The sequence below is a fragment of the Felis catus genome, chromosome A2, assembly GCF_018350175.1.
Source record: "Felis catus isolate Fca126 chromosome A2, F.catus_Fca126_mat1.0, whole genome shotgun sequence".
In the NCBI taxonomy this organism is placed as follows: domain Eukaryota; kingdom Metazoa; phylum Chordata; class Mammalia; order Carnivora; family Felidae; genus Felis; species Felis catus.
Genome location: NC_058369.1, coordinates 115,786,663 through 115,858,751, shown reverse-complemented (window position 1 = coordinate 115,858,751; position 72,089 = coordinate 115,786,663). Strand labels below are relative to the sequence as shown.

General features: G+C 38.3%; 1 protein-coding gene and 1 pseudogene across 5 annotated transcripts; both read right to left on the bottom strand.

Moving 5' to 3' along the window:
• Nucleotides 1-5,923: 5,923 nt before the first annotated feature.
• LOC101095967 lies at nucleotides 5,924-7,995 on the bottom strand (annotated as a pseudogene).
• An 8,172-nt stretch (nucleotides 7,996-16,167) lies between these two features.
• CCDC126 (coiled-coil domain containing 126) lies at nucleotides 16,168-62,620 on the bottom strand. 5 transcript variants are annotated; one of them, XM_045052500.1, is made up of 5 exons: nucleotides 62,184-62,620; nucleotides 45,565-45,952; nucleotides 22,918-23,057; nucleotides 18,446-18,523; nucleotides 16,168-16,285 (listed from the first exon to the last, which is right to left on the bottom strand). In XM_045052500.1, the coding sequence occupies exons 2-4, from the start codon at nucleotides 45,800-45,802 to the stop codon at nucleotides 18,479-18,481; spliced, it is 423 nt and encodes a 140-aa protein (XP_044908435.1). In that variant the 5' UTR covers nucleotides 45,803-45,952; nucleotides 62,184-62,620; the 3' UTR covers nucleotides 16,168-16,285; nucleotides 18,446-18,478. The 5 variants fall into 5 exon arrangements, with proteins under 5 accessions (XP_044908435.1, XP_044908436.1, XP_023106211.1 ...); XM_045052501.1 differs by lacking the exons at nucleotides 16,168-16,285; nucleotides 18,446-18,523 and adding an exon at nucleotides 61,677-61,756 and having other exon boundaries at nucleotides 21,277-23,057; nucleotides 62,184-62,455; XM_023250443.2 differs by lacking the exons at nucleotides 16,168-16,285; nucleotides 18,446-18,523 and having other exon boundaries at nucleotides 21,277-23,057; nucleotides 62,184-62,455.
• Between the last annotated feature and the right edge of the window lie 9,469 nt (nucleotides 62,621-72,089).

The window sequence follows — 72,089 nt, the reverse complement described above, 5'->3', positions numbered from 1 at the left end:
TATACACTTAATAAATGTTTGTTAAATGAGTATAAAACAATGTTCCAAAAAAGCACTAAGGATATACTTTTAAAGTCTTAGTTGAAGGTCTTTAATATAGTGCTAGCCCTGATTTGCTAGTTTTGCCCATTAAAATTTCACAATCCGAATTGTCATATACCTTACTGGTGTCATTTCATTTTTTCAGTTATAGTTGAAGGGATGCTGTGACCAAAACTGTTTGAAAATTAAAATAATGAAGGAAATATATTGAGGTAAGGAAAAAATCTCTTGCTTTTAAATTATTTCATTACTACATTTAGTCATCTTACATTTTAAGATAAAGACAATAGGCTAAAAATAGTCCTTTTGCATTTTTCCTTTTTTGGTTCCTTTCCGTGCTTCATAGTTTTAGCTTTAAATAAAGAACAATGACTGCCTTCAATTTATTTTCTAAACAGATCAAGTTCTGTTCTAATTACCAGCACAACAAAAATTTCAGTGTATCAAAAAAAATTTCTAAGCTCCTTGATGTGACCTACTTTACCGGATTACCATTAATACAATAAAAATTCCAGACTAATAAAAGAATTTGGAAAATGCCTTTGAGAAATGGGTTATCTATTGGATACAAAACATTTCCAACACTTAAGTAAGTTTTGGTCTATATTTTATTTAATTAATTGAATTCATCATAAGTATCTCTAAAATGCCTATGTTACTCATCACTCAAATATATAAAAATTGATTAGTATTAGGTCAGAGAACAAACTGGTGATTGACAGAGGGGAGGGGGTTGGGAGTGGGTGGATTAGGTAAAGGGGAATAAGAGGTACCAACTTCCAGTTTTAAAATAAATAAGTCATGGGGATGAAAAGTACAACATAGAAAATGTAGTCTATAACATTGTAATAATGTTATATGGTGACAGATGGTAACTACATTTATGGTGGTATTTAGCAATGTATATAATTATCCAATCATTATGTTGTATACCTGAAATTAATATAGTATTATATGCCCACATTTAAAAACATTAGTTAGTGGGGCACCTGGGTGGCTCAGTCGGTTAAGCGTCCAATTTCAGCTCAGGTCATGATCTCACAGTCTGTGAGTTCGAGCCCCGTGTCAGCCTCTGTGCTGACAGCTCAGAGCCTGGACCCTGCTTCGGATTCTGTGTCTCCCTCTCTCTCTCTCTGACCCTCCCCGTTCATGCTCTGTCTCTCTCTGTCTCAAAAATAAATAAACGTTTAAAAAAATTTTTTAAATGAATTAGTATAAGGTTATTTATTGTACCTTAATGCTTTTGAAAGGAATAAAACAGCCATCTTATACCATTTTATAAAGCAACTGTTTTCTTATGCAAGGAATTTCTTGTTACAATTAAAGTTAATAATTTTTACTCTTTATATATTTATGAAACCTGAAGCATATTTTTGCAGAATTGCAGAAGTCAGTATCAAACTTGACATAATTATTTGCATAATCCATAGACATTCCTTCCACAAATTGTTACCAAACACCTATGCTGTATAAGCACTATGCTGGATTCTCCAGATGTTGGAAGACAAATGAACAAAACCCAAAAAGTAAATAACGATAAATATTATAAAGAAAAATAAAGCAGGTCAAGAGGAACAGAGTGGAGGGGATGAGGTGTTATGAGATCAAATAAATATCTCTGAAAACTTAGGTGACTTGAGCAGAATCCTGAAGGGAACAAGAGGGTGAGCCACATAGACACTGAGAAAGAGCTTTAGGCAGATTAGCAAGTGCAAAGTTCCCTTGGCAGAAGTGTATTGTGCTTGTTGCTAGCAAAGAGATCGGTGTGGGTGGAGGGGGCTAAGCCAGGGAGAGGAAAAAGCAGGCACTGAGACCAGAGAGAAAACAGAACCTAGATCGTAAAGGTCTTATGGATCTGGTGGAAAGATGACGTGAGCCACAAATATAATTTTAAACTTTTTAGTAATTACATTTTAAAAAGTAAAAAGAAACAAGTAAAATTAATTTTAATAATATGTTTTATTCTATCCAATATATCCATAACATTATTATCTAACATGTAATCAATATAACAAAATACTCGAGTTACTTTACATTTTTTTCTTTCTTGCTAAGACTTTAAAATCTAGTGTAGGGGTACCTGGGTGGCTCAGTCAGTTGTGCAACCAACTCTTGATTTTAGTTAAGGTCATTATCTCTCGCTTCATGGGATTGAGCCCCAGGTGGGGCCCCACTCTATCAGCAGAGTCTGCTTTGGATTCTCTCTCTCCCTGTCTCTGCCCTTCCTCTCTCTCTCTCTCTCACTCTCTCTCTCTCTGTCTCTCTCTCTCCATCTCTCTCTCTCAAAATAAATAAACTTAAAAAAATCCAGTGTGTATTTTAGATTCATAGCACATCTAAATTCAGACTAGTATATTTCAGGTGCTTGATAGTCAAACGTGGCTAGTGGCTACCATATAAGTGCAGTTATACACAATTGTAAAGCCTTTGAAGAGTTTTGTTTTTGTTTTATTTATCAAATATATACAGAAATAAAGAGAAGAGTATAATGAATTTAGTGTCATTATCACCCACTTTCAATAATTAGCAATACATGGCCAGCTTTGTTTCACCTACCTCCATCTACTCTCTCCAAACCCAAATATTTTTGAAGGAATATACTGGGGAGTTGTGAACACAGAAATGACTTTGAACAGCTCTATCTGCCAAGTTGAGAATAGTTCATGAAGTAGAAGCATGGGTGGAGACAGGAAGACCTTGTTATGAGAGTATTATAAAAATCCTGGTGAATTTATAGCACCTTAGTCGGAGGCGGTGCTGGCAGTGGAGATGGTAAGAAATGGAGGCTTGATTGAATCCTTAATATATTTCAAAGGGAGAAGCTGACAGGATATACTGATGGAACAGTTATGGAATATGAGAGAGAAAAGTCAGGATGACTTCCAGATACTTGGCCTGAGCAACATGATAGAGTTGCCGTTTACTGAAACGCGGGAAGCTGTGAAAACAGTTGGATGGAAATCACAAGTTCACTTTGGGGGGTACGCTTGGGTGACTCAGTCGGTTAAGTGTCTGACTCTTAATTTCAGCTCAGGTCATGATCTCACGGTTGGTTTGTGAGTTCCAGCCCGCTTGGGATTCTCTCTCCCTCTCTCTGCCCCTCCCCTGCTCATGTGCATGCTTGCTCTCTCTCACTCTCTCTCTCAAAATGAATGAATAAACTTAAAAAAGAGATCATTTTTGGACATGTTAAGTTTAAACTATTAGACATCCAAGTACAGATAGTGAATGAAAAGTTGGATATCTAGATCTGCAAGTCAGGAACAAAGTCCAGGCAGGAGATATAAATTTGAGAGTGATCAGAAAACAGGTGGTGTATGTGGTTCCTGGGTGGCTCAGTCAGTTAAGCATCTGACTTCAGCTCAGGTCATGATCTCACAGTCCATGAGTTTGACCCCACATGGCACTCTGCAATAACAGCCCAGAGCCTGGAGCCCGCTTCGGATTCTGTGTGTATCTCTCTCTCTGCTCCTCCCTCACTCATGCTTTGTCTCTCTCTCTCTCTCTCTTTCTCAAAAATAAATAAACATCAACAAAAAATTTTAAAGAAAACAAGTGTTAAAACCATGAGACAAGATGTGTTCACTAGGACGTGAACTTAAATAGAGGAGAGGTCCAAAGTTTAAAGCAGGAAGGGGAGGAGGAACCAGGAAAGGAGACTGAATAGAAGCCCACATAAGCCATAAAAAAAATAAATGAATAAAACACGAGAAAAGGTATTGTCCTGGAAGACAAGTAAAATAAATATTTCAAGAAGGAGACAGCAAGCAAAATACAAAACTAAATTTAAAAAGAAAATAAAAACCAATATCTAGAATTTGAAAACAAACTGAAACAAATGAGCCTACCTGGTATATCAGTTTGGTGAAAAAACCAGAGAAAAGAATTATTCCAACTGACCTTTGAACAAAATATTTTGTCTATACAGTTTTGTTTTTTGTTTTTTTGTTTTGAGAGACACAGCCAGCACGAGTTGGAGAGGGACAGAGAACGGAAGAGAGAGGATTCCAACCAGACTCCACACCGCCAGTGCAGAGCCGGATACGTGGCTCAAACCCTCAAACCCCGAGACCATGACCATAGCCAAAACCAAGAATCTGCCACTTAACCGACTGAGCCACCCAGGCACCCCCTGACTATACAGTTCTGACTGGGATATATTTTTAGGACAAAAAAATTTAAAAAGGCAAACAATCTTAAATTATCTAGTTTCATTTAGTAGTTTCATTGTTAATAGCAACAATTATTATTTTGAAACTAACAAATGTATATTTTAATATACTACTACTAAGAAACTATGTTAAAGCTGTCAGGGACTTAATGTTCAGCATAAAAAGCTCAGTTAAGAAAAAAAAAAAACGTGGTGGGGCGCCTGGGTGGCTCAGTCGGTTAAGCGTCCGACTTTGGCTCAGGTCATGACCTCACGGTTCGTGGGTTGGAGGCCTGCATCGGACTTTGTGCTGACAGCTCAGAGCCTGGAACCTGAGAATCTGTGTCTCCCTCTCTCTCTGCTCCTTCCCTGCTCATGCTCTCTCTCTCAAAAAATAAACATCAAAATTACTTATTTTCTAGCTCTGTCCACTGAAAAGGCCAAGAAGCAATAATAATTCAGTAACAACAAGAATCCCATACTGTGGTCTCAAAACATCATTTCACACTAAAAGGGCTTGGCATTTTCTGTGCAGTCAATCCAAGAAATATACCAGTTGAGCTTGGGATATCTTATTGTGCCAGAAAACAAAGAGGCAATCAAAAGATAATACTATCATATCAAACAAATACAGAAGCCTCAAAAGCTTCCCACTTACACTCAGAATAATTTGAGTGTCTAACAACTGCAACCAATAGAAACACATTTAATGTGTAAAGCTATGAGTTCATAGTGCTATTCAAAAAAGGAAAAAGAGGGGCACCTGGGTGGCTCGGTCGGTTAAGCATCCAACTTTGGCTCAGGTCATGATCTCACACTTAGTGAGTTCGAGCCCCACGTCAGGCTCTGTGCTGACAGCTCAGAGCCTAGAGCCTGCTTTGGATTCTGTGTCTCCCTCTCTCCGCCCCTCCCCTGCTCGCTCGCTCTCTCGCTCTCTCTCTCTCTCTCTCTCTCTCAAAAATAAATAAACATTAAAAAAAATTTTTTTAAGAAAAACAAAAAAGGAAAAAGAGTAAGACCCTGGACACCATGGAGGTTGCTAGGTAATGAACACATTACTGTAAAATTGGATAGTTGAAAGGAAATAATTAAAGATCTGTCCTGTTTTTCTGGTATGAACAGTATTTCAAGGTAACCAAATAATCCTTATGGATGTAAGAAAGTTCTCTACAGAAGACTTCTAGCTAATAAATGAAAACAGAATGATTAAGTCATAAAATCACCATCTTGCAACCCATAATTGTTTTCAAATGAATCAGACAGTGGTCAGCAAAAGATACCAAAATCATTAAGTAAAAGATAGTTGGGAAACTTTACAATCAGACAGGAATCAGCGTCACCACATGAACACCTTAAGCATACTAAAAGTGAGGCCATCTGACACTATGTGGCTCTTGAGGTGATAAAATAATATGAAGTCTGTAACATCACCTATAGTATATTCTCGTCAAGAACCTAAAACTGGAGTGCCTGAGTGTCTCAGTCAGTTAAGCGTCCAACTTCGGCTCAGATCATGATCTCACTGTTCATGAGTTCGAGCCCCGCATGGGGCTCTCTGCTGTCAGCAGAGCCCACTTTGGACCCTCTGTTCCCCTCTCTCTCTGCCTCTCCCCTGCTTGTGCTCTACCTATAAATAAAGAAATAGGTAAATAACTAAATAAACACACAAACAAACATACATTTTAAAAAAAGGAATCTAAAATAGAATTTGATCAAGTCTTTAGCGCTAACTTGTAGACTGCAGGAAATACAGAGGATAGAAAAGCAAATTAAACACAAGATGCAACTGCAACATTCTACAAGACCACCGACCCAGTTTCTTCAAGAAGTAACTCAAATAAAGGAGGGGAAGTGGAGCACTTATGCGAATGAAAAGGGATCCTAGAGACTATAATCACCAAAGGTGGACCCTGTGCGGACTCTGGCTTGCAAAAGTAATAATTGTAAAAAGACATTCTTTGAGATGATAGGGAAATTTGAATAGTTTGTATTACAACTTAAGAAATGTTTATTTCATGTTGTTAGATGTAAATGTGGCCTTGGGTTATATAAGGAAAAAAGTTGTCTTTTAAAGCATGATGAAGTGGTTAGAATAAAGTATCAGGCCTTTTAAGGTTTGCTTTTAAATACTCCAGTCAAAAAACCCCCACAAAAACAAATAAAATAGAAATAGCTCTGGTTTATCAAGATACCCCCTTATACCAGCAAAGGGCCACTTGTTCTTCAGTAGCCACAGGAGCATACTGTCCTTGCTTCAGATACTCAGGATGCACATCAGGACCCAAGAGCTGTTGAGTGGCAGCAGGGAGGTCAGAACCGAATCAGGCAAAAGCAGCAACCTCATGATTAAGAGCCAATCCCAGCTTCATGGTACCTGCCACTTGCTTCCTGACCCTGGTTGGGCAGCAGATCTGACACAGGATACAGACAAGCCAACAGACACCTTTGTAAAACACTTCTGTTTCCAAGATCTGCCCATCAGTGATGGAGGTGACATTCATTGGAATATAAGCACACACATAACCAGCCGTGTTTCTCCGACTAGAAAAGCAGACAAGGAGCCACCACCAAAAGAATCATTCATTTTGTTCTCTCCAGCAGACAGGAGTGTAGTTAAAACATATCGCTAGAATAGGCCTCATGAGCAGCAGAAGTGTGGCAATAAGCAACAGAGCATTTGGATAACTCTTGATAGATGATCGAAGCATGTTTTCCATTATCCTTAAAATATTCTATAGAATAGCCGGAATAAGGAGTCAGGCACTGATGTGGGGCAGAATCAGCAGTAGCTGAAACCACAATGGTGTACTTCATGGCATTTGCATCTGTAAGTCTCTTCACCAACTAGGCAATGTAGATATGATACAGCTTCTTCTTTTCATCAGATGCATCATTGAAACATTTCTGGTTAATGATTACGTCAATCATTGACATTTTGCCAGCCTATTGGCCACCAATAACCAGCTCATGTTGACCATCTATCCACAGACTTAATGCCAGTCTGCAGAGAGATTGGAGGAATGATCCCAGGGGCTTTCAGCCAACTTGCCTACAGTTCTTGCAACCCATTACCAATGGCACCTACTATATGACCCAACAGCTTCTTGCCACCTAGAATGCCCACAATGTCTCCTGTCCTCTTCAGGATATCTTCTTCCTTAATTAGTTTTCATTTCCAAACACAGTAACACCAACATTATCAGGTTCCAAGTTCAGAGACATACCCTTTAAGCTTGTAAGAAAACTCTACCATTTCTTCTGCTTGAACATTCTTTAGCCCATGTACTTGAGCAATCACCAATACTTAAGACATACCTAGTCTCTTCAAGGTCAGCAGAGAGTAAAGCTCCAAGAATAGGCTCTTCAAAAACAGAAGACACCCCAGCAGTTCTAGTCTTCTGAGGACAAATGTTAGGCATGGAGTTTCCTTGTGGCAATTAAGGATGATCACAAAATGTTTTTGGAGACCAGCCAAGCCTGCTAAGGGAGGATAAAAGCCACAGCCCAAGGTCACATGCACAGACAGCATCTTTTTTTTTTAAGTTTATTTATTTATTTTTAGTAAATTCTACACCCAACATGGGACTCAAACTAGACCTCAAAATCAAGAGGCACATGCTCTTCTAACTGAGCCAGCCAGGCACCCCCAGACAGGATCTTTAGAGCTCTCCTTAGGTCATTCCTCTCCCGCTGCAGCCTCTGTACTGACACCCAAACAAATATTAACCAAAAGAAATTACACTAGTATTCTGAAATAGTACATTAGTATTATGAGATAATTACATTAGTATCAGACAAAATATACTTTTAAGAAAATTTCTTTTTATGGATAAAGAAAGTTACAACATAAGAATAAAAAGAATACTTCACTAGAAAGATAAAACAATTTTACATAATTTTTAAAATTTTAACTTATTATAAAGTTTTCAAACACATACAAAAATAGGAAAAATGGTACAATGAACACCTATAAATCCACTATTTAGATTCAACCATTGTTAACATTTACATTTTGTCATACCAGCTTTATTGTTTTATCAATGTATCTATATTTTTTTATTATTGTGGTTGATCTGTTTCAAAGTGTCACAGACTATGACATTTCATGACAAAATATTTTATACATCTAAAAAAAAAAAAAAGAAAAAAAAAGGACATTCTCCTATCTAAATACAATGGTATTGTCAGCCCAACAACATAAAAATAACTCCCTAATTTCATCTCATACCCATTCTGTATTTAAATTTACCTATGTCCTCAAAATGTTATGCATAGCTCATTTTTTTCATACCACAATTCAATCAAGAATCATTATATTTGATTGCTATGTCTTTTTTTAATGTTTATTTATTTTTTGAGAGAGAAAGCAAGCCGAGGAGAGGCAAAGAGAGAAGGAGAGAGAAATCCCAAGCAGGCTCCATGCTGTCAGCACAAAGCCTGACATGTGGGTCGAACCCATAAACCATGAGATCATGACCTGAGCCAAAACCAAGAGTTGGATGTTTTACTGACTAAGCCACCCAGGCACCCCTGATTTTTATATCTCTTAAATTTCTATTTAATGTGTAGCTATTACCTCTCCCCTATTTTTAGGAAATCCCATTTCTAAGAATCTACACCAAAGATAACACCAGCAAAAATGTTCAATTTATTTTTTTATTGATGTATAATTGACACACATTATACTAGTTTCAGGTATACAACATAATGATTCCATATTTGTATATATTGTGAAATGATCACCACAATAAGTCTAGTTAATATCCATCACCATACATAGTTACAGAATTTTTTTGTGTGATGTGAACTTTTATGATTTACTCTTTTAGCAACTTTCATATATGCAATATAGTATTACTAACTGTAGTCGCCATGCTGCAAATTTCATTCTCATGACTTATAGCTGGAAGTTTGGTTTTCTTAAATATTTTTTTAAGTTTATTTATTTATTTTGAGGGGGATTGGAGGGGTAGAGAGGGAGAATTTCAAGAAGGCTCCATGCTCAATGGGGAGCTGAATCTCGGGATGGAGAGATCACAACCTGAGCCCATATCAAGAATATTGGATGCTTAACCAACTGAGCCACCCAGGTGCCCCTTATAACTGGAAGTTTGTACCTTTTGATTCCCTTTATTCATTTGCCCATCCCTAAAACCTGCCTCTGGCAACCACCAGTCTGTTCTCTATATTTATGAGTTTGGTTTTATTTTATTTTTCCTTTGTTTGTTTTGCTTTTTAGATTACACATGTACATGAGATCATTACCAACAAACAACAAAAAAATTAAGCACATATGTAGAAAGTTATTCCCTTCAGCACTATTTGTTCCAGCAAAAAGACTGGAAACAAACCAAACATCCATTAATAGGGAGCTATTTGCATGAACAGCCATATAATGAAGTCCTACGTAGCAGTAAAAATAAATAAATAAATAAATAAATAAATAAATAAATAAGGAAAATCTCTTGAATAACTGCTATGAAATCATCTTCAGAATATATTATAAAATGCAAAAATCATGTCGCAGACAATGTATATAGAACCCTACCTTTTAACTAAGAAATAACCAAGAGCAAAGCAAAAATAAATAAAAAATAAAAAGCAACATCATTACAGAACATACTGTAGATATTAAAAAATACTGTTATTAACAACAACTTTATACCAATAAACCTGAAGATTTAAATGAACAAAAAAAATTTAGGGAAAGACCAACTTACTAAAACTAATACAAAAATAAAATCTAAATAAGGGTATCTGGCTGGCTCATTTGGTAGAGCCCCTAGTTGGGTGCAGAGATTACTTACAAATAAAATCTTCAAAAAAAAAAATTAAATTAAAAAAAATCTAAATAGCCCTATACCTATCAAAGAAAATGAACCCATATTTAAAGACACTCCCCAGGAGCGCCTGGGTGGCTCAGTCGGTTGAGCAGCTGACTTCGGCTCAGGTCATGATCTCGCAGTCCGTGAGTTTGAGCCCCGCGTTGGGCTCTGTGCTGACAGCTCAGAGCCTGGAGCCTGTTTCAGATTCTGTGTCTCCCTCTCTCTGACCCTCCCCTGTTCATGCTCTGTCTCTCCCTGTCTCAAAAATAAATAAAACGTTAAAAAAAAAAATTTTAGGGGCGCCTGGGTGGCGCAGTCGGTTAAGCGTCCGACTTCAGCCAGGTCACGATCTCACGGTCCGGGAGTTCGAGCCCCGCGTCGGGCTCTGGGCTGATGGCTCAGAGACTGAAGCCTGTTTCCCATTCTGTGTCTCCCTCTCTCTCTGCCCCTCCCCCATTCATGCTCTGTCTCTCTCTGTCCCAAAAATAAATAAACGTTGAAAAAAAAAATTTTTAAAGACACTCCCCAGAAGAAATCTCAAGGCCACATCCTTCACTAGCAACTTCTTCCAAATTAACAAAGAAATAACATCAGTCTTACACACAGTCTTTTAGAGAATATTTCTCAATTTATTTCATGACACCAGAATAAACTCAATACCAAACTAAAGAAGGGTTTATAAGGAAAGAAAATTACAGACCAATTTTGCTCATAAATCTCATAAATCTATTGTTTTAAACATCCCTAATACAAAACAGTAGCAAATTGAATCTAATAACACATAAAAAAGAATATGTTATAATTTTGAAAGCAAGATTGCTTTCATATTTGAAAATGAGCCAATGCAATTCACCACATTAATGGAATAAAGAGGGGCATCTGGATGGCTCAGTCAGTTAAGCATCCAACTCTTGGTTTCAGTTCAGGTCATAATCTCATGGTTCATGGGTTCAAGCCCCACATCTGGCTCCAAACTGACAGTGCAAAGCCTGCTTGGGATTCATTCTCTCTCTTTCTCTCCCTCTCTCTCTCTCTCTCTCTCTCTCTCTCCCTCCCTCCCTCCCTTTCTCTCAAAATAAATAAATAAACTACTTTTAGAAAAAAATTGAATAAAGAAACCCATACAAACTGACAGAAATATGAAATAGAAATTAAAAACCAGTTCTAACCAGGTGCCTGAGGGTTGTATAATAAATCTATAATACAAGCAAAAAAAATACACAATTATTTCCAGGGAACCAGTTAACAGCTTGGTTTAGGATAGTGCCAAGAAATGACTCTCTCCTCTGGGCTAGGCTTTACTCCCTTTAGAAGTAGCAATGAAACAAGTTTTGGGACATCAAAAGACAGAGATCGGTCAAGGGTTTCCTATTACTCCCTTTATTCTCTGTCTTAAAGACAGTGTTTTTTTCATCCATCTGCTGATGGAATAAATTTTTTTCCCAGTATACACACGAGCAGTTCAGGACTCCCACTCACATGATTTCACAAGTTCGTTCACAATCTACAGTATCTACAGTTAAGTTCTATAAGCATGATGGGGTGAAAGCTTCAAAGGAATGAGGTATTATGACCTTTTATTACCAATTACCTATCCTGAGCATGAGGGAATGTGGAGACATCCAGTCAAAACTCTATCACCAGTAAAAATGTGAAATGGCACAACCACTTCAGGAAAAAAAAAAAGGGGGGGGGGTGTATTTCTTAATATACTTAGCATATGACCAGTAATTTCACTCTTATTTCTCCAAAAGAAATGAAAATTTATGTTCACAAAAAGACATTTGTAATTATAGCAGCTTTATATTTTTAAATTTTTTACAGTTTATTTATTTTTTCTGAGAGAGAGAGATGCTCAAGTGGGGTAAGGGCAGACAGAGGGACAGAAAATCCCAAGTAGCTTCACACTCACTGCCAGTGCAGAGCCCAACACAAGGCTTGAACTCACAAACCGTGAAATTATGACCTGAGCCGAGATCAAGTGTCGCTTAACCGACTGAGCCCCCCAGGTGCCCGTATAACAGCTTTATGTTTAACAGCCAAAACCTAAAAACAGTTCAGGTATGCATCAACAGGAAAAAGAATATACAAACTGGGCTACATTCATATGATGAATTCCTACTACTCAACACTAAACAAATTACTGATGCGTGCAACAATATAAATGAAAATCAAAAACATTATGATGAGCGGAAACAGCCAAATACAAAAGTACATAGTGTATGATTCCATTTATATGACATTCTCAAATAGGTGACATTAATCTATGGTGGGAAAAATTGAGATGAGAGTTGGGATAAGATGTGATTAGAAGATGGTATGAGAGAAGTTTGGTGTGACAATAATGCTCCATATAAGAGGAGTCTGGGTAGCAGGTTAATGTATTTGTCAAAACTTAGCTAACCTACACTTAAAATGTGTGCATTTTATTATATATAAATTTCACATTCAACAAAAAAAACCTTTAAATGTTGAACGCTAGTGACATGCATGCTAAAGTTCTTCAGGGGAAGTGTGCTGATAACTGTAATTTGCTTCAAAAAGCATCAACAAATAAAATGGATTCATAGATGTGATGAAGTACAATAAAAGATGGTAGAATCTAGATGCTAGACATATTATTTCAACCTTGCTGCAGGTTTGAAATGTTCATAATAAAATGTTAAAGACAAATTTAAAACTCTGTTGCCTTGTTTGAAACAGGTTCAGTGAGGAAGTTTTCTCCAAGCAGATATATTAAGTAGCAAGTACGCATAATTTGAAGAAATAAAGGGACTTGTCGTAAGAAATTGAAAAACATTATAAATTTTCATTCCTTTCAAGCAATGTATAGTCTTCAGGAGGGGCACCTGGGTGGCTCGGGTAGTTAAATGTCCGACTTTGGCTCAGGTCATGATTTCATGGTTCATGGGTTCACGTCAGGCTCTGTGCTCACAGCTCAGATCCTGGAGCCTGCTTCAGGTTCTGTGTCTCCCTCTTTCTCTCTGCCCCTCCCCTGCTCACTCTCTCTCTCTCTCTCTCTCTCTCTCTCTCAAAAATAAAATAAAACATTAAAAAAAAATCAGTCTTCAGGATAGGATGTGCACAGTTCTTAGTGTCATTTAGAAATATTAGTTGATAGTCATAATTTGATAGTGCCATTTGTTTTCTATAAAAAAATGAGACAATCATTAGTTTCATAGTAACTCTATAAAGAGAAATTTGACCAAGGATCTCCCAGAACATGACTTGAATTTATTAGTAAAGCAGTTATATTTTATATTTTAGTTTATTCTAATTATCGCCCTAAACTGGAAAAAAAAGGGGAAAAAAAGTCCTATATATCTTTTCCAGTATAGAATTTTTTCTCCTTGTAGCTAACAGCTAACAGCTGTTCTCCTTGTAGCTAACAGCTTAAATCAAGCAAAATGAGAACAGCACCATTTAAATTATAATCTGTATAATCATACTATATTGGAGGCTTTAAAACATTTTTTAAACCTCAACTTACCTAAGAAACATTTTACATCTTGACTCAGAAAACACACACTCACATAGATCCGAATCAAAAGTTTCGGGGAACACTTACCCTTATTACTGATGATGGAATCGGATATTTCAATTTTATTCCATTACTTCAAAATGCTGGTCACAAACCACTAAATTGATTTCATATCTTCCTGATGGATCACAACCTGTCATTTGAAATATTGCACTACCTAGTCCCCAAGGTTTTTCAGAAAAGAAGTCCTGGGTATACACTGCACTGTGAAACAGTCTAAGAACTGTAGGAATATCAAATATCTTTCTATTGCTTTGTGTACACTAATCCACAGTCTCCGTTTCTCATGTTACATTACATTAACAAATAAATATCGAACACCTACTTTGTACAAGGCCTCCTCCTAGGAACTTGAGATAAACAATCTGATTATTTTTTTTTTATATTTTCTTTTTAAGACCTCACAGGACTGGGGTGCCTGGGTGGCGCAGTCGGTTAAGCGTCCGACTTCAGCCAGGTCACGATCTCGCGGTCCGTGAGTTCGAGCCCCTTGTCAGGCTCTGGGCTGATGGCTCGGAGCCTGGAGCCTGTTTCCGATTCTGTGTCTCCCTCTCTCTCTGCCCCTCCCCCGTTCATGCTCTGTCTCTCTCACAGGACCTTAGACACACTCCATCTGTTGTACCAAACCCCACAGGGTCACACAGGATAGCATCATCAGTGTTTTGGAGATAGAGGCACTGAGTCAGAAATTACATATTTCCAAAAGTCATACTGATAAAACATGGAAGTTAAGAGTCAAATTTTCTCAACTTCAATTTAAAAAATCTAAAGTATTTTAAAACAATCAACTTCAAAATAATATTTATTTTCTATATTAGAATACATAATAAGGGGCACCTGGGTGGCTTGGTCAGTTAAGGGTCCAACTTTTGATCCCAGCTCAGGTCTTGATCTCAGGGTTGAGTTCAAGCCTTGCACTGGGCTCTGTGCTGGGCACGAAGTCTACTTAAAAACAAAACAAAACAAAACAAAACAAAACAAAACAAAACAAAACAAACACAAACAGCACATAATGACTTTATACACACACACACACACACACACATAGAAATAACAAGCGAGGCACCTGGGTGACTCAGTCAGTTAAGTGAAGTGTCCCACTCACTTTTGGCTCAGGTCATGGGATTGAGCCTCATATCAGGCTCCCTGTGGAGCCTGCTTGGGATATTCTCTCTCTCTCTCTCTCTCTCTCTCTCTCTCTCTCTCTCTCTCTCTCTCTCTCTCCCCCTCTGCCTCTCTCCCCTGCTCTCATGTACTCTCTCTCTCAAATTAAAAAGAAAGAAAGAAAGAAAGAAAGAAAGAAAGAAAGAAAGAACGAACGAACTAGGATAAAAGGTTTGATAACGTCCTTCTTAAATTATATCCACCTATCACCATATATTCAGTATCTACTATGTGCCAGATATTGTCCACTCAATACTTTTGGACTGACTCTCCGAGTTCAGATTTGAAGAAAAGAGTAAATGGGGAGGTTTTCCTCCTCTTCAAACTCATGAAGAAGAAAACTTGATCATTCTAGAAAGAGGGCAGAGCAGCCACTTCTGCAGGCACCGGGGACCTGACCATCTCTGAACATACCAGAAAAGCCTCTGCTTTGGAACAGGTATCGAGGGAAGGCTGCTGTAGAAGTGGTGCTTCAGCAGAGACCTGAAGAATGAGAAGAAGCCACTCATGCAAAGTGCTGAGAGAAGAGCATTCCAGACAGAGGCAAGAGCGTGAGGGAATGACAGAATGCATGAAATAGAGACCACAAGTGATAGGAGATTCCAGAGAAAAGGGATCAGTCCTTTAAGGTTGGGAATCAGAAACTTGGGAGTCCTAAGTATGTAAAACTAGAAAGCATATCAGAAAAGGAGCAGGCATTCCAGGCAAGGAAATGGAAAAGAGCAAATCTGAACTATATGATGTAAAACAGGACAGGCAAAACCTGACAAACAGGAAACAATAATCGGATTGTTTCCTAGTTGTGACCAGTTCTGGGCTTGGCTTCATCTGTTTGGAATTCCAACAGAACATTCTCAGATGGCCAAAGGGCTCCAGCTGTGACTAGAGTTGGAACACTGTTTCCATGTGGCCAGCACTCACGCCTTTTTTGCAAGCCCAAATTCACAAGCAAGAAATACTAGTTATTTTGGTTTTGCAGGAGCAAAGGAAAATACTTTCCATCTGGCCTGAGTTGTGAAGAAACCAATTCTTCCTACTCTGAAGCCAGTATATGTAAAGTGTAGACTCCCTGAAAAAGAAACGTATGGAAGATATAGCTTAAATCTTCCTGAGGGTAAAAGAAGGACCCGAGGTCATCATTTTCCTGGTAAAGCTAACTGAGCCCTAATCAACAATAAGAAAAATTTCCTCCTTTTAGAGTTGTGGCCTTGGCTTCCTTTTTAGCCTCAGGAAAACTTTATCGTTCGAGAAACACAGGGCAGAGCAGCCACTTGTGTGGTCAGTCTCTCAGCCCCTGAGATGAGGCTCTGTGTCAGAAAAGCCACTTGTTCTAATCAGAAAAAGAGTTACCTCTCTTCTGCTGTTGACCATGGTTATTTGGTACTATATTAAAACCCAACAATACATGAGAGGGAAGAAGATAAAAGGAAGAATTGAGCCATGCAGAGAGATAGAAAGTGATTTTAACTTAAAATTCTCAATAGTCATACCACTTTCCCCAGGAGAGTTTAATTCCAAGTGCCACTTAGTTATTTTCCAAGGCAGAAAATGACAGCAGACTATCTGAGGAGAAAAAGAGAACAAACTACATTAATATATCAAAGCCACCCCCCACCCCAGCTTCTGCCTGCCTTCCTCCTACAAGTGTGTCTTTGCCAGGAAGCTAAAAGGAGAAGGGTATTTGCAGCTAAAAGACACATTTAGAGTTTGCAATAAGCAATCTTTACATTCTTTACATTTTTAAATACATCAAGTTCAGGGGGGAAGACCAAAGAGCTGCCCTTTTACTATATGGGGCAAGTAATAATTGACAATGCTTAAAATAAGGATTTCCATGTCACTTTTTACCTCACTTCTCTATAGAGATGTCAATTCCAGTCTCATGACCAGTGTGTGGACCACGTGCAGTGAGCAAGCTTTGGAGAAATGACTAGGTTTTTGTTTTTTTTAAATGTTTATTTATTTATTTTGAGAGAGACAGAGAGAGAGAAAGAGAGCATGGATGCAGGGAAGGGGCAGAGAGAGAGTCCCAAGCAGGCTCCACGCTGTCAGTGCAGAACCCCACACAGGACAGGACTCAAACTCAAGAACCATGAGATCATGACCTGAGGCAAAATTAAGAGTGGGAGGCTTAACTGACTGAGCCACGCAGGCACCCCAAGAGAAATGGCTGGAAGTTTTTAGGCCTCTGAATATATATACATATATACATATATATATACATGTATATGTGTGTGTATATGTATATATACATATACATACATACTTTTTTTTTTTTTAAAGACAGAGGACACAAGTGAACAAAAAGCAGAGAGGGAGAGACAGAGGGAGAGAAAGAAGTGGTGCTCATCCCAAGCAGGGCTTGAACTTACCCAATGCAGGGCTCGTGCTCAGGAACCATGAGATCATGACCTAAGCCAAAGTCCAATGCTTTACTGAGTCACCCAGGCACCCCAAGGCTCTGTTAGTATTTCAGAAAACTCAAGAGATACTATGTGAAACTCTTAAATCAAGTCATTATGAGACAATTCCAGTCTCCTTTAAAAGTCATCAAATGGTTCATCTGAAAAACCTAGAGAGATTAAAAGGAGAAAAATAGACCAAGAGAGTGGTGTTGAATCCCACTCTGTCTAGCCTCTAGGAAGTGGAAAATTATAAGAAATATTTTGGCCCCAGAAAAATCCTTAACCTAAACATTGCAAATAAAATGTTAGTACTAGATTTTACAGTGACAGAGAACGGCTGTAGGTGAATTGATAGTGCCCCGAATCCCACGGTGAGTACAAAAAATGGCCCTGACACCTGTTAGGATGAGCACTGGGTGTTGTATGGAAACCAATTTGACAATACATTTCATAATAAAAAAAAAATTTAAATAAAATTTAAAAATGGCCCTGAGGGCAGACTGAGAAGATACTGTTCAACCTGGAAGAAATCTGCACAAAGCCAACCCCTCCCTTCCCTTCATTCTAAGATTGGATGTAAGAGACAGTACGATAGCAGGCTCATTTTTAAACTCCCAAATACAATAGTTTGGTGCTCCCAACCAATTTTGCAGGAATGGGTTCATCTCCTATGATCCCCATACCCTGGCCATCCTGGGCATCAGGATCCTGGGTGGTGGGCTACCATCAATGCCTGGGCACCAAATGCATATTGTGTGATGCCCTGAAGACTCCATGCTTGCTGCTGACCCAGGCCTTTAAGAGCAGAGTAAGGAGTGAAGAGAGAAGCAGATCTTTCTTTTGGATCAAAGGAGAGAAATTCCTATGTCCTAGGAACAACATGGACTATACTTAAGCCAAGATTAGTAGAATAGGCGGTAAGACATGGTGCTAAGAGTACAAACTCTGGAGATAGACCTTTCTGGGTTTGAGTCTCTACTGTATGGTCTGTAAGACCTGTGACCAGAGCTCCCCCATCCAGTTTTTCTGCACCAGAGTCCCTTATTTAGAAAATGGGGGTAATAGAACCTCATAAAGTTGTTTTGGAGATTAAACAAGATACTGTACATGAAGAGCACAGCACAGGGCACAGCCCTTTGTAGATGCTCAATAACTGTTATTACCACAGAGATCCCACTGAATGAGAGGCATGATTAAAAACAAATTCTCCAAATCCTTCCTGCTCTAAATCTTTCCCCCTGGAGCACATTCCAGTTTTGAATAGTTTTAATATAGGATGTGTAGAGATTCTGCCAGGAGGCAGGCCAGTGGCCCTTACCTAGCAGAGGTCCTTTTTTTGTGTCTTCCTGCTTCAATCATCCACTCGAGGCTTTTGAAATGAAACTCCCAATTCAGGCTCAAAGAAAAAGAATAAAAGGGAATTTTTTCTCTCCTTTTCAAACTCATGAAGACGAGAAACAAATAAGCAAATAAAAAAAAAACCCATATTTATCACAAAACTGAAGATAACCTAATGCTATGCGGAAATTCCCAAACACCAGCGGCTCAAAATGTTTTGTTCCCTTGGGCCTTGATACCATATCTACCATGACACCCTCTCACCTAAAAAGACTCCTCCGAACCAGTTTGTTTCTTTGAGTGAAAAATTGGTAAACATTAAAGAAAGGGTGGGTGGGTGGATGAATTAATCACCTGAGAAAGTTAAATGAAAAATGATTTATTCAAATAAATGATGCTGCTAATCAACAATTAGAAGCAATGTGAAGTTATCCTTGACCTAAGGATTCAAAGGAGGTCCTAAATTCATTCTGGAAATATGTTTGAAAAATACTGACATTGGTGAAATCGAAAAAGACATTAAAAAAAAATCGGAGGGGGAAAGTGGATGATGGGCATTGAGGAGGGCACCTGTTGAGATGAGCACTGGGTGTTGTATGGAAACCAATTTGACAATAAATTACATACATACATACATACATACATAATAATAAAAAAATCTTTAGAGCTTAACTTCCTTACTTAAACACAGACTAATATTATTGATCAATTTTAAGCCAAAAGGTGCAAAATGACAGACTTGATCTGATTAAGCACAACTCTGACCACTAACCCGCTCTATAGCTCAATTAATGGATTAGCCATTCTACATTTTATTCCCAGTCTTTCTCCTACCCTGCAAAATGCTTCTACCCTCTTGTTTATAACATAAAACAAGGTCTGAGGATGGTCACCCATTTTAGATTTTTGTCATTGTAATTATATGCAAATGGAGATATTTCACCACTTTGTCTCCCCAAATTGCTAATCACACTTTACTGGGTTACCCATTACCACCCAAAATAATGACAGCATGGAGTAATGCAAAGAGGACAAGCTTTAAACTTGTCCCATACCTACGTCTAAATCTTTTATCTGCAAACAAAATGTCTAATAATTGACTGAAAGATATATCAATGGTGATATAGCCACAAAGTAGAATAGCCATGAAAGTTATATACTTACTGACTTGGAAAGAAGTTCATACATTATACAAAAAGAATACAATGTATGGTATAATCTTTAAAAATATAAATAAAGCTATCGATACACAAAGCAAAAGGCATAGAATGGCTTAGTAACTAGTTTTAACACATATTTATCAGGCACCTATTATGTGTCAGACACAGTCGCATGTGCCCAGATTATATCAGTGAACAGAATGAAGTCCTTGCCTTCAGAGCCTAGATTCTAAGAAGCAACAGAAAAAACCACAATACATTAATATACAATTTAATGTTAGGTATATCACAATTATGACAAAAAGTAAAAAGGGAAAAAAGAGTGCTAGAGGCATGTTAATTAGGTAGGTGGTCAGAGACACATTTGAGCCAACACCTGAGAATATTGTGGAAGGGGATGGGAGGGGAAGCATGAAGGTATCTGGGAATAGAGGAATATTACATTGAAGTCGCTGAGGCAAAAGCATGGAAGAGAAAGTCCCAGGAAGAGAAAGTCAATATGGTTGAAGAGGAATTAAGAAGGAAAAGGGTAAAGATGAAGTGAGGAGGCAGATAGGAACAAATTAGGGCTTGTGAGGCCACAGCGAGAACACTGGATTTTATTTTAAGTAGAAACAATACAGAGTGTGGGCAGGGGAGATCAGCTTCACATTTATATGCTAAAATGTCAATAGCAGTTGTCTGTAGGTAGAAAAATTTCAGATTTGTCCTCCCATTTTATTTTTCTATATTTATTCTTATTTTCATATTTTCTTTCTCTCCTCTCTAGCTCTTGAGCTCTCTCAAAAGATGACTCTACCATGCCCCCAACCAAAACTTAAGAATCATTCTGGGTTTTCAATTATTTAAAAATTGGTTTCAATTAACTCATTGATTCATTCATGCATTCATTCATTGTCTCTTTCATTATATCATGTCCTCTTTTCAGGTAAACATTTCTCTTAAAAACAAAAGGATAACAATTTAACTACATCAATAGCTATTCAGCAGAAAGTGGTTAAAAACAGAAGTGTTTGCAATTAAACCAAATGTACAAGTCAGAGGTTCTTATGTACGCTGTTAACACTTTAGTCTTCTGAGACAGAATTAAATAAGATGAGGCAGATTCTATACATTTAAAATAAAGAACATGGTGTCACTAAAAAGGCAGACCTGAGCCTCTATAGTCTACCTAACTCCACAGTCAAGGTCCTAAGTATTTCTTGAAGACAAAGGAGACCCAAGTTATCATCAACTATGTAAAATAATGTTTAAATTACTTTTTTGCCAGTATACTGCTTAAAGATATTCTGAAATAACCCAAAATTACTCTGAAATAAATATGAAAGTTTTAATATGTTTCGTGACACCCTTTGTGTTAATGTCCTGATTAATTAAGATTAATTGAAGATATAAATACTACAGTATGACCTTTAAAAACTCAATAGTAAACTTCAACTTGAGGGTACAAACCTAGGAACCACCTCCGATCATAATCCTCAGACTTACTCCCATCAAATCCTGAACTCAAACTCTCCTACCATGAACAAAGCAATTTTCCACTGTTTTCTTTTGATAAAACAAAACCCCCAGTTATCTAAGATTCCTTTCAATCACTTACCACTTTTTAAATGCACAACCACCATTAAAGAAAAAAACTTATCACACCTTGTAAGTACAAATAATATATTTTATTTCATCCCTGAAAACAAAAACAAAAATGTCTACATCTAATAAGACTGAACAATTATTCCAAACTTCAACTGGCAATGGTATGTAATTAATTTCTTCACACAGAGTATAGGGAAAAGAGTTTAGAAAGCTACCTTTCATGAAACAATATTTTCTCATACTTATTTTAATAAAGCATTATAATTATTGCTACTATGTGTGGTAACATATTATAATAATAAACAATACAATATCCAAAACTAAATTCAATATAGCCTAAATCTAAAAGCTAGCTGCACTTAAGCAGTTATTATAGAGAATAAATACTATGAAATACAGGGCACCATATGGCAATTAAATTTGCTACAAGGGAAATTTAAATAAAGTTGTACGTTGCTCTATACTAGAATTATCCAAGATTAGGATCTCTTGTGCTATATACAATAGCTGTTTTCCTGAAAAGAGAGTCAATCTTCATAGCTTAAATTAAATGCTCTTGTTTATAAGTGGTCATTATATAAAATGAATACCTAATATATCTTTTACACAAATCCACAATTTCATGAAGCCAGATACTCTTACATAATGTTAACATTTTCCAAGCAATTTAATGCAGCACAAAATACCTTTAGTACACACACCTGGCTAAAGACCTTAAGCATCCCAGTCTCACAAATATCTCAGTCTCCCCTTCCACTGCCAACATAACAAAAGCAAAACTTACCCAAATACGGAAATAATGTGCTTTCAATAGCACAGACACTCAAAAGGTTAAACTTTTAAATTAATATTCATGTATGTGAAAAATCATGAATACTTTACTTAATTTTAATCTCATCATAAAAATATCTTTTATTCTTCAAGGTATATATAAGAAAATGTTATTTATGAGATTAGAGATTCCTATTTTTACATTATTTTTCTCAGTGTTTAGAATAGGTTATGGACAGTGGCTACTAACCATCTCAAGATTATAACCTTACAAATGTAATTTTTCAAAATATACAATAATTAACCTCCAGTTATTCTGAAGGCTAGTGCAAATGAAGACATTCTTTGGGTCATGATTTCAAAACATTATTTTCAACATTATACTTCCTTTCTCTGTTCATAATCTGAGTAACAAAATATAGTACTGGAAGTAAGCACATTTTCTAATAGTATTAGTCTAACAGTTAAACCTATTGAGAACAAATGACAAAATGATTCAATAACAATATTCTCTAAAAAACATGTTACATATTTAAATAAATATTTTATAGAAATGAACCCATGTCTTTCAGTGTTTTTGTTTCACCTCCATCCCAAACACAAAAGATTTATACAAAGATCACCTACCTGCTTACTACATCAACCATGTTACCAAATTCCCTTTAAGGATATAGTAGTACAGCATTGAAGAGACTTGCCTGAAAGCAAACTAATAACTTTTAAAATCTATATACAGAATTAGAGCTCTGTGAATCCAGCATATTCCTCAGAAATGCGTAGGGCTTTTATTGTACAGTATTATTCTATCCTAGCCAGCAACTTAAAAGCTTTCTGCCATAGGATATGACCCACGGTGGATGTAGCAGCACAAGGTGATCTTCAACTGCTATCTAATGCTGCCCGATGCATTCATCCTTTTATTTGTGGTTACCGGCACCAGGTTTCCACTTGTGCCATTGGTAGTGTTGGTTGCCGAGCCGTTCACAACAATATAGTCCACTTTGTTCTCCAGCTTTACCAAGCGTTGTAAAATGTCATCTAAGAGGACAGCAATTGTTCTCTTTAGATCCGCTACAGGGGAAAAAATCAGAATAAACTGTATTAAACATTGATAGAACACTTAATATTTGTACTTTCCTAGTTTGAGAGGGGGGATAATGAAACATTACTGAGTCATCAGAGAGAAAATATACTAGAGAGAAAGCTCTCATACCACAAATAGGAAAAACCTAATTGTGTAAATCAATAGCACCATATACAGACCTTCCTAAAGGAATTTCAGAGTTATAAATGTGAAGGCAACTCTCACCTTCTAGTGCAATAAAACACATTTGAAGTATGGTTCAAAACTGTATTCCCTTTGTAAGCAGTTTGTAAAGATGACTGTGGACTAGGCAGGTCAGGTAAAACAAACTAGGTAAGTAAGTAAGAAGTTCAATGAAATGCAGAAACACAAAACCTGGATTCTCCAGAGACTGAAATGTGTGTATGAGTGGGGGAGCCTAGGACCAGGGCAGATGCCAGGAAACTGATTAGTGCAGTAGAGATAATAACAATAGTTCCAAGTTAAATTTCTTCCAGAATGACAGGGAAGTTTATATGTCTTTGGGAGATTAAGGGGTTTCAATAGAATCTACCTAGAAAACGAAATTAGGACTTTTCCTTAGAATTAGTTTTTCAAGTTTCCCAAAGGCACCTGTACATATGAGGTACTCAGTAAGTGGCAACTAATATTGTTATTTTTTGCTGATTTCAAACTAAAAAGCAACTCTAGCCCTAATATGTGACCAGGGAAACAATCATCTAACCACAATTGATAAATTTGCTGATGGTTCTGTCACTAAGAGATCAGAAAAAGCAAAAGCAAAATAAAAAAGATACACTGGACTTCATCAAAATTTAAAACTTTTGGGTATCAAAGACTATTATCCAGAAAGTGAAAATAACAGGCAGAATGGAAGACAATATTTGCAAGTCATGTATCCGACAAGGGCTTAATTTCAAAAACATATAAAGAGCCCTTAAACAACAAAAGGATAACAACCCAATTTTTTATTTTTATTTATTTTTTTTTATTAAATTTTTTTTTCAACATTTATTTATTTTTGGGACAGAGAGAGACAGAGCATGAACGGGGGAGGGGCAGAGAGAGAGGGAGACACAGAATCGGAAACAGGCTCCAGGCTCTGAGCCATCAGCCCAGAGCCCGGACGCGGGGCTCGAACTCACGGACCGCGAGATCGTGACCTGGCTGAAGTCGGACGCTTAACCGACTGCGCCACCCAGGCGCCCCAACAACCCAATTTTTTAAATGAGCAAAGGACTTGAATAGACATTTCCCCAAATAAGATATGCAAATGGATAATAAACACAAGAAAAGATACCCAACATCACAATGAGATATCACTTCAGGATGGCTATAATCAAAGAAAGGGAAACACAATATGATACTGGCACAAAAATAAACATATGGCTCAGTGGAACAGAATAGACACTCCAGAAATAAACCTGTGCTTATATGGTCAATTAATCCATGACAAAGGAGGCAAGAATACATAATAGGAAAAAAGTTTCTTCAACAAATGGTGCTGGGAAAACCGGACAGCTTCAAGCAAAAGAATGAAACTGGACCACTTTCTTAGATCAGACACAAAAATAAATTCAACATGGATTGAAAACCTAAATGTGAGACCTAAAATCATAAAATTCCTACAAGAAAACATAAGAAGTAATTTCTTTGACATTGGCTATAGAAACAGTTTTCTACGAGTGCCTGGTTGGCTCATTCGGTTGAGCGTCCGACTTTGGCTGAAGTCATAATCACACATCCGTGGGCTTGAGCCCCGCATCGGGCTGCTGACAGCTCAGAGCCTGGAGCCTGCTTTGGATTCTGTGTCTCCCTCTCTCTCTGCCTCTACCCTGCTCGCACTCTGTCTCTGTCTCTCAAAAAACAAAATGTTAAAAAAAAATTTTTTTAAGAAACAGTTTTCTAGGTATGTCTTCTCTGGCAAGGGAAACAAAAGCAAGTATTTGGGGACTATATCAAGATAAAAAGCTCTTGCACAGTGAGGGAATCAACCAACAAAACAAAAAGGCAACCTACTGGATGGGAGAAGTGATCTGCAAATGATATAACTGATAAGGGGTGAATATACAAAATACATAAAGAACTTACACAACTCAACACCAAAAAAACAAATAATACAACTAAAAATGGGCAGAGGACCTTTGTAGACATTTTTCCAAAGAAGACATAACAGATGGCCAACAGATATGTGAAAAGATGCTCAACATCACTCATCATCAGGGAAATCCAAATCAAAACTATGAGATATCACCTTACACCTGTCAGAATAACTAAAATCAAAATAAGAAATGACAAGTGTTGGCGAGGATGTGGGAAAAAAGGAACCCTCATATACTGTTGGTGGGAATGCAAATTGGCACAGTCACTGTGGAAAACAGTATGGAGGTTCCTCAAAACATTAAAAATAGAATTACCATATAATCCAGTAATTCTATTACTGGGTATTCACCCAAAGAAAACAAAAAACACTAATTTGAAAAGATATATGCCCATCTATGTTTACTGAAGCATTATTTACAACAGCCAAGACATGAAAGCAACTCAAATGTCCAGTGGTAGATGAATGGATGAAGAAGAAGAGGTACATAAATACATAAGGGAAAATTACTCGGCCATAAAAAAGAATGAAATATTGCCATCTGCAATGACATGGATGGAGCCAGAGCATATAATGCTAATTAAGTCAGACAGAAAAAGACAAATACTGTATGACTTCACTCATATGTACCATTTAAGAAACAAAACAATTATATTGTACACCTGAAACTAACATAACACTGTATGTTAATAATAATTCAATAAAAAACATTTTTTTAAAGAAATAAAATAAGCATGGGTGAGCATATAGAGAAACTGGAATCCTCATACACTGCTGCTAGAAATATAAAATGGTCAGCCACTATAGAAAGTAGTTTGGCAATTCCTCAAAAAGCTAAATATAAAATTACCACATGACCCAGGAATTCCACTCCTAGGTATGTATATACCCCCCAAATTGAAAAGAGACTCAGAGATACTTGTACACCAATATTCACAACAGCCAAAAGGTGGAAACAATCCAAGTGTCCATCAATAGATGAAGAGATTGACAAAATGTGGTATATACATGCAATGGAATATTATTTAGCCATAAAGGATGATGTCCTGATACATGCTAAAACATGGATGAATTTAAAGACATTATGCAAAGTGAAATAAGCCAGACAAAGAAAGGGACAAATATTGTATGGATCCACTAATGTGAACTACCTAGAATAGACAAAATCATAAAGACAGAAAGTAGATTAGAGACTACCAAGGGCCAGTGAAATGGGGAAACAGCAAGCTCTTGCTTAATGGTTACAGTTTCTTGCTTAGAGTGATGCAAGTTTTAGAAAGTTAATAGTGATGGTTGTACGACACTATGCATTAATGCCACTGAACAGTATACTTTAAAATTATTAAAACGGCAATTTTTATGCTATATACATTTTACCATAATGTTTAAAAGTGAAAACAATGAAAAAAATCAGAATGGAGTAGGGAGAATAGTGGTTGTGGGTGGTAGCAGAAGGTGATTAGAAAATGCTTATTAAAAAAACAAAACAAAAAAATCAATGTAATATAAAGTTAGGGGAAAACTTTATTTGGAAGAAAGAGACTACAAAAAGTATATCTTCTGGCATCGTTCATCATGAGAACTTACATATTCTAGTACGGCAGAAATGTACAAGAAAAAAAAAGTGTAAAAAAAAAATCCTGTGACAAGTATTTAGGGATGAAATGTCATGATACATAAAACTTTCAAATGGTGCCCCAAAAGACAAATACATTTGTATACAGAAGGAAAGATAAAAACAAATGCAGAAAAGTTTTTAGCAAATGGTGAGTATAGACAAAAGATATAGGATGTTTATTATATAATTTTCCCTAATTTTCGATACACTCAAATTTTTCAAAATAAAAGACTGCAGAGAGGAGACCTTTCTTTATTGAGATCTTCCAATCAAGAGTTATAATAGTATTGGTAAATAGGACAGAATTAAATAATTTTTTAAAAAAATCCTTCAGCAACAAAACTAAAGGGTTTTTCTCTGGAAGTTATCTCCAGTACAGTATTTGAAGAGGTAGCAACATAGGCCAGAGAGGTCTAGAAAGAATAGAACGGGGTGGAGGTAGGGAGTGAAGGGGTCTACCAGCATGTTAATGTAAAATGAAGCTAAAGCTGGGGCGCCTGGGTGGCTCAGTCGGTTAAGTGTCCGACTTCAGCCAGGTCACGATCTCGCGGTCCGTGAGTTCGAGCCCCGCGTCAGGCTCTGGGCTGATGGCTCAGAGCCTGGAGCCTGTTTCCGATTCTGTGTCTCCCTCTCTCTCTGCCCCTCCCCCGTTCATGCTCTGTCTCTCTCTGTCTCAAAAATAAATAAATGTTAAAAAAAAAAATTTAAAAAAAAAAAAAAAGAAGCTAAAGCCCTAGGATGTTTGACACCAAGCTGAGGTGTGACATGAATTAAAAAGGTAAGCCTAATTATTGATTAGAATTAAGTTACATAGCAATTAAAGGAAAAGGTGGGACTAATGAGAAACAACTATATGATAATTTTATTTTAACAATGTCCTAAGCTGTTAAATGTATCCTCTCAAATATTCTAAAATCAAGTGTTTTAATAAAACATTACATGGGGCGCCTGGGTGGCTTAGTCAGTAAAGTGTCTTGCTCTTGGTTTCGGCTCAGGTCATGATCTCACAGTATGACAGAGAGAGCCCCACCTGTGCTGGACTCTGCGCTGACAGCTCTCAGGACCTGCTTGGGATTCTTTCTCCCTCTCTCTCTCTGCCTCTCTCCTGCTCATGCTCACTCGTTCCCTCTCTCTCTCTCTCCCTGCCCCCACCTCAAAATAAATAAACTTTAAAAAAAATTACAAAAAACTCAGATTTGGGGGGCACCTGGGTGGCTCAGTCCATTAAGCATCCAATTTCGGGTCAGGTCATGATCTCACAGTTTGTGGGTTTGAGCCCCATGTTGGGTTCTGTGATGACAGCTCAGAGCCTAGGGCCTGCTTCAGATTCCATGTCTCCCTCTCTCTGCCCCTCCCCACTCACATTCTCTCTCTCAAAAATAAACATTAAAAAAAAAAAAAAAAAAACCTGTTTAAAAAAAAAAAAAACTCAGATTTTTAACTACTTTGCTCCATGATATAAAATTAGTTGACAAAGAAGAATAAAATTAATGTTTCCTGAACTTGGGATTCTTTCAAATATACCAAAGCTCCCTTTCTCTAAATTCACAATATAATTTTATGTTTACATCTCAAGGGATTGCATATTTAAAGGAATTTATATTATATGGGAGTTCACAGTACTCCATAAACCCTATTAACTAAAGGTGCTGGTAATAAGAACTCTTTCCGTAACTATGAGTCCTGTTCAGAAACCCTAAAAGCAACTTGAAAGCAACCATATCATATCCAACCTTTGACCCTCAGCTCACCATTTTGACATTTTATCACACAGTAGACACTGAACAAATGTTTGAAATAAACATTTGCTGAATGTCCAATTCATGTGTTTGGTAGGTGGTATTGTTGAGATTGACATGAAGGATCAGATTTAGGAAAAGAGCCTTTTAAGGTTGTTCTATTTCTGCTTTAAGCTTCCCTATTCTGGAAGAAAAAAATCAAATGGTTTATGGGGGGCGGGGGGAAGGAAAGAAAGAAAAAAAATGAGCTGTAACAAAGGCACATAAAGACATAGATACTATCAAAATAGTACCTAGCCCAATTATTTCACTGTACACAAAAACCAAACGGAGGATATAATGCTACTAAATATACTAAAGATATTGGATATTGGATATAAACAGATTTTAACTATACTAAACATAATCAGGGACAGTGAGACATAGCAGAAAGCCACTCTCATACCAAGGAACAGAGGGAGAAAGAAAGTAGTGATGTAACCAGAGCCCAAGTCCAAGGAAAACCACCAGTGGAAAACAAAGCCAAGGCAGGCAGTCTGGTAGAAGCTGGTGCTACAAAAGAGACACCACCTCTGGCAGACAGGGAAGAAGAAAAGTACCCTAGCCTTTCCCTTGTCTTACTTTCCAAACTCCTGCCAACGCCCCCCACTGACTCAACCCAGGCAGAAGCTAGCTGATCTAGGAACTTGGAAAACACTACCTACTCAAATCACCCGCCTTTGAGATACAAAACAGAAGAGAGAAAGGTAAGTGAAGGACACCAGGAACAGGACCAGCACAAACAGCAAGTATACATGCCTTTGTGAACCCCATACTTAGGTCTGTCTTGATTTATCTCTTATTTACATCTCAATAGGTTTTACTGTTTTTATTATTATGAGCTGCCTCAAATCTGATAACTAGGTGTGTCTAGTCAAGGATTTTCATATCTATATTCATGAGAGATATTGGTCCATAGTTTTTATTTCTTATATAACCTTTGTCTGATTTTGGTATTAAGCTAATGCTATTTTCACAAAATGAACTTGAGAAATGTTCTCACCTATTTTCTGGAAGACTGTGTGGAATTCATATTCCTATTTAAACTTCTGATAGAATTCTCCAGTGAAATCATCAGGGCCTGGAGATTTCTTTTTGGGGAGTTCTTAAACTATAAATTAAACTTCCCTAATAGGTATAGGGTCCCCATGATTTTTATATTGTACTTTCATTTTCATTTAGTTCAAACTATTTTTTAAATTTCCCTTCAGAATTCCTCTTTGATCCATAGATTATTTAGAAGTGTGTTTAGTTTCCAGTTACTTGGAGATTTTGTTACTGATTTCTAGTTTGAGTTCATTGTGGTTAGAGAACACACTCTGTATGATTTTAATTCTTTTATATAGATTGAGGTTTGTTTTACAGCCTTGGATATGATCTATTTTGGTAACTATTCCATGGACTGAAAAAACATGTATATTCTGCTGTTGTTGATAGAATTTCTATATATGTAAATAAGATCCTATTGGTTAGATTGTGTTCTAATGATCTTCTGTATCTTTGCAGATTTTCTAAATGGTTCTATCAGTTCCTGAGAGGGGGATGTTTCAGGTCTCAATTATAATTGTGGATTTACCTATTTCTTTTAATTCCACCACTTTGTGCATACAAATTTAGGATTGTTTTTTCTTCTGAGTGGTTTGACCCTTCTATGATTACATAATGTCCTTCTCTGACTTTGCTAGTTTTCTTTGCTCTGAATTCTACTTTATCTGATATTAATGGAGCCATTCCTGCTTTCCTTAATGTTTGCATGACAAATCTTTTTCTATCCTTTTACTTTTAGGCAGCTGATATTATTAAATTTGAAATAAGTTTCTTGCAGGGAGCACATATTTGGGTCATGTTTCCTAATGCAGTCTGTCAATCTCTTTTAACTGGTATACTTAAAACAGATTTATATTTAATGTAATTGTTATATATTAGTACTTAAGTCTGCCATTTAATTCTTTGTTTTGTTTGTTCCGTTTTTCACTTCCCTGTTTAATTTTTCCTGCTCTCTTATAGGTTATTTGGAATATTTTTTAGAATTCTTTTTTTGGTTCATCTGCATGTATCTTTTTGTACAGTTTTAGTGGCTACTCTAGATACTGTATCATGTATATAACTTACCAGTCATTTTACCAATCTGAATGAAATACATAAACTTTGCCTCTCTTTACCATCTATGATGGTTCATTATATGTGTCAACTTGGCTAGGCTGTAGTGCCTAGACAAACAAATACACCATTCTGGATGTGGTTTTGAAGGTAGTTTTTAGATGTGATTAGCATTTAAACCAGTAGCCTTTCAGTAAAGCAGATTACTCAATATAATGTAAGTGGACCTCAATCAGCTGAAAAAAGACTGAGGTTCCAGGAAAAGGAAGGAACTCTGCCTCCAGACTGACTGGCTTTGGACTCAGGACTATCATGTTAACTCTTGCCAGAATTTCCGGCCTGCCAGCCTACCCTGAAGATTTTGACTTTCCAGTCCTCACAATTGTATAAACCAATTTCTTAAAGTCCATCAATCTCTCTGTTCTATTTCTCTGGAAAACCCTAATACACCATCCTTTTATCCTACTTCCATTTATATTGTCTTAAATATTTCCTCTACACACATTTAAAATCACCTCAGCACTATAAATTTTGCTTCAACCATCATAGTTTAGAAAACTCCAGAAAAGGAAACCTACTGAATTACCCTTATTTTTATTTACTATATTCTGTCTTCCCTCCTTCCTGATAGTACCAAGGTCCCTCCTTTTACCATGTTTTTATTTACACTTCCTTCAGCCATCTCTTAGATTAGGTCTGCTATTCTTTTCCTTCATCTGAGAAGGTCTTTGACTTCCCCTTTCATTCCTGAAGGACATTTTCACTGGATATAGAATTCGTATTGATAGTTCTTTCCTTTTAGCACCTGAAAACATATTTTATCACTTCCTTCAGGCCTCAGTGGTTTCTGATGAGAAATGCACTGTTATTTGAGTTGTTTTTCCACTATAAGTAAGATGTCATTTTTTTCTCCAGGTGCATTTAAGATTTGATGCACTGTTATTTGAATTATTTTTCCACCATAAGATGTCATTTTTCTCCCCAGTTGCATTTAAGATTTTTTTTTTCCAGTTGCTCTTTAAGTTTCAGAAGTTTAATTATGATTTATCTTGACATGGATTTTAGGCGGCTTAGCCTGCTTGGGGTTCACTCAGCTTTTTTTTAAATAAGTTTACTTTTTTTAATGTTTACCTATTTTTGAGAGAGAGAGAGAGAGAGAGAGAGAGAGAGAGTAAGCAGGGGAGGGACAGAGAGAGAGAGAGAGAGAGAGAGAGAGAGAGGATCCAAAACAGGCTCTGTGCTGACAGCAGAAAGAGTGACATGGGGCCTGAACCCATGATCACAACCTAGGATCATGACCTGAGTCAAAGTCACAGGCTTAATTGACTGAGCCAAATAGGTCCCCTTAAGCTTCTTGAATCTGAGGTCAATGTCTTGTCAAATTTAGGAAGTTTGCAGCATTATTTATTTATTTTTTTTAGTACTTTTCCAGCCCTGCCCTCATTCTCCTCTCCTTCCAAAACTCCAATGACACAAATGTTACATCTTTTGTTATAGTCTCACAGGTTTCTAAATCTCTGGGGTTTTTTTTTTCTCCCAGTCTATTTTTTTCTCCTGTTCAGATTGTGTAATTGTATTGTTCTATATTCCAGTTCACTGATTCTTTCATCTTCATTCTGTTAAGTCAATCTGCTGAGCTTTTTATTTCAATTACTGTACTTTTCAGTTCAAAAATTTCCATTTGGTTATTCTTTATATGTTCTATTTATGTGCTGAGACTTTCTATTTCTTTGTTGAGGCTATTTTTTCACTTGCTTTGTGTAAATTCCTCATCGAAGCACTTTTAATAATAACTGCTTTAAATCTTTTTCAGATAATTCTAATATCTATCATTGGTTGCCTTTTTTCATTCAGTCAGATATTCCCCATTCTTGGTATGAGAAGTGATTTATATTTGAAACCTAGACACTTACATATTAGTTTATGAGATCTTGGATCTTATTTAAACCTCCTATTTTAGGGTCACCTGAATGGCTTAGTCAGTTGGGCATGTGACTCTTGGTTGCAGCTCAGGTCATGATCTCAGTTTGTGAGTTCAAGCTCCACATCAGGCCCTGCGCTGGCAGTGGGGAGCCTGCATGGGATCCTCTCTCTCCCTCTCTCTCTGCCCCTTCCATGCTTGCTCTCTCTCAAAATAAATAAATAAACTTAAAAAATATATGTATATGTATGTATACATACATACACACACACATATATCTACATATATGTATATATAGATATGTTTTAGATGACTTTCTCTGATGCCACTGTGGCAGGACAGAGGGGTACCCCTTACTATTGCCAGGTGGAAGAAGTCTAGGTTCCCCATTTAGCCTCCACTGTCACCTGAGGGTGGTAAGCTCCCCATCACTGCTGAATGAAGGTGGAAGTTCCAGGTCCCCATGTACTCTGCATTGATAATGTGGTGGGGATGGCCTCCTTACCCCTGGGCAATAGTGAAAGTCCTGACTGTCCACTAAGACTCCTCTGACAACACCTCAGAGGGAAGGGGATGGGCACCTCATTACTGCATGTAATGAGGTATGCAAGTCCTGGCTCTTCATGTAGTCTCCACAGGTACCATGGGGGAGGGAGGTATTGGATACCTTATTACAGTCTCACAAGGGTGAAGTGTAGGCTCCCTGTTTGGCCTTTGATCATGCAGGTGGTGGTGCAGCCACAATATTTTTGTGTGATCTTTGGCTGAAGGAGAATAGTTATTGTCCAAAAGTTTTGTCTTGCCAGACTGCCCCTGTCTTGGCTACAAGAGCAGGTGTCTGTTGGGGAGATTACTGACTTCTTCAGCTCCAAGTCTGGAATATATGAGGTTGAACACAACAAAACAAAACAGGGATCATACCACTGTGTCCTGAGGTCCCTAGCCAGTATTTTTCTCTTTCAGATTCTTATGTTTGTTTTACATAAAATGTCCAGGACTTTCAGTTGTACTTAAATGGGAATAGGGAAAGATGGATAGCATAGGAACGGGAAAAGGAGGGATCTCCATCTTCCCAAATTCCCCAGTTTAGGGAATTTTATTTAAATTGTTTTTCTTCAACTATAAAAGATATTCTCTAGCAGCTTATTATAGTACTGTTTTCATTCATTACTTACATGATAATTTACATATTTGAAAAACTGATTAAAGTTAAGAAATTTTAGGGGCGCCTGGGTGGCTCAGTTGGTGAAGCGTCCAACTTCGGCTCCAGTCATGATCTCACAGTTCATGAGTTTGAGCCTCGTGTCAGGCTCTGTGCTGACAAGCTTGGAGCCTGGAGCCTGCTTTGGAGTCTGTGTCTCCCTCTCTCTCTCTGTCCCTCCCCTGCTCATACTCTATCTCTCTTTCTCTCTCAAAAATAAATAAACATTAAAAATTTTTTTAAAATAGTTAAGAAATTTTAACTTGTGTTTCTAAAAGTTATTTTTTATAGACTTATATGGAAAAACAACTATTCGTTAACTTATTTTCAGAAAAGTATTTATTATTTATTTATTTGAGAGAGAGAGAAATAGAGAGAGCATGCAGGGGAGAGGGGGAGAGAGAAAGAGAGAGAGAGAGAAAATCCCAAGCAGGCTCTGCACTTAGTGTAGAGCCCAACACAGGACTTGATCCCTTGACCCTGGGACCACAACCCAAGCCAAAAAAAAGAGTCAGATGCTCAACCAACTGGGTCACCCAGGCACCCCTGCAGAAGAGCATTTAAATATCAACATTAAATTGTTCTCCAGTTCTTCCAAAATATTTTTGACATCTAGTTTTTAAAAGTGTTCAACCACATTAGTAGACAGTAAAACCAAAACTCTTAAAAGAAAGCAGGGTTCATCTTTGGAAGGAAAAGTCTGTAGTGATAAAACAATAGTATTGCTATAGATTCAGAAACAGTTTAGGAAACAAAACAATGCCTCAAGTGCAAAGTGTTCTATGAACAGTCTACTGGGAAGCTCAGACCAAGTATCCCCAATTCACTGTTCTAGGCAAACCTCAGAATCCAAAACATATTACATGGGAAGAAAAAAAATTATATCAGAGAAGACTAAGAATATTGAGAAAAAGATCTAAAGCAGGGGAAATGGTTTTTTTACAGAGAAAGCACAAATTACTGTTCAAAATTTACAGACAATGACCTATAAAGGTGAACTGATCTGCCTATGACCTTTATGATAGTAACAATTCATTGGTGACTGGGATTAAAAAAAAGCTTATGCTTATTTTCCCAACTGGGAAAAACAGGTTAAACAGTTCAAGGGGAGACTATTCAATAAATGAATAAAAAGCCTTCTAGCTTTTTTGTATAACAATGAGAAGCTAAATGGTTTCTATAGATGGTTAAAGGTTCAAGTTCTCCAGAACTTGTAAAATTCTGATTTTATTGTAACTTAAATAAATATGTATATATTACTGCCATGTCAAATGAGTGGAGCAAAAGATGGAATTCAAATAATAAATCTGGAATAACTGGCTACCTAATGTGGAAAAAAGAATCTGCATCTCTTACTGCTTACACCAGAAATCTCAACTATATAACAGACGTAAATGTAAAAACAAAAACAAAACCCACCATAGTATATTAGAGTGTAAGCTCTGGGGCAAATATTTTAAGCATAAACCTAAACCATAAAAAATGATAGACACAGGGCGCCTGGGTGGCGCAGTCAGTTGAGAATCTGACTCTTGTTTTCACCTCAGGTCATGATCCCAGGATTGTGGGACCGAGCCCAGCATCCTCTGTGCTGAACATGGAGCCTCCTTAAGATTCTCTCTCTCTCTCTCTCTCTGCCCCTCTCCCCTGTTCACTGTATCTCTTTAAAATTAAAAAAAAAAAAATTGTTTAATAAAAAATGACACACACATTCTGCTACCCAAATTTTTTAAACAATAATACCGAGTTATTAGGCAACTGAAAAACCAGAAGAAAAACATTTGCAACACATAATAACGGCATTAATGCCTTTACAAAGAATCAGTCACTTAAGAAATTTCCCAGCAGAAAAACTGGCAAAGGATATAAATGACTCACTCACACATACAAGAATTACAAATAGCCAACAATCCTTTAACCTCTACTGTAAACAAAGAAATGCAAAAGCAAACAACTAGAGATCATATAAAATTAAATAGAATTGGTAGAGAAACTGGCACTTTCACATTGTTGTGAAGGTCGCAGTAGGAATGTATACTGGTAGAGCCATTCTGAAGGACAATCTGACAAATGTCTATTAAATTTAACTTGCATATCCTTGACCAAAAATTTCCACATGTAAGGAATCTATTCTTCAGAAACATTTACACAAACATGAAATACACATTTATACTCACACATATATGTCATACACATACAAACACACATACATTGTAGCATTGAATCAAACACAAAATAGGTTAGCAACAAATTATCCATCATTACAGAATATGTGGGCAAGGAGTGAGGGCGGGCAGGTTAAGGAATATTTATAAAATGAAACAATATTAAGTCATTGTAAAGGATGAGACAGACCTATATGTAATAATATGGAAAGATATCCACAGTAATTAAGTGAAAACAGGTAAGCTGCAAACCAGTATCCACAGTACAATCCCATTTTTGCTCAAAATAAAATAATGTGCTAGATCATGTGTAAGCAAACTACAGCTGGTCGGCTGCCTGTCTTGGTAAATAGTTTCACCAGAACATAGCCATGCTCTGAAAATATTTACTATTTAGCCCTTTAAAGAAAAGTACACTTACCCCAATACGGAACAAATTAAATGATTCTTTCTGCCCTTTTAACTTATCTATCTTGTATATTTCTGTACTATTTGAATGTTTATAATAAACATATATTTAGAATCAGAAATAAGTAAAAAAATATATCAGGGATTGGTTAAATATCACGTGGCCATTAATGACGTAGGTATATATTCATTGACATAAATATTTCCACCATACATTAAATTTTAAAAGTTTATCAAATATCATGTGTAGCTAGGTCTGAACGTTGCTTTTAAAACTGAGTCGTGGGGCACGTGAGTGGCTCAGTCAGTTCAGTGTCCAACTCTTGATTTCTGCTCAGGTCATGATCCCATGGGATTGAGCCCTGTGTTTAGTTCTGTGCTGAGCATACAGCCTATTTAAGATTCTCTCTCCCTTTCTCTGTCTCTCTCTCTCTCTCTCTCTGTCTCTTTCTCTCTCTCTCTCTCCCTCTCTCCCCAGCGTGTGCTCACTTTTTCTCTCTAAAAAAAAATAATAATAAAATGGAAAAAAAATAAATAAAATGAAAAAAATATTTTTTGAAAACTCGAGTCATTACACACAGCTGGGCAGCATAGCACAGATGGCTGCTACCTTTTAAAATATCACAGTTGGGGCACCTGGGTGGCTCAGTTGGTGGGGCACCCAAATTTTTTAATATTTATTTATTTTTGAGAAAGAGAGAGAGAGAGAATGCAGGGGAGGAGCAAAGAGAAGGGGTACAGAGGACCTGAAGTGAGCTCTGAGCTGACAGCAGTGAGCTGGATGTGGGGTTCGAACTAATGAAGCAAGAGACCATGAACTGAGCCGAAGTTGAATACTCAACTGACTGAGCCAGCCAGGCGCCCCAGGCATCCAACTCTTAATTTTGGCTCAGGCCACAGTCTCATGGTTAATGGGTTCGAGCCCCGTATTGGGCTCCATACTGGCAGTGCAGAGCCTGCTTAGGATTCTCTCTCCCCACCCCTCTCTGCCTCTTCACAGCTCAGGCTCACATGTGCTCTTACTCTCTCTCAAAAATAATTTATATAGAGAGAGATCTATATATTTATATATATATATAGAGAGAGAGAGAGATCAGTTATTTTGCTCAAGTACAAAAACTTTATTTTCAAGTATTTTTCTTCTTATTAAAAGATTTACTTTCTATCAGTGTCCTTGGACTAAGCAGAATGCAAAACAATGTAATTTCTGCATCTCTATCTGCCACAAGAACCTCCATCTCAGTATATACCAGCTCCTTCATCTCTAAGTCATCTAAATTTGATCCTCAAGAGCAAATACAGGCTAACCTTCATCAACTCATAAGAACCATCATAAAGGTGTTTCTATAAAAATAGAAAGTGCCTAGGGCATTTCCAGATAAAGAAGGTAAACTGAAAAAAGGCAATTAACCTCTGCTGACTTTGGATGAAAGAGGACTTCAACCACCTCCATTTTGACCTCAGTCTGGACTTGCTAATTGATTAAGTTCTTATTTCCAGCTTCTCTTAACTCAGGCTAACAATCTTGTGGGAAAAGCACCCTGTGATGGGAACCAAAACTATCCCCTCAAGTATAAGGACTGCCCTGAGCCAGCAAGATTCTGTGTGACTGACCCAAGACACTGATCAAGGAGACCTTTACTGCCCAACTGTACTACCCACCAACCCCTGTCCCACATTTTCCTTATAAAAACATGAGGCATTTTCAGCACTACGGAGACATTTGGGACACTAGTCCACCAGCTTCTCGGTGTTGGCCTTACTAAAACAAATTCCTTTCTTGTCTCACCACCACCCTTTTCTCTGCCTTTGGATTCTGTTAGCGGGGAGCCAAACTTGGTCTGTTGGGGACCCCTGGAACCAGGTGCTCTTGCACCCATGGGTCCCGGCTACATGGACACGCCACCAAAACAGTAACGGTGCTTTTTGCTCTCTTTTTCTTTCTTTCCTTCTTTAAGCATAAATCCACAAGGCCAAGGATAACAGAAGAGACCATAGCAACACAACCAGAAGCTAGAAAGCAAAGGGACGAGTGTTAACTGACTTAGAAGCTCTGAAAAATTTGATCTTAGAAGAAAAACTAAGAAACAATTCAATGTTCTCCACGGAACTCCACCCTTAAAATGCCCAGGAACTGTTGTTATAGTGGGTACCAGTGAACATAGGGGTTAAAAAAGGGACTAAAACAGAAGAATTGGGTGAAAATTTATCTATGGAGACATTTGATTCCTAAATTATCTAGAACACTCCCCAACTGGGCAATAGCCCCTCACTCCCTGCAGAAAAGCTGAGGTTCGTTTTCTGAAGCCAGTGAAACAGCTAAGGGCCTGAGTGCCACAGTGAAAACTAGGGGAGTAAATGAAAATTTACACAGTGAGTGCTGAGACTACCTGTCCTCCCCCAGCCTCTTCCTCTCATTCGGATCCCAGAACAGTTGAAGGCCTATGCTCTCCAGCAAGATTGGAAGTCCTTCTCGAGGGAATCTGATCAGCTCAAGAAGAAAGACCTAAATACACCCATATTTGGGATACCGCAAAGAAACAGACAGTGATCATGTGCAATAGAGTTTGGCCAGACTTTGTCCCTAGTTCCTGGGAGGTAGCCTCTAAATGTTTGGAATTTCCTGAGCGATAAGACTGTCTTTGTTATTCATGATGGGCCCCTGGGACCCCACTGATAGTTTATATTAACAAAGTGACTCAGACTGGGCCCCTAGATAGTTTGTGCTAATGACATGACTCAGGATGGGGACTGGGCATGCCAGAAAGACCAAACTACGGAATTAGGAGTCGTGGCTTTTCAGTAATGACAGATGAGTGAGAGGGGCTGGAAAGTGAATTCAACCATCTGGCTAAATCCAATCAATCGTGTTTACACAATAAAATCCCAATAAAAATCCTGGACACAAAGTTCAGGTGAATTTCCCTAGGTAAAAATACTCTTAATATGATCATACACGAATGTGTCAAGAGAGTAATGCGGCCTGATTCCATGGGAAGAAGACGACAGAAACTTCGCCTCTGGAACCCTCTCAGACTTGCCCTATGTGTGTATCCCTTTTGCTGGTTCTGAGTTTCTTTTTGCTATAATAAAACTGCAAGTACAGTCCTTTCAGAGAGTTCCTTGGGCCAATCTAGTGAATTACCAAACTTGAGGGGGTAGTAGAACTGGTTAAAAATGAGTGTGGCCTGGGACACCCAAACTTGTGGCTAATATCTGAAGTGAAGGCAGTATTTTGGAGGATACGCCCTTAACCTGTGAAATTTGGCTTAATTCCAGGTAGTTCATATCAGAAGTCATCACAAATATTAAGGATGCTCCCAAGGAAATGTCCCAGCCAGATCATGCTATAATGAATACCAACCAACAACTCAACACTTCCCATCAAACTTTAAGTGTCTCATTCTTTAAAAAAGCCTCAGGGGCACCTGATTGGCTCAGTTGGTACAGCATGCAACTGGATCTCAGAGTTGTGAGTTCAAGTCCCGCATTAAGTATAGAGATTACTTAAAAAGCACAAAATCGTTAAAATAAATGAATGAATGAATATTAAAAAGCCTTCATAGGCTAAGGATCACCAGACATGTTTGGATGAAACGTAAAAATATTTCAGAAAATGTATCATTGACAACATTTGAGAAATAAAAAAAGAGCTCTTAGAAATTAAAAATATGATGGGGCACCTGGGTAGCTCAGTTGGTTAAGTGTCCCACTCTTGGTTTCAGCTCAGGTCATGATCTCACAGTTCATGAGTTCGACCCCCACATCAGGCTCTTTGATGATGGCATGGAGCCTGCTTGGGATTCAGTCTCTCCCTTTTTCTGCCCCACCCCAGCTCACCCTCTCTCTCTAAATAAATAAACATTTAAAAAAAATTTTTGTAAGAAATTAAAAATATGAAAGAAAATAAAAAAGTCCATAAAGAGTTGAAAATAAAGATGAGTAAATATCTCAAAAAATAAAACAAAAAGACAAAGAGATGGAAAGTAGGACAGTAAATAAAGGAAAATTTGAGAACCAGTTCATAGGGCCCAAATGCTGAACAACAGAATTTCAGGAAGAATGAAAACAATGGGGAGGATGAAATCAAATAAATAATTTAGGAAAAAATATCCCTAAACCGAAGGATGTAAGTTTCAGGACTTAAAGTGCCCACTGAAGCTTCCTTTTCCCTGTCTCCAAAATCATGGCAGGCAGAAATGCGGATGTTCTGAAGATTTTCATCTTCACTACTACCCAGAATTACTTCAGTGTCAGAACCCTGGGACCAGCCACTCATGCACAGCTGTCCTGAAATCAACAATTTTTTGGATGACAGGAACCAAACGTTCTTAGGGTGCCGCAATCCAACATCTAATGTCCTTTTCCAACACAATGAGTTTGCTGACACAAAAGATAAAATGCTGGTTGTTTTCAAGCTGCAACCTAAAATAATTACCAGTCAGAATTTACAAAACAACATTCTTGTTTTATCTGTTAGACTCACCTATAAATTCCCTTTACCAAGCAAGCAGCAAGGCCAGTATTTGCACCAATGTTGTTAAAGGATCAGGAATGGAGAATTTTGATCCCAAATTTCAGAATCTTTTGTGTGATCTAGAAGCTAGGTTGGATATAGTTCTACGAAAATTAGACACTAATTTACCAAATTGAAATTTAAAAAGATGACACATTAAGTATTCTTACACAAATGATGAGTTCCAGTTTGGGATAGAACAAGCACGTCATGGAAATAAGCAGATTATTGCAGAAAGAGCCAGTTACTTTAAATTTTTTTTTTTTAACGTTTATTCATTTTTGAGACAGAGAGAGACAGAGCATGAACGGGGGAGAGTCAGAGAGAGAGAGAGACACAGAATCGGAAGCAGGCTCCAGGCTCCGAGCCATCAGCCCAGAGCCCGACGCGGGGCTCGAACTCACGGACCGCGAGATCGTGACCTGGCTGAAGTCGGACGCTTAACCGACTGCGCCACCCAGGCGCCCCTGACCCAGTTACTTTAAAGAATTATTTGAAACAACTGCAAGAGTTGTGATTCATAAATAGATATATATCAAGCTTTTGATTAAAGCACTTTAGAATTTAAGTTTCACTAGATTTAGCTCCATCTTAAAATCATTACTTGATGGTTGTAAACAAAATATATCCTTCTTAAGTAGCAGGGTTTACTTAAGGTATATATTTAACATAGATACATCTTAGAAAACCAAACTTTTTTTTTTTTTAATTTTTTTTTCAACGTTTATTTATTTTTGGGACAGAGAGACACAGAGCATGAATGGGGGAGGGCCAGAGAGAGAGGGAGACACAGAATCGGAAACAGGCTCCAGGCTCTGAGCCATCAGCCCAGGGCCTGACGCGGGGCTCGAACTCAGGGACCGCGAGATCGTGACCTGGCTGAAGTCGGACGCTTAACCGACTGCGCCACCCAGGCGCCCCGAAAACCAAACTTTAAAGAAAGTTAAATTCTGATCTCTAGTAAATGTTTTTCTCAAAACATAGTTACTCTTCTGCAAGTAGAGAAAAACAAAAGCCTAATACACTAACAGAAGTTTATCCATGTAAAGGCAGTATGTTCTTCTGAAAGAATGTTCACTTTATTCAAATTAGTATGTTGAAGTAATCTGAGATATAAAGTCTTAGTTTTATACTTGATTGATTATTCTTTGCTATATCTACAGAGAAGTTAAATAAGTGACCATTTTTAGCAGTTACAAAAAAGTCTATTCTTTTCAAAATAAATATACAGAAATTTTCTATTTGCTCCCAATATTATTTCAATAATACCATTTTTAATGAAGTGTTTGAAATGGTTTTAAACTTTTTTTGCAGCAATGATAAAATGTAAAATAAACCTTGTACTCTGACGGCATCAGTGGTAACTTGAATCAACACAGTTATAAATGAATGGATATGTAAACTCTAATGGGTGATATCTATGTGGCATTAAGGTAACCTCTGTTGGGTAAAGAAATGAATCCACATTTAAAGGAAATTAGGCCGGGGCGCCTGGGTGGCTCAGTCGGTTGAGCGTCCAACTTCAGCTCAGGTAATGATCTCACACTCCATGAATTCGAGCCCCACGTTGGGCTCTGTGCTGACAGCTCAGAGCCTGGAGCCTGCTTCAGATTCTGTGTCTCCCTCTCTCTGCCCCTCCCCTGCTCATGCTCTGTCTCTCTCTGTCTTAAAAAAAAAAATTAATTAAAAAATAATAATAAAGGAAATTAGGCCAAGGGTAAAAATAAATGAAAGACTTTCTGTAATTTTTATTTTTAATTCTGACATTTATGAAATTTATGTTTGTGAAGGAACTTGCAGGGTATTTGCATAAAGAAGTAATATATCATTTGGTAGAAAAAGGAAAAAATGGTACGGTAGGTATTAGAGTTATAGCAGTTGAAAAGTCTGAAAACATTTTTACTATATTGCTTAGGTACAATTATGATTACTTTAAGAACAAATGTATTTGTGGGGTCACCTAGGTGGAGTGTCCAACTTCAGCTCAGGTCATGATCTCACGGTTCGTGAGTTCAAGCCCTGCACTGGGCTCTGTGCTCACAGGTAAGAGCGTGGAGCCTGCTTTGAATTCTATGTCTCCCTCTCTCTCTGCACCCCACCCCCCACTCATGCTCTGGCTGTCTCTCTCTCTCTCTCACAAAAATTAAAAAATTAAAAAAAAATTTTTAGAACCATGTATTTTGGTTTTAGGACTTTCATACCTTGGACAGTATATCCTTATTGGAAGTGGCTGACTTGGTGGAGACCTGGACAGTATATCCTTATTGGAAGTGGCTGACTTGGTGGAGACCTCTTGAGATGTTGTAGATGATGTGTAGCAACAAACAGAGCATGATCATTATCCTGAGTCACAAATGTTCCATCTCTTAGATATAGGTACTAGTAAAAAATAAACATGAAATTTGGGGGGAAATAAATCAAGTCCAGCACATATGTGAAAGAAATCCAGACCCAGGGACGTCATTCTGAAAAATCTCAGAACAGCATTATGGGACTGTGATAAAGATCTCACAAACTTCCAAAAATAAGTCACATATAAAGGGTGAAGAATCAGGGGCACCTGGGTGGCTCAGTCGGTTAAGCGTCTGACTCTTGGTTTCAGCTCAGGTCATGACCTCACCGTTCATGAGATCATGTCTCATGTCGGGCTCCACACTGGCAATGTGGGGACTGCTTGGTATTCTCTCTCTCCCTGTTTCTGTCCCTCCCCTGCTCATGTGCACTCTCCCTCTCTAAAAATAAATAAATTTTAAAAGGTAAAAAAATCGGAGGGGCACCTGGGTGGCTCAGTGGTTAAGCATCAGACTTTAGCTCAGGTCATGATCTCACAGTTTGTGGGTTTGAGCCCCAAGTTGGGCTCTCTGCTGTCAGCTCAGAGCCTGGAGCCTGCTTTGGATTCTGTGTCTCCCTCTCTCTCTGTCCCTCCTCTCTCACACTCTGTCATATCTCTCTCTGTCTCAAAAATAAATATTAAAAATAAAATAAATTAAAAAAAATTTTTTTTAATTTTAAAGGATAAAGAATCAGAATAGCATTAAATTCTCAAAAAGAACACTGGAAGCTAAGGGTGCAGCGGGGGGAAGACTTTAAAATCCAACAGAAAACTATTTCCAAACTAGGACTCTATACTTAGTCAAATTTTCAATTAAACATGAGAGTAGGGGGATAAAAAGACCTTTTCAGATATGCAAGGAATCAAAACTTTGACCTTCCTCGTATCTTTCTGAGGAAACTACAAGAATCAGTTCCCCTAAAATGAGGGAGAAACAATAAAGAGGAAGCCACAGGATTCTAGGCAACAGGAGATCCAACACAAGAGAAAGGTAAAGGGATAATTATGTAGGAAGATCCTAGAATAATTTATCACCACAAGCCTAGAGAAGAAATAGTCCAAACCAGAGATCAGAAGGCTCTAGGAAAGATTTCTTCAAGATAAATAATGTGATAAAATACCTTATGTGTCTGAATATACTGGGGGGAGACTTAACAACTGTGGGAGAGTTAGGGTAGAAAACTAGGCAAAGAAACAAAAATCAGTACTTACTAATTAATTCTAGAAGGGGGAAATACAGTTATATGTGAAAGGAAAAGTAATAATGTACTACATGGCTCAGTAATGAATACCACTAACACAGTCATAATAATGCAAACATTGAATATTGTTCTAACCAAAATTATGATGGGAAAATGGCAGGACTATAAGAACACGTGTGTGTGAAAACAGCCTGGGGTGGGTGGGATGCAATTGGGTTGAAAAAGAAAGCTGAACCCTCACCCTGCACAGTGGGAAGTTAACAGATAATTTCTATAATTGAAAAGTAAAGAAGCAGCTCATAGAGCATGTTATTTAGAGGTATGGAGGTAATCACCAAATAAATCAGAAAAAATAATTTAAGATGGCTGGCTGTAAGGAATGGGAAGTTTGAGTACTGTTGGGGGTGGGAAAAACTGCCCTTTTTTATTACCAGACTCATAACACATTTTGATTCTTTAAATACATACATGTATAACTAAAAAAAACCCCACTGAAATAGAGAAAATGCCCACACACTCATATACAAAGTGTTCTATCTCTTCTCTCTCTCTTAAGTCTTAAAGGCAAGTGAGACTACGACAGGCATACAAAACTTAAAACACAGCAGGAAAAAAACAAAACAAAACAAAACAAAAAAAAAAAAAAAAAAAAAAAACACACCACAGCAGGAAACCAGGATGTGAACAGGTGAATGGCAATAAACCATATTGAAGATACGGGCAAATGCTGCTTCTTAGGAGTTAATAGATGTTATACAATTGATGGTCTATACTGACACAATCAAGAAAATGTAAATATGAACTAAGTGTTATAATAGTATTACAATTATGTACAAGATTTTTTTAGAGATACATATGGAAATATCTAACAGTGAAATGTCACAATTTCTATAATTTAACTGGTCTTCAAAAATTAGACAAAACAAATTGGTAAAATGTTAATAATTGTTAAATCTAGGCAACAGACATATAGTATTTATCATAGTTTCTATTTGTCAGTATATCTGAAATTTTTCATAGTAAAAAGTCAAGAAAAATTTACTCTGTAAAGACCCATGCATGAAGTGATGAGTTAGATTTCCTTCCATAACTATCTTTAAATGGGAAGAAGTTGAAGAGGAGAAAACGAGGAATAGTCCATGGTTATCTTACCATATCCTGCCATAGAAGCGCCATTCTCAACATCCACTGCGTTCTTATTTTCCTCTGCTAGAGCTTTAACATATCTTTTGCTTAAATCTAGTATTTGTTCACGTAACTTGACACTGCTTTGATGTCTTGGTTGTTGAAAAGTATAGTGCAGTAACATCAATCCCCAAATGAGTCCGAATACAAGCAACAGTAAACTCAATTTCTGGGACATAGTTTTTCTTGAAATTGTAAAAATCATTTCTGATGAAGAAAACAGACTCAAATGAAGAGTGGTAACTGGACGTAAGCCACCAAACAATCAAGACTTTTGAAAGAAAAAAAAAATCTCCTCCTCTAATACTGTGTATTCTTCATCTTCAGCAAGGTTGCCTCCAACTCTCAATTAACTCTGTAAAATTGAAAAGAGAAAAGCTGATTAGTCTTAACCTATACCAGCAACAGAATAGACAATGATAGATTTAAGAGATTCTAAAAGGGGCGCCTAGGTAGCTCAGTCGGTTTAAGTGTCCAACTTCGGCTCAGATCATGATCTCCCAGTTTGTGGGTTGGAGCCCTGCATCAGGCTGACAGCTCAGACAGCCTGCTTCAGATTCGGCGTCTCCCTCTCTCTCTCTCTGCCCCTCCCCCAACTTGTACGCATGCTCTCTCACTCCCTCTCTCTCAAAAATAAACATTAAGAAAGGAAAAAAAAAAATACTCCCTTAAAAAAAAAAGGGAGATTCTATAAATCATCGTGATTTGAAACTACATCATTTCTCTGACAACTTTCTCCACCATTATGCAAGCTTTCAAGGCTTTTATCAGTTTCATTTACATTGCTCTTCAAAAATAGAAATAAATGTCCATTAATTGAAATGTCACCATGGTCACAAAATTCTCTGAATGACTTGTCATTTGTAACTAAAACTATGGACATATAATAAGATTTACAGTAGCCTATTCAAATATAGATTACCCAACTGTATAAAAGCTATTCCTCCTCCTCCTCCTCTTCCCTAAAAAAAAAAAAAAAAAAAAAAAGGCAGATACCAAAGAGAAAGTTAGAAAATGTGGAAAGGTGAGGGGTGCTTGGGTGGCTCAGTGGGTTGAGTGTCTGACTTCAGCTCAGGTCATATCTCGCAGTTTGTGAGTTCCAGCCCCACATCAGGCTCTGTGCTGACAGCTAAGAGCCTGGAGCCTGCTTCAGATTCTGTGTCCCACTTTCTCTGCCCCTTCCCCACTCATGCTCTGTCTCTCTCTGTCTCTCAAAGATGAATAGACGTTTAAAAAAAAAAAAAAAAGAATTAAAAAAAAAGAAAAAGAAAATGAGGAAAGGTGAAACCCACAAGAATATGACAATATTTGGAAATGTCACTAGAAAATATTACTAATGGCAAGGAGATCATCCTGAGCATCCGACCTAAGATGAAAAATAAGTTACCATTTCTAAGTTTCTACTTCTAAATTAATGCCAGGCATAATGACAAGTGCTAAAACAGGTTCGAGAATTTACCTATGTTTCCAAATCTGCAATTTTAAATTTTAAATGCTGCAGGAATATACTTTTATAATTTAAAGAAAAATTGAAAGGTTATATATACTTCAATTTTTTTTTTCAAGAGAGAAAATCCCAAGCAGACTCCACACCATCAGCGTGGAGCTCTACGTGGGGCTCAAACTCACAAACTAGGAGAACGTGCCCTGACCCAAAATCAAGAGTTGGACACTTAAAGGACTGAGCCACCCAAGTGCCCTTGTACTTCAATTAAAAAAAAAAAAAAAAAAAAAAAAAGGTGACAATCATGGAATGTAGAAAGACCTGGAGAGTAATAATGTGTATGAATCACCAAAGTGTCCAGCAAAGAAAACTCTTCAATTATAGCTAATGGAATAAAATTCTTTACATAGAAATACATCTGGAGTCACAGCTTAATGAAAATAATCCTTAAGAACTTTTTTAACTTTCAGCAGTATGGGCAAATGAAACATACCTACTTTAATCCACTTAAATAGGGTCTACTCACATAGGTGAACTAATAAAATCTAGTTTGAGGGTAAGACTAGAATTCAGTAAAGGTAAACTCTGCAGAGCATTTAATTACTTTTGACAGATGTTTACTGAGCCAACACACATCTTAGGCACTATGGCTCTGCCCTAAAATCTTGCTTTCCAGCACAGGTGCTTTCAAAACTTTTTTTAAATAATAAAAATAAAGAATATCTTTTAATCTTATGTAAAAAATCCAAATACAAAACTCTGTCTCTAGATGTGAGTGTGTTCAGATATGTGTAAAGAGGGGTCTTCTACCCTGGCAATCAACCTGTCCAGTTCAGAAAACTTCCACTGTTTCTTCCTCCTACCCTGCCACCCAGTCCCTGATATACGTCTAATAAATTCTGGGCCTCCAAAGTTTGCAGAACACCCATCTACTCTTGTTGAAATGTGTGCATCCTGCCAAACCTCACTACAAGCATCACTACACCACTCACTGGGCATACTAATTACTATAAGAAAGTAAAAACCGCATTAAAAATTAGAAATTGACTCCTTTTCAAATTTTCTTCTATTTCTGCCTATTTCTTTAGTTATCATACAAAGAATAAATAAATCTCTTCAGATCTTACTGAAACATCACTATTAATATCAATACTGGATTACTAAACATTGCTTAGCAAAGTCAAGTAAATGTAACCCTATGTTTTTTCTACAGAAATTTTACATTTGAGATTAGAAAGTGGAAGTTCTGGATTCCCCAGCAAAATTTTAAAAGAATATTCTTCACACGTCTATTAAATATATTATTCCTTAGAGATTTTTCTTCACTGGTTCGAATGTTTTTTGGGTTTTTTTGTTTTTTTTTTTTAATTTTTTTTTCAACGTTTTTTATTTATTTTTGGGACAGAGAGAGACAGAGCATGAACGGGGGAGGGGCAGAGAGAGAGAGAGAGAGACACAGAATCGGAAACAGGCTCCAGGCTCCGAGCCATCAGCCCAGAGCCTGACGTGGGGCTCGAACTCACGGACCGCGAGATCGTGACCTGGCTGAAGTCGGACGCTTAACCAACTGCGCCACCCAGGTGCCCCTCGGATGTCTTTTTAAGTCTGATCTGTGTGCCACGTTATCTGACCTACCACCAGCAGAGGACCAAGCAGGTCCTTCTGAAGCAGTCACAGTAGGGTTCTAAAGATGGCATGGTAACAAAATCAGAAAAGTGACATCACTGGAGAATTAAGAGCATAGACTCCTAGGTATTTTGGCAAATGAAGGTTAAAATGACAGCCTGGAAAGTTTCAGGTCACTATACATCTCTAAGGCCAAAACGGAAGATACCCAAATCCAGAGGCAAAGAGGGTACTTCAGTTAAATAACAGCAACAGCCTTGCTACAATCACTTACTTTGTACCAGATTCTGCTTTAACTAAATTTTCACAACTCCTACACGAAGAATGTTTTCACTTAGATGAAAAAAACTGAGGCAAAGAGAAGTTAAATAATTTGTCCAAGGTCATACAACTGTTTAGAGATAAGATGGCAGAGATAAGATTCAAAGCTCAGGCTCTGAACCTCTGCCCCTCTTTTGCAGGAATGGCAATAAAATAGTAACAGCAGAAACTGCAGCCATGAACAACTACTGAGTTCTTATAAATACTTCACAAGGGCTATTTCATTCATTACCTGCAATAACCTCAAAAGAAAGTTGTTATTCTCCCATTAAAGATGATCACATTAAAGCTTAGAAAGGTGGTTAACCTGACTAAGATTTTTATACAGGCAACTCACCTTGCCTGAACTTTGGCAAGAGCTCCAAGTTCAGAATGTATACCTCCATTCGGGGTCTGTCCTTTCCTTTAAAAGAGGTCCTTAAACTCAGCCCTATTAGAACTCCTAAGTTTTACGGAACTCCAGTAAAATGACAAATCACAGGACTGTAAAAACATTAGGCAGAGAACAGGAGATTGGCAGAGGAAGGAGGGGTTGAAAGTCAAACACAGGGAGTCTAATCTCTAAGAGATAAAGTCCTTCCGATTAGGTACAAGCTGAACAAGGAAAGCTGCACACCACCACGAACTTTGACTAAAGGATGAGTGGCAGTACCAACACCAGACACAGAGAGAAAACACACTGATGGTGGACAAGACAGAACATTAGCTAAGGAGAATATGCCCCCAAAGTAATAAATCCCAAAGAAAAAGAAAACCTAGTCTAAACCTAGTGTTTCTCAGTGTGGCAGGCCCAAAGACAAATAAAGAGCCCCTTATTCCTCCATATTAACTGTATACCATCTGACTATTAAATTCAGAGAAGCCTACTAGGAAGGTCTTCACAGCCTTGACTCTCCTTAGAAGGTGTCTGGCCCATTACTGCCCTCAACAAAATTAAAGCACACCATCTCAGAGGGAAGTCAAGAAGCTTTATAGGGACTACTATACTAAATTCTTCATATGCTTCATAACTTGCTTGTGTTTGTTACGTGTTTTTCTTTAAGTTTATTTATTTGAGAGAATGAGAGTGAAGGAGAGGCAGAGGGAGAGGGACAGAGAGAATCCCTAGCAGGCTCTGCACTGTCAGCACAGAGCCCGATCTGGGGCTCAAACCCAAGAACCGTGAGATCATGACCTGAGCCAAAGTCAGATGCATAACATGCATAACTGACTCGGCCACTGAAGCGCCCCTGTTACACATTTCTCTATCTTGATAAGAAGTTAAACATTTAACATAAAAAGGGTTTGTTTTTGAGAACCGCAAAGAGGTGAGAAGTTAGGAACTGTTAATCCCACTCAACACTAGGGAACTAAAGAAGGACACCAAGGAGTGTGGGAGCTACTAGGGAAAAAAGACACCCTGGAGCCTTCTCCAAGTAAAAAAGATGGCTGGGTGCCAGCTTATACCTGACAAACTGACAAATGGCTGAGTAGTTCAAAGGCACAAGAGGATTCTCTGAAACTAGCCAAGAAGGCCTGAAAGCTATTCTAAGGGTTCATTTCCATAAGTAATTCCAAGCAAGCCCAGCAGAGGTGACTAAGATTCCCAAAAGGATACAATTATGCCTTTGGTCTCTCCTCAGTATGCTATACATTAAAAGCACCTGGAGAGTTTTAAAAATATCCCCATGCCAGGTCACACCCCATATCAATTAAATTAGAATGTCTAGGAGGTGGGAACCACACATCCATTTTTGTTTTTTAAAGAGCCCTAAATTATTCCAATGTGTATCAGAGTCTGGGAACCACTCTCCAAATCTCAAGTTTCTTCATAAAGCAGCAATGAGAGCTACACTCATTGTAGCTCTAGGACCACTCATTGTAGGACCACTAAATTCAATGTTACAAGTCAGTTCATCAGGTGTAACAGAGGCTGCTTACTTGGACCTACCTATAATGATCCTAAAGAGGAAGGGGTAAGGGAGAGAAAAAACAGGTATCTTTGTTGTAACCCAAGTCACTCCTGCCAGGGCAAGCTAAGTCCTATATTTACTAGGCGAGGCAGAGGTGGACTGAAGAGAAAATAACTTCTATCAGTACCACTTTAGTCCCTATGATCAACAGGAATATACTGTTCTGTTCCCTGAAAGATATTTTTTGTGATGCCATATAGAAAGAAAAAAGCAGACAAGAAGACTTTAGTTGTTTCGCAACTAAAGGTAATTTACTTTAGTAGTTCTAAAGAGAAATTATTCTTAGACTCAATCTTCAGGAAAGAAAAAGGAAAAAAAGGGAAGGGTTTAAGATCTCCTGTCTGGGCAATGTTCAAAGCTGCAAGTGACTAAGGAACTTGCATTCTGAACATCCCCTATGTTTCTCTAGGTTTCACATAAGGATCCAGCTCCTGGAAGGCCACCTAAGTCACGATGGAGATAATTACTAGACCTAAAAGGCCTACATTATCACTAAGAACCTATGGCTACCATCTAGCACAGTATTTATTAGAGTCCTTTCTCAACCAAAATAGTATATACTCTAAAAACTTTGAATCCCAAATTCTAGGCTACCATATTAACTGTCTACCAATGACTAAAAAGTCAAATGTCATATTTGGCCCAAATAGTTTTTAAAGGAAAAAAAAAAATCACCTTCATCATTATTTTGACCTAAGACAGACTCAATATTTTTAGTATTCCCAGGGGAAAGTTCTTGCCCCACTGCAGAAATTACAAAAGGCCCAAAAGCAGAAGAATGAAGGAGAGGAGACATATTTAAAATGAAATATCTGTAGAGCACTGTATATGAAGAGGGAGCAGAGTGTGGTCCAGATATCACCTCTCCAACTAGATTCCTGCAGCTCTTTCTCGAGTGGGTTCCCAGATTCCTCTCCAACCCCACTTCAGGCCACTGTCCTCAGAGCAGCCAAAATGTTCTTTTAAAAACAAGTCATGACTTGAATAGTCACAATTTGAATGGTTCTCAAAGGAGATATGCAAATGAACAATAAGCACATGGAAAGATGCCCAAATCTCTAATCACTAAGGAAATGCAAATTAAAACCACAATCAGATACCACTTCATACCCATTATTAAGATTATATGAAAGGCATCAGAGTATACTACCCCAAAATATGCCACATTGGTTTAAGGATTATTTTGAAGTGAAGATGACTAAGAAACAGCAGATGCAGGAAGGGTTCCATGCCCTTCACTCCCCCTTTCTTCCTAAAAGCAAGACATGGATTTCCCACCAGAAATGTGAGAACATTCTTACCAAGGGAGACAGGGAGTTGAGGCTGAGATGAATCTGTACAAACACATCTTAAACAACCCTTGTCTTCAGTTAGTTTCCCCCATATATTTACCTTCTCACAATTTACTACTTCTAGAAGCTAAAACTCCTTTTCCTTTGTCTTGTCAGATCTCCACAATTTATGGTTCTTTGGCTAAATGATATATAAGCTCTCTCAGGCCTAACCGCTTCTTTAGAGTTTTCATTTCATTTCTGTGATGCTCTCATTTGCATATGAAATAAACCTTTTCTTCCTGTTAATCTGTCTTTTGTCAGTTTAATTTGCAGAGCCCTGGATACTGAACCTAAGAAGGTAGGGTAAAAAGAGTTTTCTTTCCCTATAACTAGTACTAAAACACACACACACACACACACACACACACACACACACACACACACACACACACAAACGTTAGTAGCTGTGGAGAAATTGGAACCCTTGTGCACTGCTGGTGGGAATGAAAAATGGTGCAGCCACTGTGGGAAACAGTGTGTCAGTTCCTCAAAAAAATTAAACACAAAATTACCATATAAGCCAGCAATACCACTTCTGGGGATAATCACAAAAGATTTGAAAGCAGGGACTCATAGATATCCGTGCACCTATGTTCACTGTAGCATTATTCAACAAGAGCCAAAAGGTGGAAATAACACAAGTTTTCAACAAATGAACAAATAAACAAAATGTGGTATATACATAAAATGGAATAGTACTCAGATTTAAATGGGAATAAAATTCTGATACAAGCTTCAACATGGATGAACCTTCAAGACATCATAGGAAGGGGCACCTGGCTGGCTCAGTGGGTGGAGCATACGACTCTTGGTCATGAGTTCAAGCCCTACATTGGGCATGGAGCCTACTTTAAAAAAAAAATAATAATAATAATAAAAATTTAAAAATAAGTTAATAAACCAGACACAAAAGGACAAATATTGCATGATTTCACTTATGATAGGTACTTAGAACAGTTAGATACATAGAAACAGAAAGTAGAATGGTAGTTAACAGAGGCTGAGGGAAAGGAGGAGGGTGGATAGGAGAATGGAGAGTTATGGTTTAAAGTTTAAGGTATAGGGGCGCCTGGGTGGTTCAGTCGGTTAGCGTCAGACTTCAGCTGGGATCATGATCTTGCGGTTTGTGAGTTCGAGCCCCGCATCGGGCTCTGTGCTGTCAGTTCGGAGCCTGGAGCCTGCTTCGGATTCTGTGTCTCTCCCTCTCTCTGCCCCTCCCATGCTCTTGCTCTGTTTCTTGGTCTTTCAATAATAAATAAACATTAAAAAAAATCTTTTTTAAATAAAGTTTAAGGTATAGAGTTTTACTTTGGGATGATGAAAAAGTTCTGGAGATGTATAATGGTGATGGTTGCACAACACTGTGAATGCATTCGATGCCCCCGAACTGTACACCTAAAAACGGTACATTTCATGTTACATATTTTTTACCACACACACACGCACACACACACACACACACACAAAATCGTATCACATCACTCCCGTTTAAAACCCCTTCAACAATTTCCCACTGCACTTAGAATAAAATTAAAACTCTTTACATCAGGCCACAAGGCCCTGCAAAATCTGACTTCTGCCCTTATCTCTTGTGTACTAATCGCACACCACTTCCACCTTGCCCACTGTGCTACAGTCACACTAGGCAAGACTAACCAAATTCTTTCTAACCTCAGGGTCTATACACAACTACTCTTCACCTGCTTGGAATGCTCTCCCAGCCAGCTTGTTCCTTTTCATCTTTCAGTATTTAGCTCAACTGTCGCCTCTTCAAAAAGTAACACTCCCACTCCTGCCCCACCTCCAGCCTCAAGGTACGCCATATGAAACTACATATTCTATCTTTAAAACCTTGAGCAAGTTATTTTATCTCCCTAGACCCTGATGTCCTCATTTATGTAATGGGGACAACAGTAATTACCTAATATTAATAAAGATAAATGGCACCCCATACTACTCAATATACACTAACATTTATTAGAGTCAGGCACTACTGCAGCAATGCCACTAATTCTTGATAATCTGAGTAATGTGAGTTAATACAGGAGATGTTTTACTAAACCCAAATAAAACTCCTCTGATTAGCTCTCATGGCCCTCCATAATCCAGTCCCCAAAGGCAAATTTATTTCCCATTAGTCAAAAAAATATTTCCCCCAATCAAGCCACTATTCTCACTGTCTCATACAATAATAATAATACCTTACATTTTTATGTATTTTTATTTATGAAACATGCTTCCTTATATCCTCTCATTCAGTAAGTTAGCAGCTATCAGAGAGGCTGCAGGCTTGAACAAGTTTCCACTCAGAATTTGTGGACAACATGAAATACTTCATTGATACTAGTCCCTGAAGAACTATCCAGTCCTAAAAGATGGCATAATGGCATACTGTTGGTGGCAAGAGTTCATCTTCTAAATAGCCTAAAATGAGACTAGAGTATCTGTTTAAATACTTAGCCAGAAGGATTTCAAATCCTCATCACCTTATTGTAGTCCATGCTGATCTTTTTTCTTTTTTTAAGTAGGCTCCACAGACAGTGTGGAGCCCAACGCAAGGCTTGAACTCAGAACCCTAAGATCTGAACTGAGATCAAAAGTCAGTCAATTAACTGAGCAACCCAGGTGGCCCTAAGCTGATCTTCTTCTAACTCTCACAGCATATTACCTTATATCAGCTGATTCTATACATCACATCTTCTCATCCAGTCATGACCCTTGTCCCATCAATCCCAGGTTCCTAAGGACAAGAGTAACAGGTCCCCCACTGCTGCCACAACTCCCAGAGCCCAAGGAACAATCAGTAGAACTACTCTATAATTTACTTAAAGCCCATCCCTGAGCCCAACCCCATCTTCTCCCAAGCAGCAATGTGACCTCTCTGCAATGTTTTTGGTGGGTAAAGGGGCAGAAAAGATGGAAGTTTTGAGATAAAATTGAAGTATCTTCAATTATCCATTTGGGCGCTGGAAGGACTTGAGAAGAAATCTAACCTAATCCCCTGATATTTCACATGAAATAAAACCCAGGGATGTGAAGTATCTTACCTAAAATGAGACAATTAGTGGCAGAAACTGTATTGGTCTATAACACAGGTCCTGACTTACTATTTAGGTTTTCTCTATACCACACTACTTTCTTTACCTCCACTAGGAAGGCTAGGTTTGTAAATACTGAATGAATTATAACATTAAATGAAAGCCTGTTCTCTGTTCTCATGGCATTTAGGGCAATGATCCTAAAATTCTGAAATTTTACTTAAATCTGAAATAACTACTCATTAAATTATCAAGTAGGCACATTAAAGTTTCAAATACACCTCATTCCCATAACTCAAAGTATTACAAAGTTGCTACAAGATGAATTTAGGAGGGGCACCTGGGTGGCTCAGTTGGTTAAACCTAACTCTTGATTCTGGCTCAGGTCATGATCTCATGGTTTGTGAGATGGAGCCCCGCAACAGTTAGTCTCTTTCATCTCTGTCCCTCCCCCAACTAATGCCATGTGTGCTCTCTCTCAAAATAAATACATAAACATTAAAAAAAAAAAAAAAAGGATTTAAGAAGTCTTAAAGCTTAGGTTTTTTTACATAAGCAAACAACAATGGAAAAATATATGAAGTAAAGCACAGATAAATACAAGGTCTTCTGGATGAAGACACCTTCACAATGACCAGCCAAGCACTGATAGGAAAAAACATTTTTCCAGAAAAAAGAATTTGGGGGAGAAGAAGGCTGCATAAAGGTGTAGGCTCAAACACAATTTTTGCTATATGAAGTTTCATTTAAAGCATGAAAGAACTGGGGTACCTGGGTAGCTCATCAGCTAGGCATCTGACTTCGGCTCAGGTCATGATCTCACGGCTCGGCTTGTGAATTTGAGCCCCTGTCGGGCTGGGCTCTGCACTGACATCTCAGAGCCTAGAGTCTGCTTAGGATTCTGTGTCTCCCTCTCTCTCTCTGCCCCTTCCCCGCTCACACTCTGTCTCTCCTTCAAAAATAAATAAACATTAAAAAAAATGTTTTTAATAAAATAAAGCATGAAAGAACTTGCTTGGTTTATTCATTCATTTGCTCACTTATTTATTCACATTTATTGAAGTACCTACTATGTGCCAGAAACTGGAGATGTGAAAGGTGAAACAAGACAGGATTCTTTTTCTTCTGGATATTACATTTTAGTTGGAGTGAGACAATAAACAAACACAGAAACTAGTTAAATTCAGCTTGTCACAAACTGCTATGGAGAAAATAAACAGGGTGATGTGAGGATATATGAGGAGTCTATGTGAAGTATCAGGTCAAGAAAGCCCCATTAACGAGGTCTCATCTGAGAAAGAAGAGGAAGTAGAGTCTGGTTCCAATTTCCTTCCAACGAAAACCTTTAGAATTCTTTTCTGACCAGAATCTTGGGAGCAGGCAGTAAATTCCTTAATCTTAGCCTCCTCAGTACAAACAAATGAGAATGGGAGGGATCCTAGTCCCCAGCATGGAATGGTTTGGTTTGGAGAAATCATCCAAAGTGAACAGAAGGAAACCCACAAGCAAAGAAAGTTCAGTGTTCTCCTTTCTTAGAAGAATGGCAGTTCCACTGTTTGGTAATATACAGTAATAGTAATAATCTGATATGGCGATCTTTGCACAAAAAAATATATCCCCATTGGCATTTTCTAATATATGAAGGGGGCAATGTGGTAAGATGGGGTACGGAATACAGTCTAGGTAGCAATCTACCAGTGTATTAAGTTACAATTGTTATTAAGCATTTTAAATACAAATTTTCAAACTCTAAAATATTCCTTGTTAAAGGGCATAAAGGTAGAAAAAGAAAAACATAGGGAGACTTTTTTCTTAGTTTTCACATTTATTACAGGCCTTGATGTCTCTACTCCAATGCACAAGATCTTTGGAGATTTGGAGATCTGTAAGTCTCCAAAGATCTGTTCAAAGTTCTATTATTCCATTTACCAAATAACAAACATGCAAACAAGTAGATATTTAAGCAATTTTTTAGTGGTTTCTTCCTAGCCAGGGACCTAAAGACAAATATATTAGTCCAAATTATTACTATGGTAAAGACAGAGGATCAATGAGTATTGAAACTATAACACTCTCATTTTAAGGAAAAGGAAAGTGAAGCATAAAGAGGACTGATGATTACCCAATGGCAAACAAATGGGGGGAAATTAGACAAACTCTCAACCCAGGACCCCCGTGTTTTTCAAAAGCAAGGAACAAAACTCAACAGTTTGCAAATGGCGCTTCAAAAAAAAAAAAAGATAAAATAGAAGCCATCAAAGTAGACTGTATCCACTGCAGATTTTTGTTTTACATCAGTTTTCTTTCCGTTATATACCTATTTTTTTTCATACACAGACACACGCATGCACACACACACAGTTTATTTATGGAGTCTTGACATAAAAAAGATCTCTTGCTATGGGTTGCAGTCAAAAATTTTCAAAACACTTTATTTCACACTACCTGTCTTAAATACTTGCTTCTATTTCTTATATAAACACTGCAATAGCAACATTAAAAACCATTAATGGATGGTAATCCTACCTAAAAAAAAATCTGCCCTTCAAATACGGTTTTTGCATTTACTCAGTGCTCTTGCTTTTTGCACTCTTTATGACTAGAGCTCAAGTAACCATCAACAGCAATAGTAGCAACCAGCAAGCAGAGAAGCTCTCACTCAGCTAAAGGTGCTATGAGAGGAAAAGAGAGGATAAAATAGGCAGAGAGAGAAAAAAATAGGACCTGAAGTCCCTGGGTGGGGAAAAACACATATTTTGGAACAATGCTGGGAGTGCCTGACCAGAGCAAGCCACCCCCCCCCCCCAACCCGCTTAACATCTCTCTTAAGAATGTAACAGACACCACCTACTCCCCCTCAGGTTTCCCTCAAGAATTTGACAAAAGACCTGGCTGAAAATAAGCAGACCATAAAACCTACGACCCACAAGGAAAGATTCGGCCACAGACCACCCCTCATACAATGGAAACAAGGCAATCAGGAATGGACAACCCAGCACCTAGAATTGTTCAGCCAATAAGGGTAGAGCTTGAGAGGATCAAGGGGGAAGAGGGTGGGGGGCGGCAACCAGAACCTTATAAAACAAGGACCCTTGCCTATTGTTGGTGGGCATTCACTTCAAATGCCCCCTCTCTGTAAGAGAGCTTTCCTACTACTCTTACTTTCTAATTTTCTACTCTAATAAACTTTTGCCCGCTGCTCATTTTGTGTCCACCTCTTCTTTCTTCAAAGTGGTGAGACAATGAACCCCGGGTAGTTAGGTAAAAAATCCTGCGACGGTGCCACAAGAATCAGTGCCTATTAGTCTCCTAAGGAATTTACAGTTAGAGAAGCACATATTCTTTACAAAAAGACATGGTGTGTTTACCAGAACTCAGAGGTTCAGACAAGTCCCTCCAAAAAAAAACTCAGAAATAAGTCCTCCATAGACTTGACCTCAGAATATAACTTTAGGGGGAAAGGCCCATTCTTAAAATATTTTTTCTACATAATATTGCCAGAGGCTAATATCTAGGGAAAAACATTAACATAGGACACAGCCATCCACTACTAATTAGGTCTAAAATTTAAAATGAGAACTGCCTTGGGGCACCTGGCTGGCTCAGAGGAGCATGCAACTTTTGATCTTGGGATCTTGAGTTTGAGCCCCACATTGGGTGTAGAGATTAGTTTAAAAAAATAAATTATTTTTAAAAATAATAAAATAAAATAAAATAAAATAAAATAAAATAAAATGTGGACTGCCTTGAGAGAAGCTACACTAAAATTCCAGGTGAGATACAGAAACATATCTCAAGATATCAGATTGTTTTTAGATGGCATATTTGGGATTAAAGAGAGAAGACAATAGCTCTGAAGAGTACAAAGATAAAAGAAAATGGGTAAAGTAATTCAAGGTTAAGAAGAGCAAACGTTAGGGCAAAAGGGAACCTACTCAATCACTATGCCACAGCAAAACTTTAATCTAAAATATATTAGGCAGTGCCATATATTTCAGTCACCTGCCCACAGCCTCAGCCAATCATGCTTTGTGCCACATGAGCCCACATCCCCTTCCACAGCTAACTAGACTACCACTGGGCACCTTTGCTTGAGGCTTTGGGGGAAAAAGAACCCCTAGGAAAACAAGGATGTTGGGAATAGAAGCAAAAAGGAAAAGAATTCACAAAAAGAAACAATGATGTTGGATCAGAATTGACAAACTAGAGTTAAAAAGAAATAGGCATAATAAGTAAACAGGCAATGAGTAAAATAAAAGATACACAGTAGAGTGGAAGAGAACTAAGCATGTCAAAAGTGTAAACTGGGGCTCCTGGGTGGCGCAGGCGGTTAAGTGTCCGACTTCAGCCAGGTCACGATCTCGCGGTCCGTGAGTTCGAGCCCCGCGTCAGGCTCTGGGCTGATGGCTCGGAGCCTGGAGCCTGTTTCCGATTCTGTGTCTCCCTCTCTCTCTGCTCCTCCCCCGTTCATGCTCTGTCTCTCTCTGTCCCCAAAATAAATAAATGTTGAAAAAAAAAAAGTAAAAAAGTAAAAAAAAAAAAGTGTAAACAACACATGGGCAGTTCATGAAAGAATGAACTCGTCAATAGAGATTCTTATTTGTGGCAGCTTTCTAGTTCCTACATGTGTATTCCTCAAGCTGGGGCGGGGACGCCGGGGGAAGGCAGGGAGTGGACCCTAAGACACAAATATATGGCTAAAAGAGCTTATACTAATTTGTTCCATGCTAAAAAGAACATCTAAAAATCTTTTTCATTTAAAGTCTGGAATCAGAACAATTCACTATGTTAGGCATGAGGAAAACGAGGAACACAAAGGAATATAAGGTTATACAGATCGTGCCAGAGCTAGGACAAAAAATAAGGTCTCCTATTTCCTTAGTCCATTACTCTCTCGTCCTACACGGCACTAAAACCCACATAAACACTTTTTTTTTTCAAAATGAGTATTTTTGCCACATATTTTTAAATGACTCAGAAATCTTTATATACATATGTCCTGTCCCACAGTTTAAGTTTTCCCTTTACTTACTCTCTAGCTCTCTGTTATCCTTATGAAATACATTCATTAGATTTCTCCTTCTTGAATTTTTTAAAATGCATCAGTCGCTAAAGACATGACACAGAAAATTTATCAGGCCCTACTAGCTTTTCTCTCGCTATACCTGTACATTCAAAAACAGCATTCCTCGAGGCATATTACCTCACATATCACACAAGAGTGTTTGAACCCAAACTAGTACAGAACATTTTCTTTTCTTTTTTTAATGTTTATTCATTTGTTTTTGAATCAGAGTGAGCAAACAGGGAAGGGGCAGAAAGCGAGAGGGAAAGACAGAATCCCATGCAGGCTCTGCACTCGAACTCACAAACTACAGGATCATGACCTGAGCCGAAATCCAGAGTTGGCCTCTTAACCCACTGTGCCACCCAGATGCCCCAAAATAGACATTTTCAATGAAAAAAAAAAAATCAACTAAGGACCATAAACATTTCCTTAAAGAAAAACTCATCGCCAATGTTAGTAAGTAGCAGGAGAGAACAGTGCAAGAACCAAATCTATAGAGGGACTAATGTGAAACGTTCCAAATCCCTCCTTATGAATTTTACTGCACTCATTCAAGATGTTCTGCGAAGGAAACTGCCACTTGCAAACAAAATTCCCTAAGGGGGAAAATTACTAACCAGTGGGGGAGTGTAGAGAGAGAGGTGGAAAAAAGTTGACGTAGGGTAAAGGTGGTGAAGCCCCACGTCAGGACTGCAGAACACCTAGATGCTTACCCTGCTGAAACAAACGCTTAAGCTCCTCTAAAGAGTCTCCCAAAGGACACAGCTGGGGGGGGGGGGGGGGTGCGCGGGGAGGGGATGGTGAATAAGTCCTTGTATCTCCAGAGCTGATCCACAGAAAAGCAGAGTCATCAATTTCCTAAGAACATTCTCAGCCATCTTAAAACAGTGGAAATGAAGAAGCCAGCGTATTGTAAAGAATACCTTGCTTAGGTTTAAGGTGAACAAAGTATAAAGTGAAGAACACACAATCTAGGGTGCAAATGATTAAACAAAGAAAAGCACAAAACTCATAAATCCAGAGGCCACTTCAGTGTAACTAATGCAAGTATCATATTCAAAGGACTTTTTCGTCATATGAATTAATGGCGTTGTAAGCATTATTATTTTTTCATTCCAACAACGTAAAGGTGTGTTTTGTTATCTCCATTTGACTGCCGAGAAACCTTTAATTAACCAAGGTCACAAAGCCAGGCAGTGACTCGATCAGGATGGAAATCCGGGTTGTCTGAGCCACTCTTAGAACCGCTTTCGAGTACAAGTCACAGTCAACACGGCAGTTTAAGTTCATCCTTACCAGTCACCCAGCTGCTGAGTTTGAAGAGGGGGTAAAAAGGGGGCATTTGACTTTCTCCCTCAAAGTAGAACACAGCTGAGCTGTCAAAAGCAGAAAAAGAAGTGAGTGCGGCTGCCCCGCGGACGCTCCATCCCTGCACCAGGTCCATCGCTCCCCCGCGCCAGTGGCCACGGGACCGAGCCCGCCCCGCTCAGATCAAGCAGCCTGAGCCCCGCTCGGTTCTGCGCCCGGGGCCGAGGGGGCCACAGCTGTCAGACCCGGAGGGACAGGGACAAAGAGCCTCCACAGCCGCGGGCTACCGGCCGATCCCGAGCCTGGTCTCTGCGGACACCTGGGGCAGCGGCCCGGGTGGGGCGGGGGGTGGGGGGTGGGGGGGGGGGTAAGGACGGGACAAGGCGAAGGAGGAGCGGCCGCCGGGCCCGAGGGGAATACCGTAAAGGCGCGCGCCGGGCGAACGGAGACGTCTCCACACACCCCCCACCTTCTCTCTCGCCCCTTCCCCATTACCTTGCCAGTGGGCTTCTTGTCAGTGTCGCCGGCCGCCAACAGGCTCCCGAGCCGGGGCGGCGCAGCGAAAGTCGATTAGCAGGCGTCAGCTGCGTCCCGTGCTCACGAAGCAGCCTCGAGGTCGGGATGGAGAAAGGCCGAGATTGAGAATCAGGGACAAGGTGGTTCCCAGCTTGTGGAGATTCTACTCTTCTCGTCCCTCGCAGTCCGCTTCCGCTCCGCCTCCCGGCCCGTCCTGGCCCTTCCCCCACTTCGGAGACCAGCCGATTGCGGCGCGCTGTATTATGGGGGATGTAGTCCCGGAACGCGGAAGAGGCGGCACGTGCTTGTAGCCCAACTGCACCTACTCCTGGGGCAGGACGACGCCGTTGCGCGGCAACCAGAGGAAGCGGCCGGCTTCTTCTCCAGGATTGGAAGATGAGCTTACGAGAGGCAGACGCTCTGCCTTAACTCACTGCAGGAGATGAAACGAGAGTGTGGGCGTCTCAACGCCCGACCCTCCCCAGGAGACTGATGATTCCAAGGCTGTGAGCTGGAGGCAAAGGGGCTTACTAGTGATTAAAAGGGTGCTGCAGACAAGAATGCCTGTTTTTGCCCCTGAATGTCCTTAGTGGTTTAAGGCAAGAAAAACGAAAAGACTAACCATTAAATAAAAAGAAACAAATTGTTATTATTCACAGATGATGTAATTATTATGTATGTGGCAAATCCAAAAGAATCCACAGATAAATTGTTACAGTTAATGAGTTAAACAGATTAATTTAAAAATCATATTTTAAAAAAATCAATATTTCTATAGTCCAAGGAAAAAGAGAATTATTTTTTTTTTTTTTTTAAGATACTGCTTATAATAGAGCACCTGGGTGGCTCAGTAGATTAAGCATGGGACTCTTGATTTTGGCTCTGGTCATGATCTCATGGTGGTGAGCTCCAGCCCCACATAGAGCTTCCGTGCTGGGTGTGGAGCCTGCTTAAGAGTCTCTCTTTCCCTCTCCCCCACCTCCCACTCACTCACTCTTTCTCTTTTTCTCAAAAAAAAAAAAAAAAAAAAGATACTACTTGTAATAGTTTCAAATTAAATATCAAGCACCTAGGAATAAATCAAAGAAGTGCAAGATCTATATGAAGAAAACATTTTTAAAAAAAACATAGAAGAAGGGGTACTCGGCTCTGTTGGTAGAGTATGCAACTCTTGAGCTCAGCGTTGTGAGTTCCAGCCCCATGTTGGGCATGGAGTCTACTTAAAAAAAAAATAATAAAATAACATTGAAGAAGACCTAAACAAGAGATAATATGTTCATAGAAATTGCAATGCTGAAAAATGTCAAGGGATGCAATGCAACTCCCAATAGGTATTTGTGTCTGTGTGAAACTTTAGCCAATTAAAAATTTTATGAAAGATCAAAGGCAAGCACTCATGAGGAAGAGAAGAAAGTAAAAGAGGAAGAAGAGGAAGACTTGTATTATCAGATATCAAGTTTTATTATAAAGCCATAGTAATTAAGGCAGTGTGATATTGGATCAAGAAGAGACAAATACGCCAATGGAACAGAATAAAGAGCCCAGAAAGTCTCACCCATACGTGGGAATTTATATTGTCATGGTGGTGATGCACAGCAATGCCTAAAAAATGGTTTCAATAATTGGTGCTAGGACAAATAGATCCCCATTTGGAAGAAAAACAGTGAAATGATACCCTTCACATCACATACAAAAATCAATTCCAGTTGGGGCACCTGGGTGGCTCAGTCAGTTAAGGGTCTGACTCTTGGTTTCAGCTCAAGTCATGATCTCACAATTTGTGAGTCTGAGCTCCACATCGGGCTCCACACTGACAGTGCAGAGCCTGCTTAGGATTCTCTCTCTTTCTGCCCCTCCCCTGCTTGCGTGCTCTCTCTCTCTCTCAAAATAAATAAACTTAAAAAAATCGGGCACCTGGGTGGCTCAGTTGGTTGAGTGTCCAACTCTTGATTCCAGCTCAGGTCATGATCCCAGGGTCATGGGATCGAGCCCCGCATCAGGCTTCCCTCTGAGCATGTAGCCAGCTTAGGATTCTTCCTCCCTCCCTCCCTCTCTCTCTCTCTCTCTCTCTCTCTCTCTCTCTCTCTCTCCCTCCCCCTCTCTGCCTTTCTCCCCCACTTGTGCTCTCTTCTCTCTCTCTCTAAAATTAAAAAAAAAAAAAGTATATGTTGAAAAAAATTAATTCAAAACAAAAAAAATCAATTCCAGGTGGGTAATAGACATACATTTGAATGGCAAAACAACAAAGCTTTTAGAATATAAAATAGGAGCATATATCCACGACCTCAAGAGTAGGGGACACACCTGGGGTGCCTGGATGGCCCAGTCAGTAGAGCATGCAACTCTTGATCTTGGGGTTGTGAGGTTAAGCCCCACATTGGAGCAGAGTTTAGTTTAAAAAAAAGGGGGGGGGGGAGGGAGCCTGGGTGGCTCAGTTGGTTAAGCATCCAACTTCGGCTCAGGTCCTGATCTCACAGTGAGTTCGAGCCCCACATTGCTTCTCGGCCTTTTGGCTAAGATCAAGTGTGGAGTTCAAGCCCCACGTCAGGCTCTGTGCTGACAGCTCAGATCCTGGAACCTGCTACAGATTCTGTGTGTGTGTGTCTCTCTCTCTGCCTCTCCCCTGCTCATGCTCCGTCTCTCTCTCAAAAGTAAATAAACATTAAAAAAAATTTTTTAAAAATAGGAGACAGCTATTTTAAACTAATCAAAAAATACTAACTATAATAGAAAACCTGATCACTTTGACTACATTAATATTTAAGACTCAGTTTCATCAAATGACATCATTAAAGAGTTAAAAAGCAATCCTCAGAGTCTAATAAGAGATTTACAACATTATACTGTACATCTTAAACTTATACAGGATGAATGTCAATTATATCTCAATAAAACCAAAAAAAAAATTTATAACACGTATGACCAAGAAAAGTCCTATATCCGGAATATATAAAGAACTACAATCATAAGAAAAAGATTTGAACAGGCAAATCACTAAGAAATCCAAATAATCAGTAAACGTGAAAAAATATCAACTTCATATGAAAACAGGGCAATTGAAACCACAGTAAGAGAATACTACACCACCCACAAGAATGGCTAAAATTGAAAAAGACTGAAGGGACACATGGGTGGGTGGCTCAGTCAGTTGTGCATCTGACTCTTGATTCGGTTCAAGTCATGATCTGAGGGTCATGGGATCAAGCCCCAAGTCAGACTCTACACTGAACATGGTGCTGCTTGAGATTCTCTCTCTCTCTCTCTCTCTCTCTCTCTCTCTCTCTCTCTCTCCCTTTGCCTCTCTCCCCCACTCACACTCTCTCCCTACCTCTCTAAAATAAAAAAAATAAAAAAGACTGAAAATGACAACTGCTGACTAGGAGTGGAGGAATGGGAATTTTCACTTCACTCTAGGGAGAATAAATTAATAGAACAGTGTGGAAAAAGCATTTGGCCTTATCTACTAAAGTTGAACACAGGCCCATACATGAGCCAGCATGTCACTTCCAGGTATAAACTCTTAGAAAGGCACTCTCATGGGCACCAGGATGCATGCCAAAGAATGTTAATAGCAGTACTATTAGTATAGCTAAAAATGATAAACAGTCCAATGTCCTCTACCAGTAACATTATAAATAAATTGTGGTATTGTATAATGGAATGTAATATGACACAAAAATGAACCAACTACATGCAATGATATATATGAATCTTAAAAAATATAATGTTAAAAAGAAACCACTCACAAAAGAATATATACTGTATCACTCCATTTTTATAAAGTTAAAAAATATGAATAAATAATGCATACTTAGGTGTTAAAACTGTAGAGAAGAGTAAGGAAATAGTTAAGTTAATGATTGTCTGTAAGACAAAAGGAACTTTCTGGAGAAGAGTTGAGACTGGGAAGAAACAATAGGTTCGAATTCTACAAATCTTCTGTTTCTTGATGTAGATAGTGGTTACACTGTTGTGGGCTTTATGATAATTAGACTACATATTTCTTTTTATTATTTATGCATTTTTCCACATATGTGGTACATTTACCTATTTAAAAATAAAAGAGCGTAAATCTGGAGTCAGATTACATTCTTTCGATTCTAGGCCCTACAGCCTAATGACCCTAGGCAAGCTTCATAATTTCTCTAAGTTTCAGTTTCTCCATCTGCAAAATGGCAGTAATAAGGGTACATCATGAGGCATTATGAGATTAAAATGAGAAAATGGGTTAATGTGTGTAAAGCAGATTGCATAGTGCTTGGCATATGGCAAGACCTCTGGAAATATTGTTATCGTGATCCCGTTGAAGTATTGAAGACACTGAGACCAGTAAAATCATGAGATGGTCCCTTGTGGCAGGGGGTAGGGAGGAGAAGATAAATATACGAGCAGCCACAGTGGAATATATCTGCTGTACGGACAGTTTTCTCTATATATCACTGCTGCCTAAATGGGAAAAGTGTGCATGGTAGCCTGGCATAAAGGAAAAGAGAATACAGATCATGTGCACAAAACATGGGATAATCTAGGTAGAGATTACCTCAGCTGTCCCACACAGTAGCCACTAGACATATGTGGCTTTTTAGAACTTGCCATGTGGCTAGTCTGAATTGAGATGAACTGTTAAGTATAATCTACACACCAAATTTTGAAGATTTAATACAAAAGAATGTAAAATATCTCTAATAGTTATAAAATACTGATTATATGTTAGCATGATAATATTTTGGATATATTCAGTTAAATAAAATATATTATTCAAACTAATTCACTCGCTACATTTTACTTTTCAAATAAGACTACAGGGTGCCTGGGTGGCTCAGTCGTTAAGCATCTGACTTTGACTAAGGTCATGATCTCACATTTGGTGAGTTGAAGTCTCACATTCAGTGAGGAGGAGCCCCGCTTTCGGTGAGCTCAAGCCCTGTTTTGGGTGAGCATGAACCCTGCTTCAGGTAAAAACACGATGATCCCCGGATGAGCCCTGCTTTTCTCTCTCTCTCTCCCTCCCTCTCTCTCTCTCTGCCCCTCGCTCACTTGTGCCCTCTCTCTCTCTCTCTCTCTAAAAAATAAAATAAAATTGCATTTGTGGTTTGCAGTATACCTCTATTGGACAATATTGCTAAGGAGATATATGGGGAAGAGAAAAAAAAAAAAAAGGTAGTACAGAGCAAGAACTTAGAGGGCCTCAAATGCCAAACCAAGGAAATTTTACTTACTTTGAAAAGTTCTAAGATGAAGAGATGGTTATGAATTTGTCTATGAGACTCTATCTTGTCATGTAGTATTTATGTATGTTAAATCAATCTCCTATATTAGATTGATAATAATAAATAAGAACAGATAGATTATTATCCACTGTTAGCAGACACTGGTAGAAGGCGCTCAGTAAATATATGGTGAATGAATGAATCCTCCTGCTGACCTCATATGCAAAATCTCTGGGCATCATTTATATTTAATAAATGCTGTTTGACAGAGATTTCCTTGGCCAAGATTCATTCAATGCTGTTTTCAAGATTTCTTACCACCTCTATTCTATCCCACATCTTGGTGGACAAAGAGAAAATTAATTTGGAAGATTTGAGAGATTATAATAATGATCATTATCTTTTCTAGCACCTTACAACTTAGAAACAATTTTCTTAGATGGAATGAGATGTATTGCCAAACTCCTCACATTCACTTATCAAAGCAAGAAGTGGAATCCAAAGAATGTAATCAGCTTCTCAAATAAATTTAATCAGAGTTGAAGTCTCAGATAGGAAAGTGCCTTGTTAGCAATATAAGAGTGAAAAGGTAGTCTATTCCTAAAAGACAAGACTAGGAATATTATGCTAATAAGAAAAATCGCCTTTCCAGGGGCTAATCATGTTGTCTCTCAAGAAAAGAGAAACTGAACTGGGAGAAAGAATTGGAATTGGAGGACCTTTTTCTACTCTTATTTATGAGACAGCAGGACACAGCTCAGACCTGACGTATTGCTCAGATTTGCCAAGGCCATACAAAGAACTCTGGACTAAACCTGTAAGGAGATGTGGCTCTTTCCTGAGAGTTTGAAAAGGGGAGAAGAGGAGGAAGGAGAGACAGATGAGAAATGAAGGGAGCCTCTCTGAAAGACATAACCATTGTTGGTAAGGACTAAAGAGCACGTTCAAGTTAATGGAATCTTTGTTCTTCCTCCATCATGATGTTTCTGTGATTTGCCTGACCCTTCATGGACAGTTCTATTTTCCAGTATAGTATATCAAAGTGTTTCTTTCATCTGAGGGAGCGTCACATGCTAGGGGAGGGATCACCCTGGAATGCCTTTCTTCTTTGGGGTTTGAGGATGTGAGAGGAGCCTGGCAACCACAGGAAAAGCTTCTAATCAAAAGTATAAGAAGATGGCCAACAGACACATGAAAAGATGCTCAACACCACTTATCATCAGGGAAATGCAAATCAAAACCACAATGAGATATCACTTTATACCTGTCAGATGGCTAAAATCAAAAACACAAGAAACAACAAGAGTTGGCAAAGACATGGAGAAAAAGGAACACTCCTGCACAGTTGGTGGGAATGCAAACGGGTACAGCCACTGTGGAAAACATTATGGAGTCTCCTCAAAAACTTAAAAATAGAACTATCCTATGATCTAGTAATCCTACTACTAAGTATTTACTAAAGAGGTTTTTTTTAAATGAAACGCTAATTTGAAAGGATATATGCACCCACCCACCCCTATGTTTATTGCAACATTATTTACAACAGCCAAATTAGGGAAGCAGCCTAAGCATTCACTGATGGATGAATGAAGAAAATGTGGTATACACACACACACACACACACACACACACACACACACACACACACACACAGAGGAATATTATTCAACTATAAAAAAGAATGAAATCTTGCCATTTGCAATAGCATGAATGGAGCTAGAGAGTATAACGCTTAAGCAAAATAAGTCACTCAGAGAAAGACAAATACCATATGTTTTCACTCATATGTGGAATTTAAGAAACAAAACAAATCAACAAAGGAAAAAGAGAGAGAGAGAGACAAACCAAGAAACAGACTCTTCACTATAGAGAATAAATTGATGGTTACCAGAAGGGAGGTGGGGGGGAGGGGAATGGGTGAAATAGGTGATGGAGATTAAAGAGTGCACTTGTTTTTTTGTTTGTTTGTTTTTGTTTTTGTTTTTGTTTTATTTATTAAATGCCTGCAGGCTGCAGGCTCCGAGCTGTCAGCACAGAGACCTGCGCGGGCCCAAACTCACAAACCGTGAGATCATGACCTAAGCTGAAATCAGATGCCCAAATGATCGGGCCACCAAGGCGCCCCAAGAGTGCACTTGTCATGATGAGAACTGAGTAATGTATAGAATTGTTGAATCACTATACTGTACACCTGAAATTAATATAAAACTTTATGTTAGCTATACTGCAGTTAAAACTTAATAAAATTAACAAAAAAAAAAGTGTAAGCAAGAGTTTGGGCTGAGATACATATGCCCCTTATACTAGGAACTCATCATATCTCACACAATTGAAATGTAGCCTACTTTACAGGAAACAGATCTTATTCATTTAAACTCCCAGATATAAATTGCAAAAAAAGTCAGAGATGCTGCATCCCAAAGCAGCAGAATATACTTTCTTCTCCAGTGCCCGTGGAACATTCTCCAAGATAGATCACATACTGGGTCAAACAATGAGTATAAAAGAATTAAGACCATACCATGCACACAGACCACAATGCTATGAAACTTGAAATCAACCACAGGAAAAAGTCTGGAAAACCTCAATGTAAAGAACACCCTACTAAAGAATGAATGGGTCAACCAGGCAGTTAGAGAAGAAATTAAAATATATATGGAAACAAAAGAAAATGAAAATACAACAATCCAAATGCTTTGGGATGCAGCAAAGGCAGTCCTGAGAGGAAAATGCATTGCAATCCAGGCCTATCTCCAAAAACAAGAAAAATCCCAAATACAAAATCTAACAGCACACCTAAACGAAATAGAAGCAGAACAGTAAAGACACCCCAAACCCAGCAGAAGAAGAGAAATAATGAATATCAGAGCAGAAATAAACAATATGGAATCTAAAAAAACTGTACAGCAGATCAATGAAACCAAGAGTTGGTTTTTTGAAAAAATAAACAAGATTGATAAATCTCTAGCCAGGCTTCTCAAAAAGAAAAGGGAGAGGACCTGAATAGATAAAATCATGACTGAAAATGGAATTATTACAACCAATCCCTCAGAAATACAAGCAATTATCAGGGAATACTATGAAAAATTATATGCCAACAAGCTGGACAACCTGGAAGAAATGGACCAATTCATAAGCACCCACCCACTTCCAAAACTCAAACAGGAAGAAATAGAAAATTTGAACAGACCCATAACCAGCAAAAAAAAAAAATGGAATCAGTTATCAAAAATCTCCCAACAAATAAGAGTCCAGGACCAAATGGCTTCCCTGGGGGAATTCTACCAGACATTTAAAGCAAAGATAATACCTATCCTTCTCAAGCTGTTCCAAAAAATAGAAAGGGAAGGAAAACTTCCAGACTTATTCTATGAAGCCAGCATTACTTTTATTCCCAAACCAGACAGAGACCCAGCAAAAAAAGGAAACTACAGGCCAATATCCCTGATGAATATGGATGCAAAAATTCTCAACAAGATACTAGCAAATCGAATTCAACAGCATACGAAAGGAATTACTCACCATGATCAAGTGGAATTCATTCCTGGGCTTCAGGGCTGGTTCAATATTCGCAAATGAATCAATGTGATACATCACATTAATAAAAGAAAAGATAAGAACCATATGATCCTGTCAATCAATGCAGAAAAAGCATTTGACAAAATTCAGCATCCTTTCTTAATAAAAACCCTCAAGAAAGTTGGGATAGAAGGAACATACGTAAACATCATAAAAGCCATTTATGAAAAGCCCACAGCTAATATCATCCTCAATGGGGAAAAACTGAGAGCTTTCCCCCTGAGATCAGGAATACGACAGGGATGTCCACTGTCACCGCTGTTGTTTAACATAGTATTGGAGTGGAAGCATCAGCAATCAGACAACAAAAGGAAATCAAAGGCATCAAAATTGGCAAAGATGAAGTCAAGCTCTCACTTTTTGCAGATGACATGATACTATACATGGAAAACCCGACAGACTCCACCAAAAGTCTGCTAGAACTGATACATGAATTCAACAAAGTTGCAGGATACAAAATTAATGTACAGAAATCAGTTGCATTCTTATACACTAATAATGAAGCAACAGAAAGACAAATAAAGAAACTGATCCCATTCACAATTGCACCAAGAAGCATAAAATACTTAGGAATAAACCTAACCAAAGATGTACAAGATCTGTATGCTGAAAACTATAGAAATCTTATGAAGGAAATTGAAGAAGATATAAAGAAATGGAAAAACATTCTGTGCTCATGGATTGGAAGAATAAATATTGTCAAAATGTCAATACTACCCAAAGCAATCTACACATTCAATACAATCCCAATCAAAATTGCACCAGCATTCTTCTCGAAGCTAGAACAAGCAATCCTAAAATTCATATGGAACCACAAAAGGACCTGAACAGCCAAAGTAATATTGAAGAAGACCAAAGCGGGAGGCATCACAATCCCAGACTTTAGCCTCTACTACAAAGCTGTAATCATCAAGACAGCATGGTATTGGCACAAAAACAGACACATAGACCAATGGAATAGAATAGAGACTCCAGAATTGGACCCACAAAAGTATGGCCAACTGATCTTTGACAAAGCAGGAAAGAATATCCAATGGAAAAAAGACAGTCTCTTTAACAAATGGTGCTGGGAGAACTAGACAGCAACATGCAGAAG

Excerpts from the sequence above, each read along its gene's own strand:
- CCDC126 (XM_045052500.1), bottom strand. The coding sequence starts at position 45,802 with ATGATTTTTACAATTTCAAGAAAAACTATGTCCCAGAAATTGAGTTTA. Across the intron at positions 23,058-45,564 it reads CGCTTCTATGGCAGGATATG|CGGATCTAAAGAGAACAATT; the intron begins GTAAGATAACCA and ends TTTCCCCTGTAG. Across the intron at positions 18,524-22,917 it reads CAAGTGGAAACCTGGTGCCG|CCTGAATTGGGAGTTTCATT; the intron begins GTAACCACAAAT and ends TTTTTCTTTGAG.